At 36.9% G+C, this 72089-nt stretch overlaps 5 protein-coding genes, 1 long non-coding RNA gene and 1 pseudogene across 6 annotated transcripts; 4 read left to right on the forward strand and 3 right to left on the reverse strand.

Moving 5' to 3' along the window:
* Positions 1-7323: 7323 nt before the first annotated feature.
* Positions 7324-7863, forward strand: LOC140233974 (interleukin 17-like protein). The gene has a single exon (XM_072314062.1). The coding sequence runs from the start codon at positions 7324-7326 to the stop codon at positions 7861-7863; it is 540 nt and encodes a 179-aa protein (XP_072170163.1).
* A 10253-nt stretch (positions 7864-18116) lies between these two features.
* Positions 18117-36956, forward strand: LOC140233975 (uncharacterized; annotated as a pseudogene).
* On the reverse strand, positions 19277-22213 carry LOC140234388 (phenolphthiocerol/phthiocerol polyketide synthase subunit A-like). The gene is given in 3 exon segments (XM_072314439.1): positions 19277-19286; positions 19600-20974; positions 21934-22213. Coding segments are annotated over 3 exon segments (1665 nt in total).
* LOC140234494 (uncharacterized) lies at positions 23089-26525 on the forward strand. The gene is made up of 3 exons (XR_011901628.1): positions 23089-23226; positions 24665-24795; positions 25603-26525. It is a non-coding gene; the product is annotated as an uncharacterized lncRNA (long non-coding RNA).
* Positions 36957-40882: 3926 nt separating the features above from the next.
* LOC140233976 (interleukin 17-like protein) lies at positions 40883-41395 on the forward strand. The gene has a single exon (XM_072314063.1). The coding sequence runs from the start codon at positions 40883-40885 to the stop codon at positions 41393-41395; it is 513 nt and encodes a 170-aa protein (XP_072170164.1).
* A 10191-nt stretch (positions 41396-51586) lies between these two features.
* On the reverse strand, positions 51587-52126 carry LOC140233977 (interleukin-17D-like). The gene has a single exon (XM_072314064.1). It carries the CDS (start codon positions 52124-52126, stop codon positions 51587-51589), a length of 540 nt encoding a protein of 179 aa, XP_072170165.1.
* A 16801-nt stretch (positions 52127-68927) lies between these two features.
* Positions 68928-69467, reverse strand: LOC140233979 (interleukin 17-like protein). The gene has a single exon (XM_072314065.1). It carries the CDS (start codon positions 69465-69467, stop codon positions 68928-68930), a length of 540 nt encoding a protein of 179 aa, XP_072170166.1.
* Between the last annotated feature and the right edge of the window lie 2622 nt (positions 69468-72089).

Genomic DNA, 72089 nt, shown 5'->3' on the forward strand with positions numbered 1-72089 from the left:
TTTTCCTCCGGTTCAACGATATTCCATCAAGAGAAAGACTGAGTCTTGGAAAAGACTCTGACTACTGAGGTTAGAAAGGAGAGCGGCTGTGACCAAATTAGAAATGAAGACAGACTTGGTTGCAATAGTAGAGCAAATAAGCCGAAGAATTGTGCAAAATTTGACTAAAGCATGAAACTTTCACCATTGTTAGTAGTTGGACTTTGTTTTGTTTTGTTTTGCTGCCCAAGTTTTTCACTTTTAGTGTGCATCAGATTGTTGAAATTTAATTGTGAAATGCAAAATCTCCCCCAAACTAACTTTCGTTAGGTCCCCTTCCATATACACTTAGTGCTTTTGAGATGAACCATTTTTGTTTCTATATCATCAAAAAGTTTGTACTAGATCTTTAATTTCAGTTCCAACAAATTAAAGAAAATCCCTCTCTTGTTGGAAGGGGTAGGGTATCCTCTTTCAATTAACCCTTCCCTCTTCGGTTTCTACTCTTAGATTCAGTACACTCCTTTTACTGATAATTTTCCAAATATTCCATCATAAATGTGTATACAAGATTTTTTTTTTTTTTCTATTCTTAATGCAAAGGCCCCCTCGCATGGGAAGGGTTGGGGGACAGCCCCTTTCATACCCTCCTTGTGCTTTATCAACCTCCCCTCCATGCATTGATTATGGCTACACATTTGGGGATGGACTTTTTTTTCAAAATGGTAGTTCAGTCAAGAGCGGCACGAAATCATAGAATTGCAAACAAAAGAATATAAAAGCTCCATAATGTGGGAGAGGGATACTCCCAGCCACATCCTTCCCTCGATTGGTCTCCCTCCATAGATGGCTGACTAGTCTCTCTGATACAAATTTCGAGATATTCCTTCAAAAGTGTAAGTGTGCCAGATCGTTGAATCTTATATCTCAAAATACAAGAGCTCTCTCGAATGGGAGTGGAATATCCTACCTTCTCCAACGCTGCCCTTGCTGGGTTCCCATCCATATAGACTTAGTACACTTTGCGATCCATAACTTTCCAAATATTCCCAAAAACGTATGCATCAGATTCTAAAAATTGAAAAAAAAAAACAACTTTGTCTTCGGGAGGGGAGGGGGGCTGAGATGCGCCCACACCCCATCAACTTCCATAAAAGTGATGATGCACACGTTAAACAAGAGCTGCACTAAATCACTGATTTAAGGTCTAAAACCGCAAAAATCCAATCCCCCACCCACACCCTCTCCCCTCTGCTCCACTCCTTTGCAACACTGACTTTTGCTTACACATTATGAATGATATCTGTACTGGGCTTAGTGATTTGTCGTTAGCAGAAAAATTCACAGATATGATAAAGAATTGAAAAAAAAAGAAAATTGTTTGTTTCATTTGATTATTTGAGATTTTAAAAAAAAATCTGCAATACTATTTTTTAATCACATGAAAGTATTTGCAATATTTTGTTGATAGCAACTATTACTGACGAAAGCAACATTTTATTGATAATTTGTCAAGGAAGTAGTTTATAAGTGCATTTACCTTGACACAGCAAATGAAGATGAAATTTCACTGCATTGTGAAAAGATCATAACTTTGAATGATAATGTGGAGGAAATGTTTTTAAAAGACTTACACAGACAAAATAAAACGTATTAACCCGTTGAGGACGGACTGATTTTGCTACAACACGCATTTATATAACACGCACAACACGGAAATTGTGTTTTATGTTTAATAGGCATATTTTGTCAATCAAACAAAATCGATTATTCGGAAATATAGTGACACAGATTTATGTAATCTTTGTGATTGTAGGAAAGACATCCAAAATGTTCTGTTTTATTTCTAGTATATGCATTTGTATATAATGGGAAATCCAAGATGTTAGTAATATGTTTGTAAGGTTGTTGTAGAGGTTTTTCTTTAATTAAAGCTGGCAGGGTGGTGGGGGAGGGAGGGACATATATCTGTGTTATTTATTTATTTTTTTTTTTTGCGCAGAACCAAGAGTGTGTTTAGAAATTGACATAAATGCTAGAAATCGTGAAAATAAAAGAGAAAGTGCATATGTGACCCGCTACAGCAAAAGGATCGGAAAGTCGCGGAAGGACAATTTTCTGAAAATGGCATGGCATTATTCCCTTTCTCTTCTATTTTAATTTCATATACAGCGCAACTCATAAAAATCCGGGGTTGCGAAGATATCGATGATTTTATTAGCGCATGTCAAGTAGTTGAGGAAATCAGAGTTTCGAGATAAACGCCTTCAAAGTTTTCCTTCCGACGCTATTATGATCAAGGGAAGGCTCCTAGCGACCTCTGCGATGTGCATTCAAGCTTAGCACCAGCGGTCTACGTACAACCAATATCAGTAATCAGGATGCCACGCACTGACCAATAAGATCACTCTCTCGTTGCTACGGGCGGAGTCTAGCTGCGGCGCTAAATCCAAATCGTCGGACAGGTTTCTGTTACGTTGAAAGTCGGAAAAAGTATGGCCAAGAAAAACGCTGATTTCTTGCCTTTCCTTTGATCATTGAGCTTCGAAATTTAGGCAGATGATAAACAAAATATTAGACTGCAAAATTATACCAAAAACAAAAATCTGATTGTTTTGACCGATTTTGGTGATGTTATTTCAAACTCGATTTTCTCGGCTCAGCCGTCAGCGACTTTAGGATCCTTTTGTTGTAGCGGGTCACATATACATACAACATCACTCGGAGTAAAAATCTTCATTCATACTCTGGTTGAGCTTCGTAACAGATATATTCATAATACATACGATGAAATTTGCCTATCAAATAACGAAATTGTTTTCTTCATGTGACGTGCTAAAATGGACCATGCACACATATCGCACAATGAACATTTCCTAATAAAGGTCGTAAGATTTATTGATGTTTTTAATAGCCAGCCGTCTTACTTTTTACATCTCTATTCGGAGACAGTGCCGAATCAAATAATTATTTTTCATACTGAATCTACAGTCGCAGAACATAATTGTCCCTGTTTCCGTGTATAAAAGGAACAAATATCTGATGCAATTTCGTTGAGACTTTCCTGCCCATACAGAGGGGGAAGACCTCCGAACTATAATGATTGCATTGCAAGAGATATTGGGCATGAACTATCTGACTTGCAAACACTGATGATGGGCAGATATATCTGGCACGGCATTGTATCTCTACCTCGGACGTGTCTGTCAAGCAGTAGTAGTTAATGATATTCACTTCGTCTTAAACAATAATTAATCTAAAACCGCTTAAAGGGGATGGCTAGTAACTGATCAGTGGGAATCAGTGGGAATGCTGGGGGATGATTGTTCCAATCCTTGTGGGATTCATTTAAGAGTACATTATATATCTATTGTTGTGTGAAAGTTGTTTGCTTCAGAAGGGTCTCATATTCAAGTAATGTGCAGTTTAATGTTTCTAGGTTAGCATGTCTGTACAGTGACAAGAATTGAAACAATCATCCCCAGCATTTCCACTGATTCCCACTGATCAGTTACTAGCCATCCCCTTTAATGTAATGCAACAACACTAATATCCATTTCTTTTGTAATTAAGGTAACATTTTATCCCTGATATTAATTTGTAAGATAAGCATTTCTTTCTATGTTGACATTTTTACCCCTGGCAATTTTAGTCCTGATATGTTGCCAGTAACATTCTTAACTTGCCCTTTATGGATAAGTATTTTGATGACCTATACTTTCATACAGTATGCATTCCGCACTATTATAACATTACGGATGTTGTGGTAGACTGGTACTTCCTCTGTTACATATATTTGAACTCTTTATGTCTAATTACAGAGTACACGGAAGTGTAAGTTCCTTTCTGTAAAGTCCAAACTATGCGGAATTCTCAGAAGTGTCTAATGTCATCATTACACGTATACAGTTGGTTGTTGTTGTTGTTGTTTTTTTTTCTTGTGCCGAAGTAGTAATCATATCTCGTTCTAAAGCGTCAACGTTTTTACAAATTTATTCGACAGGTGGATGATCACGGCGGGGAAATAGTTGTTTGTAGGCAAGACAATTAACGAAGAGAAAGAAGGATGTCGATCTGATGGGACAATAGCTCATTTGGATCTTTAACTCCAAAAATAACTATTGATCCGGCGGACCTTGTTCTATCGTATCTCAGTGTATAGCATATCCTACAATACCAGGACGAGGGAAGGCTCAGATTCGAGATCTCTCTCACGTATGCATTTTTTACACCGTTTGCAACAATATGTCAAGGTCTCACACTTTATCCAGATTGTAAATGTACAATGCACTACACATAAAATTGTTTAATTAAACAATACATTTACAACGTCTCCATTCAACCTCAGCAATTCAGGTGTTGTCATTCTCCAATGATTCATCCAACATAATCACTTTTTCTTAGGTCACTCCTTATGAAGCTTTCATGTGAAAGATCGTATTTAAAACGTTTTGTCAGCTGTTTGTTGTCTAATCATCCATACTGTATCCATCCCTTAAGGAATAGCCATAGTGTTGCCACATAGTAAAATACAGTGTGATTTATAGTGTAAAACACAATGTGTTATGACACACTATAGTTACCTGTGAAATTGGGACATGTGGTAATGCGGTGTTATTATCACACTGTGGAAAATCACAGGGTGGATACTGTGGTAGGTAACACAGTATGTCAAACTGAGGCATCCCATACTGTGTTATCTATCACAGTCTCTAACACTGTGTTATCTACCATGTAATCTTTCACTCTGTGTTATCAACCACAGTCGGAAAAAAAAAATATGGGACAGTCAATAGCCATAATTAAATATACCAGAATTTACCTAATAGGCGAGTGATGAATTTCAGGACAAACATTCCCTACCTATATAACCTGTCCTTCTAATAAATAACCTCAAACAACTCATACGGCCCACTACCATTCTAGTCCTAAATAGATCTTAAATAGTCATCCTACTCTTACTTAGTCATCGGGTGTATCAGTATATATATAATTATAATCATGCTTTCAATACGCTCTTAAAAGCGCGGGTTTGTAGTCGAAATCTTTGACTGACAGCTGGCATGTCATGAAGTCATGAAGTCGTTTACTGAAGTCTTTCAATGCTATCATAAACGCGACCATGGAATGAATAATACTCATTTGTCCCCCGCATTAAAATACAGTAATTGATGCAGAATGTATCTCACAAGGAATAACTTTAAAAAAAAATATATATATATAAATCAAAACAACTTTCAGGCTTATTCTGGATTGATGAAGATTTTAGGCAATGAAAATTATTTTACAATAAATAAGATACTTTTCCAGTGAGGTATTTCTGAAACATATGGCATTATAAGGTATGGAACACAATGTCTTTTGTTTATTCTTGTAGAGTGGATAAGGGAAATATAACCAAGAGAGGATTTTGTTCTTTACATTGAAAAAATGATTTCCACTTCATGATCTACTGACTTTCCCTTAATCGTGTCATCTGAAGACGTGTGTCAGAAATTTAAAGAAAATACTCCGAGGTATTTGCCTCATTTGACATGTATTTTTTTTTAATGTGAAATTGAACGATTGCACCCATAAGTTAATATGCATGATATTTTAGGAAAAGAAATAAAAAAAAAAGAAGGCAAAGTAGCCGTGTCGCTATAATAACATGTGACACTATACTCTCATTTCGATATTTTGTTTAAAGCTTGCCGATAACACTTTGCCTTTATTTGCAGTGTTTTGTATGCAATTTGCAACACCTTCCCAGTCTCAAATATATACATAATAATTTGTCTAAAACGTGGCAAAGGTGGCGAAACCAGAAGGAGAGGGAGGGAAACTCTACTTTGTATGCCCTTTTCTACGGGAGGGGTTATGTCGACATCTCATATTTTTAGTTTCTTCTTAGCTTTCATAATACCTTCTTTTCACCTTGAAAGTCAGACATTTGTATTCCCTTGTTTCCTTGATATATGAATAAGTTATCTATAAAATAGCCACCTTTGTATGAATCAATTTGGCCTTGCTTAGGTTTATACGGTTTAGGTTTTTTTTTTCCCCTCTTCAAAAAGGAAAATATTTCCCCTGATAAATTTTCTGCTACGCTTAATTTCCCTTTTACATCAGTATCTTTCACTGTGTGTTTGTTTCAGAAACACAAACTCTGTAAAGTGACATATCCTTTTGGGTTACAAACTGTTTAATTTACGTCAGGGTTTCTCTCTATCTAAAACATTTTCATCAGAGATCTGCGTCACCAAATAATGACTTCAGAAGTTTTCTTCAGTATTCGTGCAATGAGTACTTTTGTTAGATAGTGCTCTGGTCAGTTCTTAAAATATTAAAGGATTATATCATTAGAAAAATTCCAATTTGTTATTTTTTGTTTTAAGTGGGACAACAAGTGTATTTGAGAGGCGGCTATTTTTGGATCTGTATGTACATAATGTAATTTTAGCGCCATCTCCAGGGAATTCCCTTGTCCATGGAGAGGTTTCATATTTGAACAGGTTGTACAGACGATAGGCCTTTGTTTAAACGGCACAAATAATAGTCTCGGGATGTCTGTGATAGTGGGAGGAAACTAGGAAGAATAAAGACACGTTACGTGTCCGTACAGGTGACATAATCTCCATCCGGTAAGCTGATGGTATAAAACTCGTCAGTGTGGAGTTTTTTCCATCATCTTAAGCCTGTATACTAGGGCATCCAGTGAATATCACCGAACATTTCTTGCCTGGAAGACACCTCGACGTCAACTTGCTACGTGGAGAGGACTCGTGTAAAACGGCTCAATCGGAAAAGCACGTTGCACTGCAAGAAACAAGAGGACTTCAACATCACGCTCAAAATGAATGTGAGTCCTACCACAACTTTAGTTTGACATTCAAGAAGAGTCGTGCCATTATGACTATCTTACCATCTGACAGTTGGTATCGTTGCAACTACAATTCCGCATGGTATTTCAGTTGACAGCCTGCGCTCGTTTTTCATCTAGCAAACACTCGAAAATTGTGTCATGATGAATCTTTTGTATTAGATTCAGTCCATTTCTTATTTGTCGATTAATTCTAGTTAATGTATTTTTGCAAAAGCCGTGTGTAATTAGTCTATGACAAGAAACAGAACGACAAGATTTATCATAATTACGTACTCCATTTAAATGATTTCCCATTTGCATTGAAACTCCGTTACTAGTTGAAATGCGAATAGTATTCAAGTTTTTTTTTCACTTATTATATTTTCTGCATTGACATAAGCAATTAGTTTGATATAATTTAATCCATATAGACGTATGGACGTATCATTTACCAATCTCTTACCATTTTGCCTCATCAGACCCTACTTCTACTTACGTCGATGGCAGCAGGCATCTTCCAGACGGTTACATCTTCACCAGTCCCGAGCACCTCCCAGACATGTCTGTCAATAGACGCAGCTGATTCTCATCGACGAGAACTGACCTCCAATATTTTCTATCCTCAAGCGGCAGCATTCGCCGTACAAAGTTTCAACCTGTCGACCAGTGATATGGGCTTGGCCCACACATCAAGCTGTCCGTTTGATGGCGTCTCCAGCCCGCAGAACTGCCCCGTAGGAGCGAAACCAAACGCTGGAAGTCCTGAGATCATCAACCAAGACGCCTCGTGTCCATGGACCTACGTCGAATGCTTCGATGCTGATCGTATCCCAATGGCGATCACTATGGCCCAATGTCAGTGTTCTGCATGTCTGGATCCTTACACACACGAAGTGGATCCCAACCTTCGATGTCAACCTGTGATGTACAACATGAAAGTCCTTCAGAAAACCCAGTGTGTGGATGGTCACTTCAGGTATGAGCAGAAGACCCTTCACGTCCCCGTGTCATGTGCCTGTATGCGTATGAGGCGCGTCTAGGAAGGAGTACCTTTCTCATGATAATGGAGATCGAACGTCTTCCGATTCTTGAAAAACAGACTCGGCTTAATTAATGTATTCACTATCTCATATGTGTATTCCTTGCCTTGTATTTTATCTAAATATAATGTATTTTCATCTTGCCTTTCACTGTCCCGTAAGATTGTCCAAAGTCTAATTTTGTCGAACTTCTTTAGGTAAAGATATGTGCAATCTTGACCTCATTCAGTCTGCAAACATACGGACAACAAAGTCTAAAATTCATTTAGTTTGTCTATTGATCGTGCGTTCACAATCAACTTCTGCTGGTTGCACGTTTGTTTATATCATTATTTTTTTTTAAAGAACCTATCATCTTCAGGAAGAAGAAGAAGTCATAATGTTCTGGCATTTCCTCTTAAATGGAAACGCCCCAAATTTACAGAATCTGAAATGACGTCTCAAAATGGACATGTTCATCATACGTGAAAACTGCCTAGGCAAAATCAGTGTCTAGTAGTATCGCATCATCTTTATACTTGAATTGAAACATAATTAATCAAAGACAAAGACTTGACTATATTAATTGTAGACGTCCACATGTAGTCTAGGAGCAATGTTATCCGCTTTTGTGCAGCATCATCCTTAATATTCAATAACCTATTATCTTTTAACACATTACATCATTAATCACAACATGCTTTTCTTGAATACGTTATGTACGACATGCAAATATTTGTAAATGTCCTATGGACAAATTGGTATATTTGTAAAGTGCCTGCGAGTACTTATTCGTATAGAATGTAATATATATTACTCAATGATGAGTGCGGAAAAAATGTTTGGTTTGACGTTAAGTAGCCACTATGTGGCGGTAATTTGTATCAACTTGAAGAAAAAATGTTCATATTAGTATAAAGATATCTTGTTAAATTTATTCTTACGTATTTCATTCATTTACTGTATATTTATTATTCTGTGTATATTAAGCCATGCAAATTTGCGTTTACTTTTTTTTTGAATAAGTTATATTGTTATATGAAAATTTCATGTCTTACTGCTTCTTTCTTCAAACCTATGTCTATGCGAGTCTTTCTCGTGTTTAATAAAAGCTATAGAAAATGAAACAAAAGAAGATGTCTGCTTTGTATTGGTTTTGGAGCATCCACTAGATAATGAAGTTTTTAAGTGCGCGGTATCATAGCAACAGTGACGTAGAGAGTGTCATGATAAGATCTTCAAAGTTTGATTTTTTATGTTATTAAAAGTGAATCTGATCTTTAGGGAGAAACTTTATCCTTCCTCCCCCCTCCCGCTTGGCGATATGCTACAGAGAACTCCGTGAGAGTTTAGGTGCATTATGCCTAGATTATAGCGCCATCAGCGTCAGCAAAAAGAGTTACAAGTCCGTGTTGTCCAGCATGGAATCAATGCACCTAAGAACAGTCGGCACATATCAAGTCTATTGGTATTGTGGCTCTGGCTCTTCCTATCAAATGTGGCTAGCATTAAAGTTTCAATACGAGCTGGTGGTTATCTGAATGATAACAAGCAATGGGCGTGGGGTAGGGCATATCGTTTGCTTCAAAATCTTTTCTTACTCTCAGTCAACGAACAAATAATGTACCGCAGAATGAAACAACATTATTACAATTGTATACCAGTATGTAGCATGGATATTAATGAAAATAACATTGTGAGAATTATGGAAAAATATAATCACTCTTATTATACAGACGCAGTGATATATCATATACAACAGTGTCAAAGCAGCAGTATTCATTATAATATGTATGAAGCAAGTAATATAGACTAGTAGTTTTGTGTTTGTTTACATTACTCTCCTTTTAAAGGGACTGTATATCACAGTACTGGTTGAGGTGGGGATTCATGTTTTGAACATTCTTAAGTGAGATTATGAGAAACCTCTTATGAAATATGAAAGAGCTTGTAATTTTAAGAAGGATTCAACGTTTATTTGATGACAACTGGTTTTCAAATGTCCAAGATATCAAACAATACAAGGCGACAGGCCACGCCTTTTATTAGGATCTCTTTGTTTCCCTTTGTTTTTGGATATCGCAGCCATTTCAAAACCAATTTTCATCAAATAAACTTATTATACCCCTTATGCATTTTATGCATTTTGACATCTCATAGAGTGGTTTAATATCTAGCAAAACGTTAAAAGCTAAATCCTCACCTCACCCAGAACTGTACACACCATCTAACATCAATATCTTCTGTAACCGTCTATCCAAAACACCGTTTTAAACCAGCGCAATTCTTTGTCCATTTTTTTTCTTGATTGCTAGTCAATAACACCTTAATAAAACACAATTTTAATATCTTTGGACAATATTGATTTTAACCCTCGTAAAAACTAACTGTCTTTGAAAACTAGTTAAGATCATTCCACAATAGTTGTGAATCTAACATTGTCCTCAAATATTTATCAGTATATCAAAGTATACAAAGTGAAGTGATCATTTGCTGCTCACTCCATTAGAAGTCATGCTGCTCTTACACAGACAATGTGAAAATATGTTATTATAGCTGCTGCGTTTTTGTCTTGTCAACCATGACACAAATGATTATTGTTTGTTAGCATTCTTAGCCTGAATAAAACGAGTAAACAACTGTACTGCACACAGTGATATACTTATGAAGAAAGCTTGCAACTCAGATGGAATTTCCAATGCAGATTTCTAAAAAAAAAAAAACTCTTTGAGCGTCATTATAGCTCGAGTGATTAGTTCATGTCGGGAAAACTATACATTCTTTCTGTAAAGAAAAAAAAATATAACAAAATTGAAAACCGAGAGCGCTCACCATTCGTTATTACCATATAGGATTCGTGATTCATGCAATTCGTGATTAATACAAAGAGTACACATGCGGTTTAAATGTTCTATACGAAGTTTCTAGTACACGTGAGTGTTTTTTGTTTTGTGTGTTTGTTTGATATATTGCATGTATAAGTTATACAAAATCATATCCACATTTCAAGCCCCCCTCCTTCCCCCCCCCCCCAAAAAAAAAACAACAAAAAAAAAAACAGATAAATTACTAGTATATAAAGTACACTATACTCTTAAAAAAATATATATGAAGAGTTTGTTTGCAAAAACCGATAAGTCCATATTTGTCAAATGGAGATATTTGCGATTAAAGAACAAGAAAAATAAAGAGAATAATAAGAAAATTTTTGCTTCTTTTGACCATAACTTCAAAAATATACCTTTATATGTAGTGACCAATATATCATTTAAAAGGTATTATTTTGTACTTTATGACAGAGACCGTACTTCCAAATCTTCAGAAATGGACTTATCGGTTTTTGCAAACAAACTCTTCATATATATTTTTCCCGAAAAACACTCAATTCATATTTGTGTTCTTATGTACAGACTTATATATATATATATATATATATATATATATATATATATATATATTGGGACATCCTCTCTACAAAATCTCTGAGTTTTCCTTTGATTTGCCTCTTGTCATTATCATTCTATATCTATGTTTGAACTTTTTTTGATAAACAACATTATCTTACATTATTATGTCATATATGTGACCGTGCACCTCAAAACGAACATAAAGTCGCACACACTGATTTTGCGTGAGGACTGCAAATAAGTGAAATGGGTCAACCTAGCCGAATTTGACTTTTTCATATTTTCTGAAAGAGCGGGTCTTCTTTTACATTATGCTAAAATGTGGTATCATAAAACGGGCAGGAAAGTGTGTTTTTTTAGCAGTTTATCTCGAACACTTTTGGTAGAATAGTGTGATTAGGTGTGTCTTTAGAATCCCTTTTTCATTTCTGAAAAACCTTGTCCACACTCTTCACTTTCAACTGTAATAACTTTTGAAAGGATAGTGCTACTGCTTTGAAAAATGGCGTTAATTATGGACAGAATGTGTTAATGAGGCATGCTTCATTTCAGTTTAATCTGATAATCCCTTCATTGTTGTTACCCTGGTGGTTTACTTCCTGTTTTTTGTCCCATTCATCGCACAGCCAGCACGGTTTGGTAAAGATTATGCGCTTGAATAGACACTGTACTTCAGAGCCTCTTTTCTCAGTTCACACTTTTCCCGAGTTTGTGCTTTCTTTCCAATATTTAGATAGGTTAGGAGAGTCCATTTTATTTGAGTTATACATCATTTTAAAGCTTAAAGTCTGCTCTTTCAGAATATGGTCTTAACTAAAAAATCATGTCTGGCGACTTTTTGTTTGTTTTGAGGTGCAGGGTCACATATTATATATTATATATATATATGAGGAAAATTCGTGTAGACTCAAGTAACAGACAGAATAAAAAACAAGTTCCTGGACAATACAGCAAGATTCATATGGGGTTTGATGTCAGATTACAAATTATACTTTTTATACAATAGTTACTGATGATTTGACGTGCGCATGACGAAACGTTCCCCATACCTTCTTTGAAATAATCATTACTATGAAGTCAAAATTCTTACTGCTCATATGAAGAGTTTGTTTGCAAAAACCGATAAGTCCATTTTTGAAGATTTTGAAGTACGGTCTCTGTCATAAAGTACAAAAATTAATAATATCTTTTAAATGATATATATTGGTCACTACATATAAAGGTATATTTTTGCAGTTATGGTCAAAAGAAGCAAACATTTTCTTATTATTCCCTTTATTTTTCTCGACCTTTAATCGCAAAATATCTCCATTTGACAAATATGGACTTATCGGTTTTTGCAAACAAACTCTTCATATATTTCCATCAAGGATTACCAGGTGTATTATGATAACACAATACCATTTTGAATTAATGAAAAGTTTTATCCCAAAACAAGCTGACTCAATTCTTGTTAAGCTGAGATATCTCAGATTAAATCATCTAAAACAAAGTAATTAATAAAAAAGTACATGATATTCTCAATCATAACTTCTAGAATATACCTTGTCATGCCACAAGTTAGGTATTACTGGAAAGTTTGATTTTGCTCTATTTGATGATGAACTTACTTTGAAATGTTTAAAGATGGCGCTAATCTCTCTTTGCAATTAAACTCTTCATATACATATCTGCCCGGATATATATATATATATATATATATATATATATATATATATATATATACATATATATCATACACGATATGTTAAATGAGACTCACCATTGTCCACATACAGTGTAGATGTCAGAAATTGTTTTATATTTTAAATTCAAGGGTATATGGTGTCCGGTCCTGCAGTAGTTAGACATTCAAAAATGTAGATATTAGAACATCAATGTTTCGACAATTGCAGAGTAAATGTTTAACATAATATAATATCCATAATTAAATCAGTCCGGTGATGATCGCATCAAACCGCGAGACTGTAAGCGATTCGTACGCATATAACTCTTTACCATTTTATCATTTTTAGATTTTCAACTCTTTTTCTTGACTCGTCAATATAAAAAGCAATCAGAAACAAAACAACTCCTCCCCAATGTATGAAAGTCTGCCGTTACCGTTACTGGTAGCACTTGCTTTCCAAGTTGCACCATTTCACCTGATTATTGCATTCCACGTCAAGGTATCTTCACACAGACAATGTCAAAATGTGTTGCTTTCAGCTGCATTTGTATTTGTCTTGTCAACAGTGATACAAAATAACGTTGTTTGTAACAAAAATAGTCTGAATGGAATCGGTATGCACACATACAGTTTGTAAAGTAGAATTACAGCTCAACTGGATTGCTAGCTCAACTGGATTGGTAGCACGTTTGTTTGTTTGGTTTTTTTTTTCACAATCAAGTAAAGCTACAACGGGATAGGATTCTACAAGGACAGGATTCAAGTAAAGCTACAGCGGGATGCGTCTATTCTCGACACTCTTTAAATGTGACTAGACCGTGTTCTGAATAATGTATTCTTTCGGGGTGAGGACTGTCTGTAAACCAGCAGCGTTCATCCTCCATTACGATCGGCGATCCATGAAAACATGGTACAAGAATAATGACCCCTCCCCCCCCCCCCAAAAAAAAAAACAAACAAAAACAAAAACAAAACAAAACAAAACAAACAAACATCAAACCACATAATTATTTAAACGAAACTTTGAGATATACATGCAGAATGTATTTTATATTATGTTCATTTAAATGACAATTGAATTTCATCGTGCTGTGTTTACTGTTATATGCAAGACTAACGCATATCAAACTAATATACGGCTTGTATATCATCTGAATGTAAACGGTATACCCATTATCTCCATTCAGTTGACTCCAATTATCTTGTCTAATAGACCGGTTTACTAATGATATGCATAATGACGTCAACCCCACGCGACCCTAGTGATTGTAACTAAGTGGGGCAAGCGAAATAAGCGCGGACGCGCGCGCCACACTGTTTTTTGCATTCACCCGTGTATTGTCTACGATCATTACTCGCTGTGGATAATCGACAACTTTTGTTTGCTATAATCTTGCTTTGAGATGGCGTCAGCTTCAAGTTCTAGCCAAAGTTCGAGCAAGCCATGGAAGAATTGGACAGTTAAGGAATTAACTGAGTATTTGAGGGATATAGGTGTGAGCACAAGCGGCTACAACAAGGAGAAACGAGTCATCAAACTAGTGCAACTGCCGTAGCCGATTTGGATTTGCCCATCGATCCCGACCTCTCCCGGGCGGACACCGGCCGGTCACTGCAGGAGAAGCTCGGTCTGGTAGGCTGCTCGTTCTCCGATCCTAACAAGCTCGCTGGGTTTAGGCCTACATCCAACTTCGAGGGTATTTCAGATTTTGGACTCTTTGACGTGTTCAACTACCTGATCATCAATTGGACTGACTATGACTGGAAAAGCTAAAGGGATACAAGTCATTTGAGGACTACCGTCTTTTCGCGGATGGGAATGTTTCAAGCCTGACAAAGTTCAATGAGGTTTCGGACACGAGCCCTTTTCGTGTTTTCCTTAGTGAGGTTAGACCGACCGGACATACCTAAACAAACCAACGTACCAGACCTGGGTCGTGCTGAATAAGCCAACGGGGGAAATGAATGTTGCCTACTGCGAATGTCAGCTAGGTTAGGTCTATCATTGTTTTTGTTTTTAATTTTAGGTCTACGTCTAGATCTACTCTAGAGTCTAGATCTAGATCTAGTCTATATAGGGCTAGGCCTCCTTTACTGTTATTGTTAATAGAAAAATAGGTCAAAATCGTCATTCTATTTCATGAAGTCTAATCAGTCTGAGTCTAACTTTTTAGAAATATCCTTGGAAACATATCGATTATGAGAGATTCGTTGTCTAGTTTAGATTTCACAATCAATCATAATGCTTTAAATCATTGAAGTTTGAAGTGATGCGGTCATACTGTTGTATGTTCCGTAGCAGCAGTGTTTTCCCCCAATTTTCAGAACTACTGAAGACAAAATCGTAGCTGAAATTCAATAAAATCGAAAATATATTCCAAATTGCGTTTGATCACAGCAGAATTTTCCCTCATCTAAGGTTGGGAATTGATTTACAGCCACACGAAATGCCAGGAGGTAAAGTCGAAGTTGATGCATCGCACATTGTACACAACATACACGTAAGTCTACATGTGGGGACGTGTCGGGGACTGCTGCAGCAGCCGACGTTGCAGGCTCGCATCCTTTGTTTGCCCGAGGTTGCGGCCGTGTGCAAAATTAAAGATCTGTGCATACATTAGTAAACCGGTCTATTGGACACGAATTATGTCACATACAGTGCAAATGAATACACAAGATTGTATAATATATTGATAGTAGAATGAGGGTCGCTTTCTTGTAATTTTCGAACATTTTTTAGTTTTTTTTTTTTTTTTTTTTTTTTTTTTTACTTTTATAGACTAAGATAAGAATTACTCCTCAGCACACGCAGGGAAGCAGAAAATATTTTGCATGTGCTGTCCACGAAACATCAGCTACTGTATGTAGGCTGTTGGACTGATCTCTCTCCTCCAGACATCTAAGAGACATTGCATTACTGCACTGACTGACTACAGCAGTTTGTGATGTCACAAACGAAGAAAAACATAGCAGAGGAAATGGTACCCTTATTATGTCAGTGACAAAGAAATTCCTGCAGAAATTGAAATTCTTTTCATATTATCTTTATACACAGCATATCAAAAAGAAAAAAAAAAGTAATCCAACTTTGGAGGGCTACCATTTCATAACTAATAGATTTGGAGAGGACAATGTTAGTTATAAGGAAAGAAGAACTTTTCTTCTTTCCATTGATACCTAATTATCTGGACAAGTGTCACACATGACTTAGCACATGAACTTTAAAGACATCAATGACAAATTGCACTTTTTCAAGTTTGAGTGTCACACGAAGGAACAATGAATGTTTCTCTGAATGGATGAGATCTGTCAATGAAAGTTACAAAATAAACAGGCCAGCCTGTATGAATGCAATTTGTGTTTAGGGTTTGTGTTTAGGGTTTCTTCTAATACTTTACGGTCCATAACCTTTAAGATGGCCACCTGCCCGATAACACGGTCATTTCCACAAGACAAGCTAACACTGTCCATTTTTCTCTGTTCATATTCAACACATAGCTCGCTGCAACAAATCGTGTCTTGAATATGAAGAAAGAAAATGGATAACGGGTTAGCCTTTGTGGGAGTGACCAAATTATCAACAACGGTGGCCATGATGAAGGTTATGACCATAAAAGGTTAGAGGAAGCCCTTCAACACAAACCTGCTGTCATGTAGGCTGGCCTGTTAATTTGACCACTTCAATGACAAATTCCATCCATTCAGTGAGACATGCATTGTTCCTTCACGATAACTTGAAAAAGTGCAATTCGTCATTGTTGTCTTTAAAGTTCATGTGCTGAGTCATGCTTGACATTTGTAGACATAATTAGGTATTAATGGAAAGAGGAAGAGTTTTTCTTTTCACAGAATTAACTTTGCACTCTACAGAGCTGACAATTATGAAATTGTAGCCATACAAAGTTGGATTACCTTTTTTTTTTTGATACGCACAGTATCTTATGTGCCATCATGTTTTAATGTAGAAGTCCCCTCAACCATCGGTGGCAACTTTGAAACATTAGAATATTCAGAACTATTGAAATGATATTCCTGCATTCATTCAATTCACCCTTTACAATCCACACATTTATTTGGGAGAACTCGTCCTGAAATAAAGTTACTGCTTATACCTGTTTTTGTGTTTGTTTTTCGACAGTGGATTCAGAAAAAGACTCGACTGTTGTGGCTGTGATTGCAGATTTTTTTTTTTTTTTTTTTTTGCTGCCTCTTCAATTTGAATGATGTCGTTTAGTACGGAATGCCCCTCCCACTCCAAAGTTGCACTAAATTCTGTGACTCGATCAAAATGGGAATACATATATATCAGACGTTCTGCTGTCGACTTGATATTAATTTCTGGAGAAAATATATTACCTATCCTCTTCATCTGCCATACGCATATCCGTCGTTGGCGAGCACATTGCATGTATTCATGGATACCCTTTAACCTTTCAATCGTCCAGGTGTTTTCCGAGCAATGACTGATTTTGAAAGCGAAAGCAGAACAGCTTATTTGCTTTCGATTACATTGCGTGTTTCCATGGATATGTAGGGAGCGAAACAACTTCGTATGGGCCTTCTTGGAAGAGTTTATCATGTCCGATCTGATGGCCCTCGACATGTAGCCTTGCGACTGACCTTAGAAGGTTGAACACATCATCTGAGAATGTATTGGTATCAGACGATCGTTGCAAGGATCCTGTCACTACTACGTCATTAATGCAAACCGCTGATGTTGTAGCCACTTCCTTAATGACGGGAGATAAAACTGGATGAGGACCGATTTGCAGGAAGAAGTTGAATCCATCTTGCAGAAGTGTCTGAATGGCAGCCATGAATTTCACTCCCTGTCGAACGTTCTTCCACCAATACGTAGCACTGTTGGTTTCTCTGCAATCGGAGTAATTGCCTGCGACCGCTGAAACAAGGGGAACCTTCGGTGTCATGTTGGTAATGTGTTTCCCTTCAGAGAATTTTAGAAACTTTAATTTCGACAACAGGGACTCGCGTATCTGTTCTTGTTGGAAGCTGTGGAAACCGTTGTTGACGTTGAGCATCTTACACTTTATTCCCTGTTCTCGAAGATTCGCTGTGAATTCATCTAGTGCCTTATAACCTCCTGCCAAGACTATTTCTGTCGGGCTGTTAATTGCTGCTACATCGATTCCACTATCGTATCGGCTGTTCTTCAGGCGTGTTTCGATGTCTTCAACGTCATGCAATATGGCTACCATCGTACCAATGCCATATGTCTTATTCAGCTCACACCCCCTAATGTAGATGAGACGAACAGCATCATCAAGAGTCAAGTGCCCGGCAGCATGAGCTGCGGCTACTTCCCCGACGCTCTGCCCCACGACTGCATCAGGGCAGATTCCCCGACAGCGGTAGTATTCAGTCAACCCAACTTGGACAGCAAAGAGGGATGGTTGTGCAACATCTGAAAACGTTTTAAAGGTAAGCAGAAGCAGCAGCTTAGTTATTCGGTGTGCCTAAGTCAACTGATCGTTTCCACGCCCCATCTCTTGTTACTTTGCTTGTTTTACATACCCACAAGAAACAAGAAACACCAAGTATATTTTAATCTAGTTATATATTCAACGCACCTATTACTGCACACGCACAGCACTTACTCACATCTCCCTTTTCCCTCTAATGAGTGATATTGCAATATCAAACAAATAAAACTACTTTCCGTCAGAGGCAAACCTGAGATATATTCCCAATGAGGCCATCAGCCCAGTCAAGCCATGCTATGGTGATGGTCTCATGCTTCCTTATTGAATCCTATGTACTGACTTTCCTGTATTATTATGCATCTAAAATGTTTTACAAAGGTTTCGTTATGTGCGTAGTATAAGCTGCACTTTTGTATTGCTCCTTTGCCATTTGGTTATCTTTTTTTTCTAAATTGTCACTTTCATGTAATTAATTTTGATTTGATTTGATTTTCAGCAGCAAAATGAATACGAATTCATATTCCATCGTCTTCTAAATCATTATTTGGTGTAGGTATGAATGAACCCAACACCACTGTAGTATTGTGTCATTAACAGAAGGCTGAATTGTCATAAGAAGGCTGAATGAGCCTTAAAATGAATAAAAGCGATACAATTTTATTTTTTTTTTTTTGGATTTTACCTGATTATATGAAATTGAGGAACAATAACATTGCTTTAGAGACTCACAATTGACCAACTCCAACTCTTAAGATTTTTATTCACACTGACCTGTTTGATTTATTTTCTCATGGTCATTTTCAGCCGTCAGGAGGTGTACCAGTGACCACGTTGCTCCACATTTTGTAAGTATTTTGTCAACGTTCTATCATCGGAAAGAAATCAAAAAAAAAAAAAAATATATATATATATAACTCTTACACTTTTCTGAAGAGGAGGAACAGTGAGAGGAAAAATGATGTCAAAGCTACGCACTTTTTTTTCTCCTTTTCTCATGATATCACTTGTAAATAATATATACATATAACATATATAATACGTTTTATAGAAGACAAACTGGTAATCTTTATGACAAGATAACAACAGAATTCAAGGCGCATTCAACTTCGTCAATGGAAACAAGTTCGTAGAGATAAGACGAAAAAGACAGAAAGAATAAATCTGATGATATGAGAATACCTGTATGACACTGCGGAATTTCGGTTCCTCTGCCATAAGTCGACGAGCCATTCCCCACCACTGGGAGCCCATCCCGGGGTAGACGAAGACCAAGCGACGGACTGGACTTTTCGTATCCCTTGCCTGGCCCTCTATGACAGTAGTGGTGGCTTTGACATCTTGTTGGAGTTTAAGTCTGATTTGGTTCTTTGCATCACGTGGGGATCTTACGATGATACACACGCGATGGTCGAGATGGCTGGACCGTACACCTGCAGTGTACATTGCGTTTTTGTGCAGAATGTCGTCATCTTTTATTACTTCTGACATGAAGGTTTCCCACTTCAGGAGGTATTGAGCGAGTGCGTCCCTGCTTGCTGCCGATAGGAACAGAACGGAAGGTTTCTCCGTGACTTTCCCATTAAGAAGTTGTGTTTGTCTCTTCGGAGGTTCAAAACCTTCCAGAACTATGTGAGCATTGACACCATCGAAACCAAATGAACTGCAACCAATCAATTGCTTGGCCCCACTTGGCCATTTAGTAATTTCGGTTGAAACACACAGGTTCAAGTTTGAAAGGTCGACGTTCTCATTCCCTGTACTGAACTGTACTTGCTTTGAAATCTTTCTGTGTTGCAAGCTTAGTGCAGCCTTGATTACACCAGCTACACCAGCTGCTGCATCAGCATGGCCAAAATTTGTCTTTAAGGATCCAAGGAAGAGCGGATTTTGATCTGGCCGACGTCTGAATCCCAAAGCTTCACCAATAGCAATGGCGCCTGATGCGTCCCCGACACAACTACCGGCACCGTGCACGCCAAGGAACGCTACGTCTTCAGGGTTGACTTTGGCATCATAGCAGGCCTTTCTGAGGAGGGCAATCTGTGCTTCATAACCAGAATGACAGATTTCAGACGTTCGACCGTCGTTAGAGAATGCTCCTCCCCGAATGACCGCGTAAACCCTGTCTCCATCCTCAATGGCCCGTTTCAATGGCTTGAGAACAACAACCCCTACACCTTCCCCACGACAGCGGGCCGAGTCATCAGATGTTTTGCCTTTCTCTTCACGGGAGACAACGTCGCCCTGAGAGAAAATGCTTGCTCCACCTGCCACAGCTATGTTACACTCGCCTTTCCTCAGTGCCTTACATGCAAGAAGAATTGCATCCAGAGATGACGAGCACGTCTTGTTCACCGTTGAGCTAGGTCCATGAAAGTCGTACTCGTACGATATTCTATTTGATACCATATATGAATTAACGCCATTTTTGGTGTACAGATTGACGTCGTTCATAGGAACTCCAACAAGGAGGCTGATCTCACTCGGTGCCACGCCCATATACACCCCGGTGCTCGATCCACGTACCGACTGGGCTGGTATTCCTGCATCTTGAAGGGATTCCCACACCACTTCGAGAAGGATCCGGACCAGGGGGTCCGTTTTGTTTGCCTCTTCTGAGAAAAAAAAAAAGAACATGCAGTATATCATATACTTGCTATATGTGACCGTGCACCACAAAACGAACAAAAAGTCGCACACACTGATTTTGTGTGAGGACTGGAAATAGGTGAAATGGGCTGCCCCGGGGGCAACCTAACCGATCTTGACTTTTTCATATTTTCAGAAAGAGCAAGTCTTCTTCTACATTATGCTAAAATTTGGGATCACAAAACGGGCAGGAAAGTGTGTTTTTTAGCAGTTTATCTTGAACATTTTTTTTTTTTTGGTAGAATAGTATGATTAGGTGTGTTTTTATCGTCCCCTTTTCATTTCTTAAAAACCTTGTACAAACACTTCACTTTCAACTCTAATATCTTTTGAAAGGATGATGCTACTGAAAGTTAGCATCAATTATGAACAGAATGTCTGAATAAGGCACGCTCAATTTCAGCTTAATCTGATAATCCCTTCATTGTTGTTACTCTGGCGGTTTACATCCTGGTTTTTGTTGTTGTTGTTGTTGTTGTTGTTGTTGTTGTTGTTTTTTGTCCCATTCGTTGCACAGCCAGCGCGGCTTGGTAAAGATTTAGCGCTTGAATAGACACAATTCAGAGCCTCTTTTCTCAGTTCACACTTTTCCTGAGTGTGTGTTTTCTTTCCAATATTTCAATAGGTTAGGAGAGTCCGTTTGATTTGAGTTATACATCATTATAAAGCGTAACGTCTGCTCTTTTAGATTATGCTCTTAACTAAAATTTTATGTCTGATGACTTTCTGTGCGTTTTGTGATGCAGGGTCACATATGTACAATGCGATTTGACACGCAGGTTCTATAGTTAAGTTTGCATTGCATTGGTAAAGTAAAGAAATTATTTTTGTTTGTTGCAAAAACTGGCAGAAATACCTCCTAATGTCAATTTGCCATAATATAACGGAGAAAACGTATCACTATGTACCTTTAAAAATACGATACATGGAGATATTTTGAAGAATTCTCTATCAAAGTATTCTGGATCCTTTCTGAGGTATCCATCACAGTTGTGCATCTTCCAGCGACACTTTTCACTAGGGGAAACGTAGGACACTTCGTCAGAGGAATCGGAAGGGATAAATGTTGTGCAGTCCAGACCCTTGGTAAACACATCCCAGAACTTGTAGACATTGTTAATGCTATCGGCGAATCGACATCCGATGCCAACGATGGCGACCTTGTCATCGACCGACATCCCCGGGTCTTTTAAGGAGTCCGTCATACTTTCTTCGACTGTAGCAACCATGAAATACTATCATAAATGGTATAAAAATTTTAATAAAAAAAGTCATTAACTCTGTTCTAGATTAAAAAAAAATGATGATGATAATGTCATTGTTCAGAATTGAAGTTTGTTTAATGTAAGGGAAAAAAGAAGAGAAAGCATAACAAGATCTTGATGTTCACATCAGTCTTTCTGCCACTGATTCTAATCGGGCATTTAAAAAAAAAAAATCACTTTTTAAAAAGAAATCTTAGATATCTAGATATTTAACTATTCTATTAGAAAATTGATAGCGTGTATGGCAGTGGACACTCTATGGGTATATAGAAATGTTACCCGAAATAAGTTTGCATGTTCCTGACATTTACTCATTATTATCTTATGTTCACCAAAAAACGAAATGTTTAAGGATATTATATCGTAATGCTACCACATAATAATGGAACTTGCCATTCATTGCTCACAGAGCACTGATAGACAAGGTGATCTTTTACAAACTACTGAATCAGTACAGTCTACCGGCAGCGTTCGCTCGCACTGTGCAAAACGTGAACATTTTATTTTTCGTCTCGCGAAGTCTCGCGTGCAGATTTCGGTGCACGAGATTATGAGAGAAGGCAACAGGCTTTGCGAGATCAATTGCTGATGTCTTCTAGAAGTACACTGCTTGCATTATTTTAAGACAAATATTGAAATAATACCTTACAGAATATGCACATCTTTTTTTTAAAAAAATATTATCAAAACTAAAACAATTTATGTGAGGAAGAAAACTGGCTTTCTTTTTTTTCTGCATTTTGTAAGGTGTCAGACTTTGCTGGATCCTGACCCTTCTACAAATTGGACGGTAACACCAATTGCATCGTTGGAAAGCCAAAACTCTAGCGAACATTTTCATAGCAGTCTCGTTTGGGCTCAAAAATAAAACATTTTCGCTATTTGTCTTCAAAGTGACGGAAATTTTGTGAAACGACGCGGACTCTGAAACCGGCTTCCACTGTTACTCTACGGTACGTGTCCGTATTACGTCACTTTATCGTTATTTTTTAGTTGTGCGACGCAGTGCATTCTGTGCGACTGTAGTCCCGTACATAAAGAACCATGGGGGATTATTAAATCTAATACAGCTGTAACTATCTTAGCTTAAAGTCAGTGTAGATAACACACTGTCAGTTGTCTATGAAAAGTCTAAACACCGTAGAACGGAAGTTCTACACACTTGTAGATTAGCTGTAAGTGTAACTGGTGACAGTAACCTACAATTTGTAGGTTGCACTCGTAATTCGTGCATGTTTGTTTCTGACTTGCATGAAATATACAGATCTAAGGCTTGTTGAATACAACAGTCAGCATGGTCAGTAGATAGATCTTATAAAAAAAAAAAAGTTGTAAATTTAGTAGGTTGAGTCTTATTATAAAACCCATCAAGTTTATGTAGGGCTAGGGGGCCTAGTTAAATGTTTAAATTTGTGGAAGTCCGGTAAGATAAAGAATGCAAATGGTAACTTTTAAAAAAGTTTTTGGTCTGTCTGTTTATTTCATACTATTAATCTGCGCATCGCGCATGCCTTTCTATGAAGTTTGATCTACAGTTGTACAAGATCTACCCACCCACATGTGATATTTCTTACAGTGCTATAATTATCCATGAATCATGATCAAGCAAAATAAAGTAGTAGTACTAGTAGTAGTACCAAGAGTTATTAATCGTGAATTACATGTGGTTCAATCATAAAAATTGTACGATCCTTGGCGTAACATTTTCTTAGAGTTAGACCATCGGTATCCGTCTCTTCACTGTGGGATTCTTAATAAATTACTGACATTCATCACTGTCATTGGGACAGGTACAGCTGACCATACATGTCCCAATGTAAGATAAGAAGTCTGTCGTGAAGAGACAGATACTGTCGGTCTAACTTTTTTTGGTACCTCACCAAATGATAGTTTCATCCCAATCGCAACAAACAAAAATTGTTTTACGTTAACTTTTACAAAGTGATATATACCACATATAGAAGAAGAAGAAGAAGAAGAAGAAGAAGAACTGAATGTACAACTGTAGTAAAGGCACACGGCTGGGTCTACATGTACAAATGTAGCACATTGATTGACAGTTTTCAGAGTTTATTTTTCATCAAATTAATTTTTGTTTTATTTTCCTGGCTGTACACTGGTTGTGATGTACAAACAGCTGTACACTGTTGTCGCATTGCATCTGTTCAGGCTAATGTGTACTTGTAGACCTTGGTTTTCAATTAGGCTAACTACAAGTATGTCCGCGTTAAAAAATTTTAGGGTGTCTATATTTACCCGTCAATTCGAAGCTTTAGGCTATCATTGTACATTTATATAACTATTAGAGAATAGATCAGTAACCATGGTAACTGGAATCTATCATACATTGTATTTTGATTGTTTAACATCTTCTTTCTGAATTCCTTGCAGTCAAAATACTGGACATTCAAGGAAAGTTCCTGGCTTCGAACTTCATCATGTAGCACATTCCACTTACTGAGTCGGTTCCCAGAAATGCAGAAACTCCACTGTGGGATAGCTCCTTCAAGCAAAATGACTGAGTAAGTAAATTCATGTTCTGATCTTTCTTTTTTTCCTCCTTTTTTTCTTCTGCAGATTTAAGTCCCTCCTTCAGACTCCAGTTCTGAAGATTCTTGCAGTAGTCTGGGTTGTCATATGAAGATATAATATGTATAACGCTGTATAGTGTACTACTCCACCTGGGGTTTTCACCCTGATCTTCACAAGTAGTGTTGTTCATCTTTTAATGTCCTATGTACAATTTGTACGCACACTGTATGTAAAAGAAAGTCTATAGGACTGTAAGGAGATGTCCTTAAATAATGAAATAAAATAATTATACTTTTGTAGGGTTTTGTTTGTTTTTGCATGTCAACATTAATGTCCATAGCACTTGAAGATGGCTGGTACCATTAGCATAACAGTGGGGAACGGGGGTGTCAACCCCCCCCCCCCATCATTTTCCTGAATGATACTCACTAAACGAAAGGGTAATAATTCTGACATTTGTTGTGTGTGTGTGTTGGCGGGTATTGAGCAAAATCCTGTGAGAATTTATCTCTCTCTTTCTGTCTTTTCTGTTTTTGTTTTTGTTTTTGTTTTTGTTTTTGTTTGTTTTTTTTTTGGGGGGGGGGAGGGGTCCAATCATTTGCACTGGAATTTAAAACTATGAAATTCATTAAAATCTTTTCCTGAAATATAAAATTTGTTCTTTATCTTTGCTTGTATAGCATTTATAGATTCATTGAAACATTTTTTTTTTGAAAATATTTTTCTTGAGTTTCTTTGATGTTTAACAGTGCAGTCATAATGTTTATTTTCTTTCCTTTTCTGCATTTCTTTTATAGATGGCTGAAGGTTCACATCTATGGTGTTTCAATGGTACAGAATCTGGAACTGGATCGGAATGATGCACAAGTATTTGTTACCCTGGAGCAAAAAATCTCTTATTTAGTGGAAAAGATTGAACTGTGTGACATTGACACTAGTGGAGGTGATGCAGCACTTTTACGTGTATGTAGGTACAAACAGCCTTTCGTCAAGTGTGCGGAATATTGATAGACATTCTTCTCAGAAGTTATATAACTTAGCACGTGAAAAGTACCCAACAACAAAAATCCTTTTGAGTGGAATTCTTGCCAGGTTGGGCTGTGATTGTTTGCACGATAGATACCCGGATTTACCGGTACATATGATAATACATTGCAACCAAATTGTTCAACTGCTCTTGCATCAACTTGTGTAAAATTTTACTTTGTTCATTACAGCAAATACAAAGGCTGTTCATGAAAAGGCAACCTTTAGGTAGCGTGAAAGAAGAAACTTAAAACAAAATCGCAAACTAACAAACAAACAAAAATGGAAAAAACGTAAGAGTGGCCGGTGAAGAAGGATGGCCCCTCTTCTAAAGCCTCCCGATTTCCAACTCAGCCACCCAACCCCTTCAAGGGGTTTACATCCCGTATGAGTACAACTGTATATTTCATCTGGAGACGGATGCTGACACAGTAACGGAATGTGAGACAGTGAAAGAAAGTATGTGTTTGTTACACTTTTCCTGTTTAAGCCATTGTAAAAATAAACATTCTTGCTTTTAATCATTTGCTATGTTCGAGAAGATTCTATAGGCACCCACAGGTATGCCTGTATAATGTACAAAATATAAGCCGGAAGTCCGTTTCAGTAAAGTTAGATATAATATGTACATGTACAATGCACATTGAGCTTCCTAAAAATGCAATTAACATTATCAAGATTTCATTACAAAAGTTTACCGATTTTGAAAAACTGTTAGTTTTCTATGTGTTGCATGATTAAGCAAAATGATAAGTGCATACAGTATTTTGGTGCATTGTATTTGCATTCTATTTTTTTTTTTCTGAAAGAGAAGCAGTTATTGGCACAATGTATGTGATTTTGTTTTCACATATATTATATATTATTAAACATAAGTTATGTTGGGATTCATGTGTGCTGTCTCTATGTTATTTTGTGATGATTGGAAGGACTTGCTTCTTGTGTTTTATATGAGCATGTTTCTTTTGGGGAAAAAAGTGTGTTGCATGTCTCCAATGCAGAATGAGAATATCAGTTTGTATGTTGATAAATTCCCTGAAGACTTTGACCACCTCACCGCCAGCACTACCTGGTATAGGCTTATCCCTTCATAAACTGTACATGTACCATCAAATGATATTATTCACAAATGTACATTGTATAAAGTGTGACAAGGATGTGATTATATTTTGCCCATTTAAAGCTGTGTATATTTACAGTCACACATTTTTATTTAAGTATAATCTCAATGAAATGATCTACATAGATTTTTTTTTTCTAATCAGCGGTTGAAATTTAGAAGCCTATTAATAAATAACAATTCAACAAGCAATATAACAAAGAATCACAACTATCAAAAAAAGAAGCTTGTCAAAATTCAAGACAAACAAATAATTATAACCAGAATACAGTTCCTATATACATGTGTAATTTGAAGAAAACTTGTTTAATCAACACATTGAATAGCACAGCTATGCTTGTTCAGTATTTTCTCAACTACGGTAGTCGTCATTAACTCGATTACAGGACAATTAGTTACCCTTGTGTGTGTGTGTGTGTGTGTGTGTGTGAGATATGCATGCTTCTACCGAATTTGATATGTTTCTTGTGCAGATGTGTCGGTAAATTCCCTGAAGATGCTAACCATTCCCCCACCGACTCTGCATACCGGTACCATATAACTCATAAGAAACGATTCATTCACAAAAAGTATAAAAGTCTGACAGGGTTTATAACCTGTAAGTTTTATCTTGGCCACTGTTAATTTTTGTGTAGAATCAGATACCCATTTTAACTAGATATATCAAAACAACAATTACATGGCAACACACACTTGTATCTTGTCAACAAGTCGTGATATACACGATCACACGACCAAGGCCGAGCTATACAGTAGGTATGGCCCCCTGGTAGTGCAACTGAACAGCACAATTTTCAATATGTGGGACTGATGTAAGTTTTTGTGGACGTGAGTCATTTTCTCTCATTTACGACAGTGATATAAGAAAAAAAAAAGACAGAAAATATCATTCTGATAATTGTTACACAAAAAAGCAACAATGAACAGAATTTGAAGCGATTCTAGCGTTTTTGGAGAGCTTCGAGTTGCCCTCGTTCATTCAGCAGAATCGCCATGCCAATGATGTCACAGCGCGGGGTTGTGATTGGCTAACTAAGGTCGTCTGCGACTTCGCCAAGTTTTGAGCATTTTTGGATGTGTACATGGATGCTATTTTGCTGGATCCTGACCCTTCTACAAGCAATGGTTAAAAAATAGTGGTATTTCTGAAAACCTAGATAAATTTCGCTTCGAATGATGTATGATTTTAGTGGGCTCAGAAGCAAATGATATTGAAATATACAGTCCTTTCTCAATTTTTGATCTTGTGATTTTGATCTCACTTTTATCCTCCATTTACTATATTTTTCTGAGTGAGGAAAATTTGTATTTTTACATGTCTAGTACATTTTGTCCTTAAACATAAAGATGCAAAAGAAATTGTTGAAAAGCATTGATTAGTCATGGAGATATCGCAGTTTGAAAAGGGGATGTTTTCTTCGGTTCGAGACGTCATATGAAGGTCACCGCGACCGCGCTGAAAATAAAATAAGCGTCTTTTCGGAGGCCTGCCGGTTGACTGAGTAGGACCTTCAACGGCACAATATGGGCGTGCTGCATGTTCTACCACTTTTGTTGAAGTCTAAAGTTTTTCTTGCAAATAAGTTTAATTTGTGCCAGGTATCTTGTTATGGCTGATTATATTCTTGTTACAAAAAAAAAAAAAAAAAAAAAAACAGGACACAATAATTACTCATACTTCAGTTATCGAATAAGAAAAACACAGAAGAGCTTTTGAGTGTAGATTAAAGGGATCCTATAGTTCTTTTTTTTTTAGACCTGACTTTAGGTTTCTACCATCTTTTTTTTTTTTTGTGTTAGATAATGAGAAATCTCCTCTAAAACATGAAAGAGCATTTTGTTCCAGTAGGGATTCGGCGTTTATTTGATAGAAATTGGTTTTGAAATGACTGAGATATCCAAAACAGAGCAATCCTAATAAAAGGTGGGACACACCTTTTTGATGTCTCAGCCATTCCAAAGCCGATTTTTTTTTTTTTTCATGTTCCATATTCCACATTTCATACAAGTTTTATATTCCATTTGATTTGAAGCAGAAATGTTTCTCACACAATGGTCAGTTTGAACCAATAATGCACAAATGTAAGGACATATAATTGGCGTGTAATATGAGGAACCCACTAAAAAGCAAAGCTTGTAGGATGTGGGCTCCAAAAATATAACATAGGTTTTAGTACAGTATATTAATGTCAGAAGTGAGGTAACATGAAAAATTCAAAATATCGAGAATATTACAATGTTTACGGAATGTACAAGGTACAGTTTATAATGTTTATGATCAACTAATGGTATAAATGCTAAGAAAAGTAGCAAGTTGATCAAACTAATGAAGTTATCCGAGCAAGGCATCATTTGAGTATATGCAAAAAAAAAAAATAAAAAATTCAAGTGATTACGGCAAAATAATTAAACATACGATTTCAGAAACTTGGCTTTGAGATTTTTCTTAAAGGAGCTTAAAGAACTTGAGTGCAACCGTACCGAATCTAACTCATTCCAAAAAGATGGGCCGGTCGATGTAATTTTCTTAAGGGCTAAAACTGTACGAACAGGGGCAAAATGATAGGATTCACTTGTCTTGTAGAACAAGTATGAATGTCACTGTTTTTCACAAACATTGAGGAAAACAGGGTCTAGGGCAATTACCCCCTGGGCAATTACCCCGCACCCTTCCCCTGGCCCAAATCCTAATCCTAATCCTGAACCTAACCCTAACCCAAACTCCTAACCCTAAACCCTAACCCTAACCCTAACCCAAACTCCTAACCCTAAACCTAACCCTAACCCTAATCTTTACTCTTACCTTACCACTAACCAGTATTTGGCCGGGGGTAATTGCCCTCCGGGGGTAATTGCCCGGATACGAGGAAAAAATACTAGGAAGGTCACCAGTATTCAACTTATACATGAAAATTCCAACATGATATCAATACCAATCAGAAATTTTTAACAATTTACTTGAAAAAAACAATTCATCAGTGTGATCAAAAAATTGTGCTCGATTTATAATTCGCAAGGCCTTTTTCTGAACCAAAAATAACGAATCAATTTTAGTCTTTGAGCAATTCCCCCAGGCTAATATTCCGTAATTCAAGGTAATAACAAAGTTGTATAAAGAGAATGCAATATTGGCTTTGGGAAGAGATATTTCAGTTTGTGAATAATTCCAACATTCTTGCACAACAATTTACATAAAAAATCAACATGTACCTTCCATGAAAGGTTACTGTCAATATAAATACCTAAAAAAAAAATTGTTGAATCTATTTGATTTAACTGTAAACTGTTCATTAAAACTAAACCTGGAAGAGATTTTATTGTGTTACTGAAAACCATATAATTGGTCTTATTTATGTTAAGTGACAATTTATTTGCCTGAATCCACTCAAACACCAACTTAAGTTCATTATTCAAAGAATCGAGCAAAACATAAGGATCTGAGCGAGAATAAAAGAGACTTGTATCATCTGCAAACAGAAGAAAAGACAGCAGAGAGGATGAGTTCCGGGAGTCATTGATGTATAAAATGAATAACAGAGGACCTAAGAGGGAGCCCTGTGGAACACCACAACAAATCGAGTTTATATCAGATTCATGATTATTTACGGAAACAAATTAAGTTCGACCTGTAAGATAACTTCTGAACCACTCCAAGGCCTTTCCACGAATACCGTAATGATTTAGTTTCAAATACAAAAGAATTTCGTGATCTATTGTGTCAAAGGCCTTGGAGTAGTCCAGAAACAAACCGACTGTATGCGACTTTGTGTCTATAGCTCTTACAACTTTCTCAACCAGTAGTAATATAGCATGGGTGGTTGCATGTTTTTTCCGGAACCCGAATTGATTATCAGCTAAAATATCACATTCGTTTACAAATTTGATTAAACGATTATAAATCACCTTCTCAAGTAATTTAGAAAAGGATGAAAGAAGCGATATTGGTCGATAATTTCCTAACTCATTCTCTCTGCCTTTCTTATAGATTGGAATAACTTTAGCAAATTTCATTTTAATGGGCACAGTACCAGTTAATAAAGATAAATTCAAAATGTGAACTAATGGTAATAGTATTTCGTTTAAAATACATTTCATGAGGTGATTAGAAATCCCATCATGACCGGTACTCTGGGGCTAAAGAATTGACAATATCTAAGACCTCTGTTTCAAGCACTGGAAGAAAAAATAAAGACTGTGGATTGGAATTTAGTAGGTAAGAATGAATGGGTCTGTGTACAGATGAAATATTGCGGGCCAGATTCGGACCAATATTAACAAAAAAGAGTTGAATGCTTTCGCAATTTCCACATCATCTGTAAAATTTTTCCCTTCACAAAGGATATTATCAATAATACCCTTATTTACACGTTTATGAATAACGCTATTTATTACATGCCAGGTAGATTTTGCATCTGACTTGTGTTGTTCAAACAAAGAACAAAAATAATCTTTTTTTTTTTTTTTTTGCTTTACGCAACAGCGACGTAAGAGTATTCCGATATTTAATGTACTTTGATTTATTCAAAGCTGTATTACGTGATTTATATCTGTAAAATAAAGTATTTTTTCTGTTTATGGATCTAAGTAAAGCTTTTGTTATCCAGGGTGAGCGCGGAACTGTTTTGTAGTTTCCTCTTTGATTTCTTAAAGGGAAATGCAAGTGATACAAAGGTACCAAAATATTCATAAATCTGTCGTACGCGTCATTCGGATCAGTGGAGTTTAAAACCTCATTCCAATCAATTTCGGAAAACTTTGTTTGAACAGCTGGATATTATGATCGGAGAACACTCGTGATTGCGATAAATTTTTACAGACCTTTTGTTTATGCGACTCAGGTATAGTAGAAATGGAAGAAACTATAACGGAAAAATGATCTGATATGTCGGTAATAGCGATACATTGATCATCATAATCATGGCTGTTTGAAAATATGTTATCGATCAGTGTTGCGGAGGCTCCAAATAATCTTGTGGGTTTGGTGATACAAGGAGTGAAAGAGGATGATACCATAGTATAAAAAAAAAATCACGTGTTTGTGGCTTACCATAATCAAGTAAGTCTAAGTTAAAGACTAATCTCCCATTATGTACACGTGTTTGTTGTGGAGATAGGGCGAATCTAAAATAATTTCTAAGGTTGAGATGAAGTCAGAATGATTACAGTTTGGAGGCTTGTAAATTTCTCCTATCAATACTTTTTTACCACCTGGCATACTTATGTCAGGTGGTAAATCTATCAATAAAATTGGATTTCCTCTCAGAATGGTATGCTCTGTATTATTTCAAAAGTGGTTTCTTGCTATCTCACAAAAGGTTTAAAGCCCAATCCTCATCTCCACCAATATTATACCATCCCTTTTATGCTATATCAAATAGCACAGTCCTATACTCTAAGCAACACGAACATAGACCTGGAAAAGTAGTAGTTGATGTCAAATTTACGAAGCAAAAAACACGGTAACATTGGGAACACAGGTACAAATATGACACTGGGATGATCGTACGATTATGAGGCCGAAGGGCAAGCTTACCTGTACTCGCACCAAGATTAATAATGATGATAATATGCACTCACAAAGGAATTTGAGGAAAGCGAAGCAATAAATTGGCAAATTGTTCACTATGCAGGATTACAGAGCAATGATAGCTCTCTCTGTCTTATCACACACTAAGCGTACAAAATCATGCTGAGGTGCTTTGTGACGCAAGAACAGTTTAACATAAGTGGGCTTACAGCTTGTGATTGGTCGGGTCAAAATATAATAGTCAATACGATACGTCAAAATTCTACTGAGGGCGTCTAATTTTCCGTATTGTCTTTTTCTGCTGAACGTTTGTAGGTGTTCCATCACGTCTAAACTCATCTGGACCAATATTATAGTGATAGTGTATATTTTGCAAAATAATATATATATATATATATATATATATATATATATATAATACTCTTTTTCATTGGTAATCTTCATTTACATTATGGAACAGAAAGCAAGCCTTAAAAATAGAGCATTCTTGAGTCTTTTAGTTTTTATAATCAAGGCAAAAGATTTTGTTTAATTCCACAAGGTGTTACCAAACGGAATTGTTCCATACCATTTAGTTTTTATGTGATTCTTGGAAGTGCTAAGGAATGTTGTAAAGCACATCACTGGCACCATAATAATATCACACGACATGAATTAAAAGCTTAAATTGATCCAGCTAACCGTCAGAGCTATTGTAGCTGCAAGCTTTCGCTTACTACTGTGGACTTTCCTAAGCCAAGCGTTTGGCATCTTAGCTGCCTGTCTGGTACTGCTTTGGGACCACTGGAGCAGAAATAGGTGACAAAAAGCCGGTTCGGTATATTTTGGGATGACTGGGTCATAAATAGGTGACAAAAGGTCTGTCTGGTATGTTTTGGGATGACTGGATCATAAAAAAAAAAGTGACAAAAAGCCTGTCTGGCATGTTTTGGGATGACTGGAGCATAAAAAAGGTGACAAAGGCCTGTCTGGAATGTTTTGGGATGACTAGACCATACCGGGACTTTATTTTTTTTTTCTCAAAGGTATTTTAAATGCGTATTTTTCTTTCTCTCTCTCTCTCTCTCTTTCTAAAACAAAAACAAAAATGTGACAGTGCACCTCAAAACGAACATAAAGTCGCACACACTGATTTTGCGTGATGACTGAAAATAAGTGAAATGGGTCAACCTAGCCGAACTTGACTTTTTCATACTTTCTGAAAGAGCGGGTCTTCTTTTACATTATGCTAAAATTTGGTATCATAAAACGGGCAGGAAAGTGTGTTTTTTAGCAGTTTATCTCGAACATTTTTGGTAGAATAGTGTGATTAGGTGTGTCTTTAGAACCCCTTTTTCATTTCTGAAAAACCTTGTCCACACTCTTCACTTTCAACTCTAATAACTTTTGAAAGGATAGTGCTACTGCTTTGAAAGTTGGCATTAATTATGGACAGAATGTGTTATTGAGGCATGCTTAATTTCACTTTAATCTGATAATCTCTTCATTGTTGTTACTCTGGTGGTTTACTTCCTGTTTTTTGTCCCATTCATCGCACAGCCAGCACGGTTTGTAAAGATTAAGCGCTTGAATAGACACTGTACTTCAGAGCCTCTTTTCTCAGTTCACACTTTCCAGCACGGTTTGTAAAGATTAAGCGCTTGAATAGACACTGTACTTCAGAGCCTCTTTTCTCAGTTCACACTTTTCCAGAGTGTGTGCTTTCTTTCCAATATTTAAATAGGTTAAGAGAGTCCATTTGATTAGAGTTATACATCATTTTAAAGCTTAAAGTGTGCTCTTTCAGAATATGGTCTTAACTAAAAATTCATGTCTGGCGACTTTTTGTTTGTTTTGAGGTGCAGGGTCACAAATGAACAATCATTATTATTTCACTTTATTTAGAGTGGAGAGTAATTATGTTGCCAAATCACCTTATTTCAATAGCGTTTCTAGAACTGTTGCAGTGAATATCTCTTGGTAATAATTTATTATGTTGAACTACGGATTAGGCCATAAAAAAGGGTCCAAATTGAAAATAAGGGGAAAAAAAGGAATGTGAATGCACCTATATGTAGACTGTGTAAACAGCGAATGTTTGCCAGTCTATACTTTTAAGAAGATTATTTCTGGGTGTATACACATAATATGCATTTATACCAACATCTCCAGAGAATTTCCTGGCCTATGGATTAGTTTCATATTTGAACAGGGTGCGCAGACGGTAGACATGGGTTGAAGAAGCCCCAATGGTAGTCATGGAATGTACAGGGAAGGAACTAGGAAGTAAATATGAAAACACGTTCCATGTTCGTACAGGTGACATAATCTCTATCCGGTAAGCCGGTGGTATATTGTCCGTGTGGTGTTTTCTCCACTATCTTAAGCCTGCGTGTGAGGATATCCAGTGAGTTACATAGAGCATTTCTCGCCAGGAAAGATACATCGACGTCTACCTACATTCGAAATTTTTCGAAAACCTTGCAATAGAAAATCCACAGGTAGAAACGAAAAGACATCAATAACAAAATGAATGTGAGTCTTAGTGCCTCTTTGCATTTCGTGTAAAACTGTATCAATTTGTATGTCTTTGTGCTGTACTGCATTACGAAATGGTTTCTTTGCGACGGTAATCCGCATTGCAATAGATTTGACTGTCTGAGTGCACTTTTTAGCCAGTGAAAACCAAGAAAAGAGTGTGTTGCAATTAAAGCTCTTTTCTACTCGGTTCTTTCAGTTTATCAAGTGTTTACCAGGACATTCTATTCTGATGTAATTTTGCAAAAGCCTTGTGTGATAAAAAAGAAGAAGAAATGTGTTTATCATAATTACATAATTTTACTTAATTGAATAATGCAACATTTAACTCTTTTTGTACTGTGGATGTTGATAGTTTTTCAGTTAATTTCTGCTTAATATAATTATCTTCTCCCTAAAAAAGCAATTGGTGGGAGAATTCCCTTTTTTCATCATGTGAGTATAAACTTATCAATTATTTATCTCCTTGTTGCTTTGTCTCATCAGATCCTGTTTCTACTTACGTCGATAGTTGCAGCCATCTTCCAAACCACCTTATCGTCACCAGTCCCGAGCACCTCTCAGACATGTCGGCCAATAGATGCAGCTGATTCCCATCGACGAAAGATAAACGCAAACTTGTTCTATCCTAAAGCGGCAGCATTCGCCGTACAAAGCTTTAACCTCTCAACCGGTGACATGGGCTTGACCGATACGCCAGGTTGTCCGTTCGATGGGCTCTCCAGCTCGCCAGACTGTCCCGTAGGAGTGAAACCAAACCCTGGAAGTCCTGAGATCGTGAACCAAGACACTTCGTGTCCATGGACCTACGTGGAATGTTTCGATGCTGATCGTATCCCAATGGCGATCACTATGGCTCAGTGAAAGTGTTCTGCATGTCTGGACCCTTACACAAACAAAGTGGATCCCAACCTTCGATGTCAACCTGTAATGTACAACATGAAAGTCCTTCAGAAGACACAGTGTGTGGATGGCCACTTCAGATATGAGCAGAAGACCCTTCAAGTCCCCGTGTCATGTGCCTGTATGCGCACGAGGCGCGTCTAGGAATGATTTTTCTTTTTTTTTTTTAATGGACATCGCTTTCCCCGTATTCACTATTTAATGTATTTATTCTTTGAGTTGTATTGTATTCGTAATATTATAAAGTATTCACACATACTTTGCTTTCCATTCGCCTGGAAGATTTATATATCCAAAACAACTGTTTTGCTGAGCATCCTAACGTCAACACCGTGATATTGATAAATTGGATTAATTCATCAGTTTCTAGCAGCCAGACAAAAAACAAAAACAATAGAACAACAACAACAACAAACAAACAAGCAAAACAAACATTGAGCTCGGACGTACAGTTTCTGCGCCTTGGTATTTTGCATTTTGGTAGTCTGTTATTACTGGTGAAGAAGCCGATATATTAAACGGCGGGATGTCATTTTGATCATTTTCTGATCTAGTAGTATGGAAGTAGATTCTAAAACCTTGATACAGATTTAACCTGTTCTAGTAAGAAAACTGAAATATTTATTGTTATCTTCTAATACCTGATACTAATAATCAGTCGCTGTGTGGTGGAATGTTTGTCTATTACTCCTGTGGAGCAATATCCTTAAATTGTCGCTCTGTATACGCATATTGGAACATACGATGTTGATGATCATCAAATGCGTATCATTTACGTGCAATGACTTACGAGGAATGAGATGATTGAAAGCTCTCTTTAACTGTTTACAAGTGATATTTTGTAAATTTCATGTGGACAATGTATTTTTATGAAGTGTCGTTTTGTTTTTTTTAACTATGTACTCGCATAATGTATTCCGATAATATTTGCTTATTGCATCTACTCTATTATTGAGTGCCAGATACAGAGTCAAGTATGTTACAAGTAACCACTATGTGGTAATTTGGTTATCATCTCGCAGACAAACTATAGCCATGAGTACAATGATAAATCTTTTTTTTTTCCTACGGTTATCAACTCATGGACTGCTTATCTGTTCTAAGTGTTATATGTAGCAGTTATGATACTTCAGTGTTGAGTTATCAAATCTCGTGTGAGACCTTTCGATATTCAATAAACGCAAGAGAAGTTGCACGAAAAAAGAAAAAAGACTAGCCCATTAATCAGTTATTGTGTCTACCCTTTGTTGTGCGAATTACCAGAGGACCTTTAAAACAGTATATTTCTTCTGAAAACATGATGAAGTAAGTAAAGAATAATACCACAGATTTATTCGTACACACGTATTCTTACGCAAATCATTGAATAATACATGTAACCCACACTCAACAAAACAGGACCATACCAGTTACCATCCAACATCAAACAGTAAAATTTTCATCTTTCAATGTCCCATAACTTTATAAGGTAATAAGCAATGTATACATAGGTATCTAATATCAACACACTACCACAAATATGTATATGTACAATGATAATGCAGGAACCGATGAAATTGTATGAAATTTTATGAAAATAATCTTGGATCATCTTCGTTGCGTTCATTTGCTTTACAACGATTAAAAAAATATGGTCATGATGGTGTAGAATTCCAACCTACCTTTGATTCTTTGCCCTGTGCTCATGTCGCAACGTTTCAAAATTTGATGGAAATATCTCTTAAACGGGTCACACTCATCGTTCCCTCTTTTTTAACAGATGAGACATCCATTCTTTATTTAGGATAGGGAATTTTTGTGGAAAGTTATCCTTAAAAAAATTAACGATCTTTGTAGACCATTATAAGTCTTTTTAATTTCGCTTTCGCAACAGATTGTTCAAAACAATGAAAAAAGTTAAGTTTTCGAATTCATAAATTGCTTATACCTTATACATATATATAACTCTTAAACATTACTTCATTCGTAAGTCACTCGTTATCATCCGCTCTTACTGTGTACTGTTTATGGCCTTTGATAACACAGGTAAACTGTGTAATTGAAAAATGACTTGCCTCTAACTGACTTTTAGTTTTTAGTTACATTCAACACAAACATGTTCAGAAAACACAAGTAAAATAAGCACGCAGGTATATATATATATATATGTATATATATAATGTACATATGATATATGAATACCTAAGTACGCTTAAATATGTATATCCATATGAGTTGACACCAACACAAGAGAGCAAGATCTGAAACCTAACTTGAAAATTAATCTTAAATTGAATGAAATCGATATATGCTTTCATTTTCAAACTACTTCAAACGAAATTGCAGACTGCTCGTATCCCAACAACTTTATTGAGGGTGATTACCGGACATTCGAAATACTTTAACAGTGCGTTTTGAACCTCACATGAATTGTTCAGGTGATAAAGCTAAATGAAGTTCTAGCTTCGCAACTCTTCTCGCATCCAGAAATTCCCGTTTTTAAGGTATTGATTTGATTTATTGATTCCTGTATCATCATTGTACATGAACATAAATGCATATGTATATATACATATTATTGGAGGCATAGGCACCCTACATATACATGAACATCAGTGACTAACAAAATATTTTTTCTTCATTGCCTTTACACAATGTACAGCAGAAACGTAATAGCAATACAACCGTACAATGAATAATACAGTAGGGCTACAGCTTAAGCGTGGCTTGATATGCGTGCAGCCCTCGTACATATTACACATAGAAAAAATAGGAGAGAGAGGGATGACTTGCGTAGAGATAGGATAGTAGAAAGGAAAAAGGGAAAGGAGAGGTTTGTCTGATTTCACTAAAGGCTTACACAAAGTTAGTTCACCTGGATCATTGATCAGTAAGGCATGACAAAATACTTCTCACCGAGGTATAGGTGAACAGTGACAGTTCATGGTTGGTTACATGATTACATGATAGATTACATAATATGAAATGCGGCGATATTTATACGAAGGAATTTCACGTATTATACACGAACAATGACAGCGAAATTACTGATATTGAAAGAGTAACATTGTTTTTACAGGTTTCCTAAAAAAAATACAAGGACTTTAAACTTTGAATTTCAGAATTTCAGTCATTGCTCATATCAATGCCAGTGTTATCTTATACATTTTTTAAAAACTATTAAGGATCAAAGGTGGGAAATGTGTGTGTGTGTGTGTGTGTGTGTGTGTGTGTGTTTTGGTAACACCTCGTAGCTATTACATACTGAGGTGCTCTCCTTTGCAAAACATTTTGTTAAGACCACATTCATGTCGAAAATGATGCTCGACGTACGAATGAATGATCCACTCAGATGTAAATCAATGGGCACAGGTTGGAGGACTCCTAAATATAAATCCTCGGTGATACGTGTACAATTCAGATGACGGTACGCGACGACTTCGTCCAGGCAATGCATGTCTGATAATCCAACAAGTGTTTATCAAGCAAGTCACAGCTTCAATGTAGCAACGCCCACATAAATATGAATAAAGCAGGCCACATTTGTAGATGACTCGACTTTCCACCTGCAATCATATCTACAGACCTTATCTCCACAAGATACAGTGTATTACATGTCAGCAGGTAATATGGATCTAACTATAACAAGTCACTTAAGAGCGACGTTACTCTCAGAACGAATATGTTGGAGGTACAATTTCTCAGTGTTGCTTTGATCGGTTCCTTCATCCATCTGGAACTTTCCGTAAGGATCACCAACCTTTAGATTACAGAGCTTTCCACTCATCCATGACTCTTGTCTACTTTTATGCGTGACCTCATTTCTAAAAATAGCCCACACAGAACAATAAACATGTACTGTCATTTCATGTAAAGATATAGTTCAACAATGCAGTGTAATTGTACAAAAACAAACGAATGGGGGGGGGGGAATCATACGGTTGGACACAAATTCAGAAAGTTGCTGATTTGAAAGTGTCACATTATAAGGTTTCGTTACATAACATTTAATCAATGCTTCATTACTGTACTTTTCCTATTTTTTTTTTTTTTCGGTGCCTTTCTTATTTCCATTATGATTCAGATAAAAACTTCAACCTTGCCGGTTCATGAAGATTTAAGTCCACGTATCATGATCAAGTAGTCAAACAATAGAGCAAAAAAAAAATGTGCACGCACAGTGTCGAAGAGAGCACTTTGTACGGGGAGGGGGAGGGGGAGGTTTTATGGAAGGGAAATCCATGTATTTATTCCTCTATGTAATGGCATTTAAATAATTCTGAGACGGTTATCAAGACGAGTATACCCGCAAAAGAGATCCAATTATAGAATTAGAAAATCTGGGGAATTCCCACTCAGCATTTGGGTAGTTTCACATTTGAACAAGTACCTTGGTGATTAGCTAATTAGTAGCTAAAAATGGTACTCGCTTAATCTCTACGGTAGTTAATAGAAACTAGGAAGTACTGAGACACGTTGCATATTCTTGCAGTCGACGTTATATCCATCCGGAAAGTCGATGGTATAAAACTGGGCAGTGCGGAGTTTTCTCCATCATCTTCAATCTGCCTGCGATATCATCCACTCAACATCAGCCAGCACTTCGTCTCAAGCCTCTATCAACCGAAGAAGATACTTTGTTTTTGACACTGACTGACTTGAAGGGCTCGGAAGCAGCGAAGTCTTAAAGCCTCAACGAAAAAGAGGAGACCGTTAAAATCATCCTCAAAATGAACGTAAGTCCAAACTATATAGCTATTTAAGGACATTTTATCATCTATGTTTTCCATTCTTATGCATTTCATTACCAAAGTTTTTTTTTTTCCGACGTATGATCAAAATTCAGAATACGCACACATAGCAGATGATTTGATACAATAATTATCGTATTCTACTGAAAATGACAATGTTAATGTATGGTCCCTTTTTCTCAATGCCCTTTGTATTTTCTCTACAGACTCTATACCTCTTTACATCAGTGATTGCAGCGATATTCCAAACCGTCATGTCTTCACCAGTCCCTGTCACAACTCAGACATGTCTGCCCATAGACGCAGCTGACTCCCATCGCAGAGATCTGAACTCCAATCTCTTCTATCCCAAAGCCGCGGCATTCGCCATACAAAGTTTCAACGTCTCAACCAGTGACATGGGCTTGGCCGATACGTCAAGCTGTCCGTTTGATGGCGTCTCCAGCCCGCAGGACTGTCCCGTAGGAGCGAAACCAAATGCTGGAAGTCCGGAGATTATCAACCAAGACGGCTCATGTCCATGGACATACGTGGAATGCTTTGACCCCAACCGTATCCCAATGGCGATCACTATGGCCCAGTGTCAGTGTTCGGCATGTCTGGACCCTTACACACACGAAGCGGATCCAAACCTTCGTTGTCAACCTGTGATGTACAACATGAAAGTCCTGCAGAAGACACAGTGTGTGGATGGCCACTTCAGATACGAGCAGAGGACCCTTCAAGTCCCCGTGTCGTGCGCATGTATGCGCATGCGGCGTGTCTAGGGGTGCGTTTTCTAGTCACAAGACAGGCTCTCACTTAATGTATTCACTATTTCTCATAATACTATTTATTCTTTGTCTTGTTATGTATTCGCAATATAATGTCTATAAGAAATGCCTTGCTTTAATATATTCTCCTGCCCAAATTGCTCGTGAATCTAGTTTTCGTGAACACCTTGACGTTGATAAGGAAACCTACAATCTCAGCAACATTGATATGTCTTTTCTACAGCCAGACAACAAACTATGAACCTCCGCAGTAAAATTTATATATATATATATATATATATATATATATATATATAATGTGCAGTAATTCTACTATTTATTTGTTCTAGTAGGATAAACGAAGGTTTTCTCGACATTTTCAGGGTTTCTTCTATAAACAAAGAAATCTGAGATATTTTCGTTATAGTGTTAGTCAATATGCCGTCTTGCCTAGCACTGACGTGGTGAAATATTTATAGAGAACATTTGTAGAGAAACATCAGAAAATCTGAACATGTTGGTCATCACATTCTGCATATGTGATGACGTACATGATATGAGTATATCATGACCTAAGACAATTAGGAAAAAACAACAACAACAATGCTAACTCACTCTATTGCTGTTGTTCGACATGCATTATTTTTACAACATTCTTTATTTAAATGTCCTATGGACAATTTGTTTTCGTTTATGCCATGCAATTTCTCTTGTTTGTAATCACGCACATTAATGTACGTGAGTATCAAATTTTCATCTACTCAATGTTGAGTGCAGAAATCGAAGTCAAGTTTGACGTTACGCTTTAGTAGCCACCATGTGGTAACATATATCCAGGAAATTGATATTTTAATTCTTCTCTGTATACCCATCAATTGTACTTACCATCAATTTATTTTCAATGTACTGTCAGTTACAGAAAGTATTCTCTTCAACACACCTGTGATTCATGTACACGGTTTGGGAAATTCCTTGTAATAAATGAATTCTAAGTATGCCATTGTTTTCAAACAGCTAGACAGGACCACGTTCGAAAAAAAAAAAGGATTTCGAAAGTCATAATTACGAGGCTGCCATCACTGTCAATCACTTGTTTATTAATGATGACAGGCTCTTGCATTTTCTCCTGTCTGTACCTGGAAATAAGTGTATTGTTGATTTCTTTGATTTCATAGCTCTATGTCCAAATACTTAAAAGAATATGGTGATCGTTATATTATGAATATATTTTTGGTTGCTGTTGTTGTAAGATACTAGTACACGTGTAAAGTTGTCAGTTTCATGTACGATTTAAGTTGCAAAAATGCAGAAATAAAATCAAACTAAACTGAGCTAAACTGAATATGTGTCTGATAATCTTACATTTTTGACCGGCAATGAGAAAGACAGACAGAAAAAAAAAAACCCAGAGAGACAGGGAGACAGAGAGAGAGAGAGAGAGAGGAAGAATTCAGAAACGCCGTGCACGTACGTTGTTGTATACAATATTATAAAAATTATGCAATAAAATTCGTAACAAATAAGAAGTGAAGAGTTTGTTTGCAAAAACCGATAAGTCCATTTTTGAAGATTTTGAAGTACGATCTCTGTCACAAAGTACACAAAAATACCTTTTAAATGACATATTGGTCACTACATATAAAGGTATATTTTTGAAGTTATGGTCAAAAGAAGCAAACATTTTCTATTATTCTCTTTATTTTTCTTGACCTTTAATCGCAAATATCTCCATTTGGCAAATATGGACTTAATCGGTTTTTGCAAACAAACTCTTCAAGTATGCAGTTGTGTTGAAACTGGAAAATACCAGATATTTATAGACGTTATAAATGAACAATTCAAATATAACCTCTCTTTCTCAATAGGTGAAAGAAGCGTTTGATATCATAGATCATTGATATATACTAGACATATTTTTTTTCCTTTTATTTCCTAGAAGCTATCTCTGAATCAGGACAAAGGTGACAGGGTTGCATAGCTTAGAATATAAAGCACAATTGGGAAAACAAAGGTGTAGGACCTACCCATTTCTGAGAAGAGATGGTAACAGAAGGAAATAACAAATAGGGCCAATTTTCTGGACTACAAATGAAAGAAAGAGATGATATTTCCTGGAAAGAATCTGAGAGGATATGCTTTAATGTAGCGTGCACATTTACTTTTAACATCGTGCTCATGTCTTTCCATTGTTTCCTTGGTATTTTGTGTACATTTACATATCTATTCCCTTATATTATTATCTTGTAAAAGTGAAACTTAGTTTTTGATCTTCGTCCCAATATGATTCAAAGATTTTATCATGAACAACAAGATGAGCAGCAGATGACAATATTTGTAATAACAAAAACATAAATTACGCTAGGAAATTTGATAGCAGTATACTTAAAAAGCAAAACAGAAAGGGGAATAAAACATGTTTTTGTATACGTTTCATTCGATTGTTCCTCGGGGACATTGGTGCAGCTTATCAGCAGGTAATGTCCCTCATGACGGCCTCACACCCAACATTATACTATAGTAAATGGGTTAGTCAAATACCGGTTAGTGATTGGCTAAACACAGTCAAGTGATGGAGGAACATTGGTTATGTTCGCCCATGGGAGAACATTTTTGTAATATTCTCCCATGGGAAAACATTTTCACGTAACAAATGACAGAAGGACCCGCGCGCACAGTGAATTTGGCTCTGCGCGAGCGATCGAGTACGTTGTGCTGGCGGTTGACGTTGACGTATTTGACGTATTTGACTAACCTATATAATATAACAGATGATGACTTTAATTGTCGGGAACATGTACCAAACGTTCCACTCTCAGGGTTTGAAATGCTTTTCGGAAGGCGATATCCTTCGACTTCGTCTCGGGACTTATAACCTCCCTCAATAGCATTTCAAACCCTTCGGGTGGAACATTCGGTATGTTTACTCCCCCGCCAGTCATCATCTATATATTGATCCTCCTTTTTAATGTAACGTGTCTAAGTACTTTTCTCCGGTTCTTACTTATCACTTTGACAAGATTTCGAGAGTTCTTCACCAAAACCAATAGTTATCAAGATTTATCTATTATTTATTTATTCAAGATCATTAGTTGTAGAGCTATTGATGACAATTCAAAGTATTCAAATACCTACGTATCTTCATTTGTCAAAATATATTCAATCTTTCAATAGTCGTCACATAATATCTGTACTCCGCGAATGTCATTTTCCAAATCGGAAAAAAAAAATCTTTCCAGCAGTAAGAAACGTGGGAAGATTATGCTTACCAGGCCTCAGATGTTATTACTGCCGAAATGGCACTATGGCGCAATTATAGTTCGTCGGACTTTGCCGTTTCTCCAAAGGTCATTTCAGTATCAATTTCTTTGCCCTGTAAAGGGATACAGGATACTACTGATGCAGCATTACAAAATAAACCATCGTTCCCTAAATTTATGATGTGTTTGAGGTAGCGGATCTCCACCGTCCTATGGAGTCTTGGAACACATTAATTTTACGCTTACTTTAGGGAATCATTTAGGTGTTCTAATCCAGCATTAATGGCATAGATATCACTGTTTTGTTAATTACAAAACCGAAAGTTCACTCTCCGCCACGTGTAGGGTATGTAGGCAAACGTTAGAACCACTGACTCTCATCAATACATGTACCCTTCTACTAAATACAAATCGCTAATTTTTCTATTTCATGTCCAGTGCATCGGCGATTCTTAAAATAAAGAAACATACACTACTATCACTCTGCTTGGAGAATGGATGTATGTACATGAACAATTTGTAAGGGTTCTCATTGTGTCTTCCATTCCTAATTTTTGTCCATTTTTTATAAATATAGTTTTCATGTCATTTCTTTGTGTAATTCTACTTTTTTTTTCTTCTTTAGAGAAGGCTAAGGATATCATGCGAAATTTGGAGCGCTGATGATAGCATGTTGTACAGGGAATATCCCAACGCATATCGAGCAGGATAAATGAAATTATTTCTCTACAACACAAAAGGTAGTTGCATACCCTCAAGTTGATTAGTAAGAAACATATAAAAGACACACTTTCCATTTTCTTGAAGGTGGAGAAATTTCCATCTGACACGATGATATTTTAACCTGCCTATGTGGTATTTCCTCAATCATCTGGAACATGTTGCTTCAACTGAGCACAAGGCAGCGCTCTTTTCCAGAACTTGCCCATGCAGTACACCATGCTCTTCGCACCTGCCCACTGGAAACACCTTGAAAATATTTTTTTTTTCAAGCTACAGTAAGGAAGAGAAAAATTCCGAACTCAATCTAAAAAAAAAAATAATGTAAGTGTCAGCATCAGCATCATCATGGGCACAAGCTCTTTGTAGTAGAGCGGTTAAGCCATCAAATCACGAGAATTGTGCAAAATTTGACTAAAGCATGAAACTTTCACCAGTGTTAGTTCATACCATAAGATTTATTTTAAGATCGGGAGGTAAGTCTGATTTGACCTCTGATGACCTCCAGAGGTCAATGAACTTTAGATATCAGCATATTGATATTTGGAGACATTTGTGAATGATAGATGTGGTTATGATGCACTAAACATGCATTTTATTACAGAGAAATCATTTTCTGATTCAACAGAGCACTGACAGGTTTTTACCTTTGACCGCTGATGACCTCCAGAGGTCAATGAACTTTAAATATCAGAATATCGATGTTTTGAGACATTTGTGACTGATATATGTGGTTATGATACATTAAACATGCATCTACAAACTGTATACTTCAGGGAAACCATTTTCTGATTCCACAGAGCATTGACAGGTTTTTACCTTTGACCTCTGATGACCTTTAGAGGTCAATGACCTCAAAATATAATATTGATCTGTGATATCATTGGTTAATAGTAAACATTGGTAAGATGTACAATGTACAAAACAAGCATATCTGTCTTACAACGAAATTGTCTTCATATTCTACAGAGCAGACAGGTTTCTACCTTTGACCTCTGATGACCTTGAGAGGTCAATGACCTCAGATTATCAGAATATTGAACTATGACATCATTGGTTGGTGGTAAACATGGTAAAGATGTATAAAACAAGTATACCTGTTTTACAATGACATTGTCTTCATATTCCAAGGCACACAGACAAGTTTCTGCCGTTGACCTCTGATGATCTCGAGAGGTCAATGACCTCAAAGTATCAGAAACGTTTGGCATCATTGATGGTAAACATGATGATGTTCTAGAGAGCACTCATAGGCCCTGCTTATTAACGAGCCATTACCTTTCACCTATGAAAATCACACAAGGTCATAGACCTCCAATGAAATGTGTGGATATTGATATTGATATTTCGAGAGTTAATTGTTAATTGTTTATAATGTAGGGCTTACAAACCATGCAATTCTGGTACCAAAAAAAGTGGCTACTCATTCCGTAGAACTTTTCAGGTAATTATCTACATCGGGTATGTGCACAGAGCAAGGGGTGTCGATCTGTTTTCAGGTGGGGGGGGGGGGGGACTTGGCCAACTATGTGACCGTGCACCTCAAAATGAACATAAAGTCGCACACATTGATTTTGCGTGAGGACTGAAAATAAGTGAAATGGGTCAACCTAGCCTAACTTGACTTTTCATTTTTTCTGAAAGAGCGGGTCTTCTTTTACATTATGCTAAAAATTGGTATCATAAAACGGGCAGGAAAGTGTGTTTTTTTAGCAGTTTATCTCTAACATTTTTGGTAGAATAGTGTGATTAGGTGTGTCTTTAGAATCCCTTTTCCATTTCTGAAAAACCTTGTCCACACTCTCCACTTTCAACTCTAATAACTTTTGAAAGGATAGTGCTACTGCTTTGAAAGTTGGCATTAATTATGGACAGAATGTGTTAATGAGGCATGTTTAATTTCAGTTTAATCTGATAATCTCTTCATTGTTGTTACTCTAGTGGTTTACTTCCTGTTTTTTGTCCCATTCATCGCACAGCCAGCACGGTTTGGTAGAGATTAAGCGCTTAAATAGACACTGTACTTCAGAGCCTCTTTTCTCAGTTCACACTTTTCCTGAGTTTGTGCTTTCTTTCCAATATTTAGATAGGTTAGGATAGTCCATTTGATTTGAGTTATACATCATTTTAAAGCTTAAAGTCTGCTCTTTCAGAATATGGTCTTAACTGAAAATTCATGTCTGGCGACTTTTTGTTTGTTTTGAGGTGCAGGGTCACATATAGATCATCTATTCGTAATGCATTAAGGCATGGTTACTATAAACTAGACAATACTTTGTGACAAATCTTCAGCACTATATTTCAACATGCTGCAACATATGTGACACTTTCAGTGGTTATTTGTGGTAAACTGTAGTACATGCCCAGTCACTGTGTGACTTTTGGGTAAGAAACCACATAATCTAAATTTCACACTGTGAAAATTCGGCGGACACAATATTGCCACATACTACAATATGTGACACAATGTGGTTTTTGTGTGGCAAGCGCTGTATAGCAACTGTGATTAGTATGTGACTTTCGGGGAAGAACCACAAAGACAAGGATTCCACACTGTGGCAACTTTCACATACTACAGTGTGTGACACACTGTGGTCAAAGGTAAGCTCTGGTAACTGTGATTTATATCAGATTTAGCATGTGGTAAGTCACATGGTTTTAAATACACACTGCGCTCTTACATGAACACATCTTTCCCACAGACTGAAATATCACACAATGTGACTATTATATGGTGGCTGTGGTAACTGTATACTACTATATGGCTAGTAGGAGATAGACCACATAGTCCATCGTTTCACTGTGACATCTCTGTGGAGGTACTATTCCCATAGACTGCAATATGTGACACACTGTGACTATTATGTGGTAACTGCATGTCACCATATGATAAGTATGTGGTTAACCACAATTGAAAATAAATTGAAAATTAATACTATCACAACTCTATGAACACACCATGCCTACATACTGTAGCATATTACACACTATGATTATTATGTGGTAAGCTGTGGTAACTGTGTATGACTATCTGAGTTGTATGTGGTGAACCACAAAGTTTGTAATTTTGCACTGTGGCAAAACTGTGAACACACTATTTTCACACATTGTACACATAGTTAACTATGTGAACACAGTGTGGTAACACTGTGTTTGTTCCATAAGGTCATGGCTCACGTTCTCTTCGATATTTCAACTGCTCGTCGACAAGGTCCTCTCAATCTAGTTACCCATCACTGTCAGTTGTCCATAATTTTCACAGGCCTATTTTATTAGCGAGTGACAAAAGTTATGGAACGTCTTCTCTCAAAGGGAGAAAAATAAAGTCAACATTATTTCATATTTGTGTGTTGAAAACCCCGAGTTACAAATCGCGAATATTTCAAATCTTGGATCGAATGCATTCTTCACTTTGGAAGTAACCCTATTCAATTCTCTCATTCTCATTACCGGTAAATGGCATATTATAATATTTGTAAGTCTTGAAATGAAATCACAACCCAAGCTAAAAACTCCGTCCCTACCTTTTCAAAACTTTTGTCAAGTGAGATTAAAAAAATATTCTTTAACTAATTATCCAGCTCAAATCGCTCATTTTATCTTACCTTTTGAACGGAAACACTGCATTTTATTCGTCATTTTAATGTTTTTTTTTCACGATTTCTTCTTAACGAGTAGGCATTTGTGATGCGTGCTTGTTTCGTGCACTGGCTGTGTATACGCATATTACGTTTTTTGTGTTTCTTGAGTTAAATGTGTATGTCGATTGTGTGTGTGTGTGTGTCTTTTTTATTGTAAGTGGGTCTACATGATTACATCAAAATCCTGTGAATGATGTATGTATCTGCTCAGTCTGAGAGATAAGAAAATATTGACTCACTTCTCTTCTCTTCTCACTGAGCACACATCCTAAACCCTACACATATTCACTGAAAGAACATCACACACACACACACACACACACACACTCAGACACACAAACACACAACTAAATGCACACCCTTGCAACCACACGATCAAGCAAGCACATCCACATCAGATCTACATAGCCACACTCAAACTCTTACGCACACGTACAAATGTGAAAACAGAAAATGATACCGGTCACTTGTGGTTAAGCGCCGGGTTACTAAGCCAGACGTCGCACGTCAATCTGTATTCGATACATGTATGCATGTATACATGTATATATATATATCGTTATGTCATTTAAGTATTTGTAAACTCTTTGGTAAGTCAATAATGTGTTCAGACACGATACATTATCTTTAATGCTTTTTATTGTATTCAATAAGTTAGAGCCCTTTGTAGTATGTACATGCACGCACAGCATGTACGCACTATATATTGAGAAGTGCATCTTCCCACCCTATGAGAAACGGAAATTAGACATCTAACCATGTCTAAACACTCTTTACTTTAATTATCTAAGTTAAGTGTTTGTTTAATGGTTTGATATTACAGAAGTATGCATCTGACTTAAAATGCGACAAAAAAAAAACCACACACATTACTCCTTCGAAACCCCATCTACCTAAATGAGTCATTATAGTATACATAACAGTTTAATACAAAACATTACAGTCAGTTTATCGTACAGAGGTTTATAAATACAATGCATAAATTAACGAATAAATAGGTGGGATATAATATGTATAGATAAGTACATAGATATGTATAACTGCACACTTCAATAGGAATACAGCTTTTCTTCCAGAAGGTAACAACATATTGCCACATAGTGGATACTTGTAATGCATGACGTCAAACTTGACTTTTTTTTCCGTACTCAAACATTGAGTAATACAGACTACAAATTGTACATTTCTTTTACAGGCTTCGCGAATTACAATAAACATAGAACTCAAAAAGTAACAAACACACACAGAGATCACATCCTCATGACATATTATAGAAATGCAGGTTGGAATCTGTGACAAACTGGAACGATGATTAGATTTAAATTTGTACATTATGTGTTTAAAATATATAAAGAGAACTAATTGATCCATTTGTATACGGTAGTAGAATTTGGTTTTAAGCGTCTTACAGTATTCCCCTAACAAGCTGAAAGGCCAAGTTCACCTTCCTAGACATGTGGATTGAGTGAATGCAGCAATATTAGTAGAACACATCAGTGAGAGTTTGAGGAAAATTGGACAGCCTGTTCAAAAGTTATGAATTTTTGGAGTTTTTGCTCAGTCATTGCTTAAGGAGAAGATTACTATAGCTTGGATGTCACATGTTTATAACGATAATTTTATAAAGAAAACATAAAGAAAATTCAACATATTTTCACTTTTTCGCTTGATATTAGAACGCTTGACTTACCTCTTTCAGAAGGCTGGTGGGAATAATATTACCTTAAACATACATCAGTGACAGGTTGAGGAAATGTGCACTTTATTCCAAAAATTAAATGTGAAATTCTCTTTATATTTTCCTTATATCGTTGTATGCTTGTGACATCATACACCGTAGTAGTCTTCTTTCTCGTCCAGCAGTGTCTGCACACATGATTTAAAAACGCATAACTTTTGAACGGATTGTACAGTTTTCCCCAAACTTTCACTAATGTGTTCTCATGATATTGCTGCATTTACTTAATCCACATGTATATGAAGGTGGACTTGTCCTTTAAGACGAATACTGTTACACAGGAGATACATTGCAATTTTACATCACAAATCATCTTGAACAATTTACAGAATAATTCTACCTCTCGTCTTAATGAAAAAAAAAACAATCCTGAACTTCGAATCATCTATCTAACTACGGCAGCGGCTGTAATTGTTATTAAATCAAATTAAATGTTACTTTTTCCTTTTCGAATGTAATCGTCACTAATTTCAGATTTTCTGAATTTCCACTTTTCCGCTATAACGTATCAATCAATAATACCCATCGATATGCGATGAAATCATCGTCAAAAATGAACAGAGAAATGGATAAGCGTCATTTATACAAAAATACTTTTTGCCCATTTGCATAAAAGCCTGATTACATCAGTTGTTAAAAATAAGATAATAAATAATCTTAAGACAAAAAATATCTTAACAACAATTCAGTTTTAGTAAGAGCTAGATGACTCTTGTAGACGACAAGGTGTAAGGCAAGACTGGAGTTTAGCACATTTCACAAGAATGAGTAAAAATATTTGAATAGTCAATACTGAGTACATTGGAGCAAGAACTCAAGACATGGATATTTTACCAACAGCTGGCATCTATTATGCTCGTCTCATACGCATACAGGTACATGACACGGGGACTTGAAGGGTCTTCTGCTCGTACCGGAAGTGACCATCCACACACTGGGTTTTCTGCAGGACTTTCAGGTTGTACATCACAGGTTGACATCGAAGGTTGGGATCCACTTCGTGTGTGTAAGGATCCAGACATGCAGAACACTGACATTGGGCCATAGTGATCGCCATTGGAATCCGGTCGGCATCGAAGCATTCCACGTATGTCCATGGACACGAGCCGTCTTGGTTCATGATCTCTGGACTTCCAGCGTTTGGTTTCGCTCCTACGGGGCAGTTCTGCGGGCTGGAGACGCCATCCAACGGACAGCTTGACGTGTGGGCCAAGCCCATATCACTGGTTGAGAGGTTGAAACTTTGTACGGCGAATGCTGCCGCTTGAGGATAGAAAAGATTGGAGTTCAGTTCTCGTCGATGGGAATCAGCTGCGTCTATTGGCAGACATGTCTGAGAGGTGCTCGGGACTGGTGAAGATGTAACCGTCTGGAAGATGGCTGCTGCCATCGACGTAAGTAGAAGTAGGGTCTGATGAGGCAAAAATACGGAATGATAAGAGATTGGTCAATGATACGTCCATAACTCCATATGGATGAAATTATATCAAACTCATACCCATTTCCCGCTGCCCCTCTCGGTGAACCACCGGTGAAATTTTCAGTGCCCTCGTTTCACACCTACGACAATGCTCTCGGTGAATTTTGTTTGCAGCTTTCCCTAGACGTGTTTTTTTTTTTTTTTTTTTCTCACACTGCGGCCGATTCCAGCGGAAGTGTGTAATATGGCGCGACATTTGAACATGATACTTTACTATAATGGTTCGTACTCGTAATTCTCTAACTCCCACAGAACTTAACTGGAAAATAGTTAATTCAACTGCAACATTTAACAGGACAAACGACACGGCAACTCAAGTACTAATCTCAGTTTTGCGCAGCACTTATTTGTATACGGCATGCGTACAATACAACACGATCCAATACAATGCCGATGTATCTTCGTTCGCGAAGCAAAGCCATACTATACTATACTACGTCACACGAACGACATACTAGTCTTGTGTATGTTTTCTACATACACGCATTACGTGTGGATTAATTTGGGAGCTCGCGATTGATAGCTAGCGAAAAACGTGTCCATGACAGGAAACAAAGCATGACCTTGGATATAATCTGCATATTTCGCCCAGTGTTTCACCGAGACGACCTTTCACGCTGGGCGTTCCTCGGTGAACCACCGGTGGTTTCCCGTTGAACTATCGGTGTTTACCCAGGACGCTTCTAGGGTAAAAATTGCCCCAAATTTAATCGGTGTTTCACCTAGGCTTCCCCTAGGTTTCAACCGAGTTTCCTTTCACACTGCGGGGTTACCCGGGTGCCCCCGGGTGCACCCGGGGAAGATTTCCTTCAGCGGGAAAGGGGTATCTTTGCTTATGCCAACGCAGTAAATATAATAAGTGGAAAAAAACACTTGAATACTATTCGCATTTCAACTAGTAACGGAGTTTCAATGCAAATGGGAAATTATTTAAATAGAATACGTAGTTATGATAAATCTTGTCGTTCTGTTTCTTGTCATAGACTAATTACACACCGCTATTGCAAAAATACATTAACCTGAATTAATCGACAAATAAAAAATAAACTGATATCTAATACAAAAGGTTCATCACGACACAATTTTCGAGTGTTTGCTAGATGAAAAACGAGCGCAGGCTGTCAACTGAAATACCATGTGGAATTGTAGTTGCAACAATACCAACTGTCAATGTCAGGTGTAATGGTAAGATAATCATAATGGCACGACTCTTCTTGAATGTCAAACTAAAGTTGTGGTAGGACTTACATTCATTTTGAGCGTGGTGTTGAAGTCCTTTTGTTTCTTGGAGTGTAACGTGCCTATCCAATTAGCCGTTTTACACGAGTCCTCTCCACGCAGCAAGTTGACGTCGAGGTGTCTTCCAGGCAAGAAATGCTCGGTGATATTAACTGGATGCCCTAGTATACAGGCTTAAGATGATGGAGAAAACTCCACACTGACGATTTTTATACCATCAGCTTACCGGATGGAGATTATGTCACCTGTACGGACACGGAACTTGTTTTTATTCTTCCTAGTTTCCTCCCACTATCACAGACATCCCGAGACTATTATTTGTGCCGTTTAAACAAAGGCCTATCGTCTGTACAACCTCTTCAGATATGAAACCTCTCCATGGACAAGGGAATTCCCTGGAGATGGCGCTTTAATTACATTATGTACATAAAGATCCAAAAATAGTCGCCTTTCAAATGCACTTATTGTCCTACTTAAAACAAAAATAACAAATTGGAATTTTTCTAATGATCGAATACTTAATATTTTAAGAACTGAACAGAGCACTATTAAACAAAAGTACTCATTGCACGAATACGAAAGAAAACTTTTAAAGTCATTATTTGGTGACACAGATCTCTGATGAAATGTTTCAGATAAAGAGAAACCCTGAATTAAACAGTTTGTAACTCTAAAGGATCTTCTGGAAATATTTGAAAAAGAAAAAAAAAAACATTTATGAGAGAAACTCAAACACACAAGTAAAGATGTTGATGCAAAAGGGAAATTAAGAGTCCCAGAAAATTTACCAGCGGGAACATTATTTCTGCTTTTGCAGTGGGAAAGACCGAAGCCGTACAAACGGAAGCAAGGCCAATGATTTATACAAAGACGGATATCTTATTGATAACTTATTGATATATCAAGAAAACAAGTGAACATCAGAATCTGACTTTTTGAGGTGAAAAGTATAGTGAATGATAAATAGCAACTAAAATATAATGATGTCGACTAAAATAAAAAGATGTTCTCCCCCTAGAAAAGGAAATGTAGGGTAGGGTCTGCCCCTCCCCCTCCTTCCGGTTTCGCCACCCTTGCTACGCTTTACACACATATAATTGAGACATGAAAGGTGTTCGCAATTACATTCAAAACACTGCAAATAACCCTGCTGGAAAGAACACAGTGTCCCACAATGTAAAACACTATGTGAAACACAGTTTGAAAATATTGTAAACAGAGTGTGGAATCTCTTCACATTGATGAATTCGAACATATCGACAGTGTGAACACATTGTGAATCATCAATATTCATAGGTATGAATCATTATTTCACAGTGTGGAACACAACGAATACCCTGTGAAAAACCATATCGTCGCTGGGGCGACAAGACCTCGTATCTCAAAAATGTCAAATGTTCAGGAGAGCCAAAAAACATGGCGGCCAAAGCACTATACTGAATGGGATAGCCGTTCCTTTGACATGCCGTGGTGGCTTCATTTTTGGGGTAAGACAGCTGGGATTTGGACAGGACATCACTTAACCGATTATTTGACCACTAATGCAAAAAAGTCATTTTCACCAAAATTTGAGATACAAGGTCTTGTCACCCCAGCGACGATATCACAGTGTGAAATAATCTCCAGACTGTTAAATTCGAGCGTTTTTTTCATAGTAGACTTTTTGAACACAGTGTAAACGCATTGTGCGACACTGCGTTCTTTTCAGTACGGAAGGACAAAGGACACTACTTTGTATCTGCCATTTTAAACCAGGACATCGAAAGGATAATATCGTGTCATATCTACTTCACTCCGTCTCTATTTCTCTTCCTAGAACATGCTTATAAACTTAAACATCAAACGAGGTAAATACATCGACATATCTTCCTTCAATTTCTAACACAAGTCTTATGATGCTATGATCAAGAGAAAGTCGCTGCGATGAAACAATTACTCCTGTAATGTAAAGCCATTAAGTGCAAGTCATTTTCCAATGTAAAGAAAAAGGAGAAAAATCCTCCTTCATTGATCTTAACCTTCTTCACTTTTCAATAAGAAATAATATTTTGTTTAATATCGTCTTAAAGAGAATAATCTATTGGTATGCTTCAGTGCAAAGTCACTGCAAAAAGTATTGTGCAAATATCTTTTGTCTCTATTGCTTGAAATCTTCGTCATTTTTAATAAGCCTGCAAGTTGTTTTGAATTATAACAAAGTTGTTCATTTTGGTGTACATCTTACGCCAATGATATTGTATTTTTTAGGTGAAAAAGAATGGGCATTAACAATTCCATGGTCTCGTTTACGATATCATGGAAAGACTTCATGAACATCTTCATGACTCCAAGAGCGCCACCTAAAATACATGTAACAGACTGCATAGCAGTCAAAGATTTGAAGGACAACAAACCTGCTTTTTTTAACAGCTTGTTTTGTCAGCATACCTTAAAGGGACTGTACAGTACTAGTTGAGGTGGGGATTCATGTTTTGAACATTCCTAAGTGAGATAATGAGAAACCTCTTATGAAATATGAAAGAGCATGTAATTTTAAGAAGGATTCAACGTTTATTTGATGAAAATTGGTTTTCAAATGGCTGGGATATCCAAAAAGTGATAATAATAATAATAAAAGGCGACAGGCCACGCCTTTTATTAGGATCTCTTTGTTTCACCTTGTTTTTGGATATCAGCCATTTCAAAACCGATTTTCATCAAATAAACTTTTGATACCCCTTGGAATCGCATGCTCTTTGACATCTCATAGCGTGGTTTCTGAATATCTCACAAAACGTTCAAAACTAAATCCTCACCTCAACCAGAACTGTACACACCCTTTAAAGGCAGCCGGTCGTCGCAGGCGATTCGCAGCTCAGTAGAAAAGCACGACAAACTGCTCCTCCCGTTATTGTACCCCCGTACGTACCGAATGCCGAACACGACGCTACGCAGCGCACCAGCGAAAACCTGATGGGGCACGAGCGCCGCGCGAGCTGTCCACTGTAATTTCAACATGGACGCCCGAATACCTACCGAATGGGGCCGAATGGGTGCATGCACAAAACCGCACGACAGCCATGCGCATGAAAATCTCTCCCGGTCCGCGACACAACAAGTGAGAGCTGTAGGGTGTACGTACGTACGTATCTGGCTCCAGTCTCTGTTTATATGCACTATGGTGCCAATTTCAGCAATCTAGGCAATAATATTTAAAAATGTCTGAAAATATTATATAACAATATCATAAATTATTCATATAAATTACGTTGTTTAATATTTGGTATTTATAAATATGCTTTGATGAAGAAATATTAAAACTCTAAGCTTCATGTATAGCAAGTTGCAATGCATATGGCCATATGGCAGGTTGTTATGATCTCATCGTGCAATGTTGTCTGCTGCGTCAGCTGCATGTGTTATACGTACAGCTTACAGTACGTTGGGCCGGATCGTAACATAACAAAGTTGATAGAAAATCGTCGGTACCGGTATGTCAGTATCAATATTGTGTGTGGTATGCGAGTACTGTTTGCAATAAAAAGTGCTGTACTGTTTCGGCTTAGCCTTGGCTTTGGTTTAGTAATGAAACCTCACAATGGAGATCAAACAGCCGTCCAACTCGAGGCAACGTATCTACTTGTTTGACGCTATCGACGAGTGGAGAACGCAGAGAGACGTGTTCTTAGCTGGAGGACAAGTAAGAGACCAGAGGGGGAGGCTTCAGCGTCAGCGTGCCGATGAAAATTTTGCTTTCCACTTGCTGGAGTTGCATGAACAGTTTTGCAGGAATTTTTATTTAGAATGTGCAAATTCGTGTTACGACATGCACGGTGGAATTGTGTTGCCACGGCTTACGCCAATCAAGCAACCCCAGCTGGCCAAGTCAACAACTTCAAGGAATCCAGATCCAGATGATGTGTAAGTAGAAGTCTACACATGAATCAGTGATTGAAGTGGAATGACTTTTTCTAATCTAGTATCAGTAACTTTAGGGCATTTGCGTTTGATCGACAAGTAGGCCTATTTTTCTATGTATAATTCCGCGTTCTCATTTATGTCAAATTATGATAATGCCGTAATTGAAATGACATTTGCTGGGTCAGTTTAATGTCATTAGTCCCATTAAATGAGAAGTTTTTCATATCAATCATGTCATGCAAATTCCCCAAGAATATGATTTAGGATTTGCAAATAAATTTAAAAAAAAATGAATAGATCTATCGCAAGCTCCATCATACATGTAGTCTAACCCAATAGATCTGGTAGAACTCTAACGTTTAAACAGGGGAACTAAAGGTTCAAAGATGATAGATCTAACAATAATAGATTCTAGTTTAGGCCCTACTTCGACTTGAAGGTATGTCGGTTGGTGCACGGCCCCCTTCTATCACGGCCATAGCCCGACCAGACACTGTTACGCTATGCGAAAACTCGACGTACCATGTGCAGCGACTGGGCTGTGTATAGTTATCACGGCCACAGTTACACTGTGCAGTGCAACTGTGGCCGTTGGCCCTGCACGGGCACAGTCGCTTCCGGTCCCCGTCCTGAATTTACACACGCCAGGGCAAGTATGGTTGGACCTACTACTAATCGACCGCCTAATGTTTATCTGCTTGATAAGAATATTTAACACTGAAATTCACGTAAAAAAACTTGACCTACGTGATTGAGAAAATCCAGCTCTATCAAATGCCGTTGTTCCGTTTTCGATTCGAAGTTTCAGTGCAAAAATATCGCCGACGAACTTGCGTGGCCTCGTTTCAGCTCCCCGCGGTAAATCGCGTTAATAGGATCGACCGCTGTTTTTGCATTGACAATGCACGCAAAAAGAGTTGTATTGAACACCGTGTTGTACGAAGCTTTTTAGAAGCCTTTTTAGAAACTTCCATAGACGTTACATTGTGCTGTCATTACGATTCGGTGAAAATATTCATTCGAAATTTTGTCCTTGATTAAAACCATTAATGAACAATGAATTATCTCGTTTTCCCACACCATCCTCATCTACATTCAAAGCCAATCCATTTTTATGTGCTTTGCGCGCAGAGAAGTACGTACTAAGTGTTCAGTGCGCGAATTATACGCGGTCGGTTTCAATAAGGGTGGTCGATATGTAGTAGGGCTACACAAGACACTGGGTCTCCGACCCAATCGTCCGCGTTCAGAATGGACAACTCGGCGGTAATATCCGCTACCCATGACGATGTGTCATCGTCCATGATGGCCACCCTACCTATATATAATCTGATCTGACGATTACAGTGTAGTTAACGACTGACGACGATCGACGGTGCGATGAAGAGAAGGCGTACACTGTAGTCGTACAAGTATAGGCAGCTAGCTACTATAGCTCATGCGAACATTTCATTTCATTTCATTTCATTCATTTATTTATGCACGGCACATACTTCAGCCCCGAAGGCTGTTCTTCCGCAGGTCCGTGCGGATAAAAAATACAACATAGATATACATTTTATACAGAAATGAACAAAGAAACCAAACAAACAAAAACAAAACTCATACTTAAAAACCGAAAAAAAAAAACATATAGAAAAAACATATAAAAAAAACATAATAACATGTTGATGAAACTGCGGCACACATTTCGACAGAAACAAACATGATCAATCAAAGATAACCATGTACAATTATACAAATGATCGCCGTAGTTTAAAATGAAAGAGACAAAAAAAAAATGAGAGTTCGGGAGAGAGAGAGAATGAAGGAGACAGACAGAAAGAGAAACAGAGAGAGAGAGAGAGAGAGAGAGGAGAGATAGGGAGAGAGAAGCACATACAAAGTATTGCATCACACAGTACCGTACCATACATTCAATTCACATTACACAAAACGTACTCCCAGCGCTCAGATCAATCAAGCGAGCAAACGAGATACTATAGCGCGATACATTGCTTTAGGGATGTCTTGCGCACACACACACTTCGCTTCGTAGCAACTTCGGAAGCGAGTTTACGTGCTGCCGCCCGCGGCTGAAATATGTCCATGTATCCTCGCGACTGGGTGTCTTTAATACAGATCCGAGACATGGACCATTAAAGAGGCCCTGCAGGACCGGCTTGATGTCACATGCAGCCGGCTTTTTATGAGCAGGATATCAGTCGGAGAGATCACAAATCAAGAAAAGAAATCCATCGAGATATTTCATTCGCGTTTTTCTTTTTTTTTTTTCTCTCTCTCTCATCCGCTTGTAAAGACATTACTTCAACATTAAGATGTTTCCGGAAAAAAAAAATTAATGTAAATTATGTACTACAATCGGTCTTTAAAATATGCATTTTAGTTTTCCCCTCGTTTTCCAGCATCCATTTCAATTTCTGAAACACTCCAGATACCCCGCAAAAAACAACAACAGATATTTGTTCCTTTTATCCTCCCCTGTTTTATTCCTTAGAATGAAGACTTTGTAAATAGTTCAAAATTCAAAATTTACCAAATAAATCAGCTTTCAGTGAATGAAAATTCTCTGCTTTAACCTTCCATTAACTTCTTGAATCTTTCGGGAAAAGACATAATATATATCTATTCATCTTACAGTACAAGAGAACATGTTGGAAGTCTTTCCTGCAATCACAAATATTCAGTAAATCTCTGTCACTAAATCTCTAGACAAACGGTTTTTTTTTTTTAACCGATAAAGTATTATAACATAAAACAGATTCCTTTCATGCGTTTTGCGTTCTGTGTGACTCTTTTCAAAATATTCCCTCCTAATTTACATTCAAATGTTATGATCTTATTCACAATACAACCCTGTCAAGAGGAATTCAATGAAAATGTTTCCCTGACAAACTATCAAAGGACTTTTGCTTTCGTCCGACAGTTATACTTGGTACTATACACATGTTGGTATCGCAGATTTTATTTTAATTCAAAATAATGAAGAAAAAAAATAACATTCTTTATCATATCTAATAAATTATATCTTCTGTTGACAACAAATTACTGAGTCCAGTACAGATATCATTCAGATGCGTAAAATAATCACTCTATTTACCTATTTTTATTCAAACCACGCTTGAGCTTCATAACAAATGTATTTATCATACATATACCATGAAATCTCCTAATCAAATAGAAAAAAAAAATGTATCATCCCGACAATGTAATAATTGACCACGCACATAATAAAATATCGCATAAGTTGAATGTCCTTATAAAGGACCTAAGATATTTTAGGGTTTTTTGATAGTCAGCAATGTTAATTTTTACATCTTTTTCGGAGACAGTGCCGAATTAAATAATGATTTCTCATACTGAATATAGTCGTAGAACACAATTGTCTCTGTTTCCGTGTAAAGGAATATATGTCCGATGTAATTTCTTTGAGGTTATCCTGCCCATGCAGACAAGGGAGACCTCTGAACTATACTAATTGCATTGCACGAGATATTGAGCATGAAATATCCGACTTCCAAACTCTGATGACTGACAGAAATATTTGGCATGGCATTGTGCCTCTATGTCTAATGCGTATGTCAAGCAGTAGTTAATGGTATTCACTTCGTATTAAACAATAACTGACTCAAAACCGTTTGGTACAATGCAACAACACACATATCTAATTATTTAGCAATAAATGTAAAACTTTATCAAAAAATATCATTTCGTAAAATTTGCATATCTTTTAATGATATCAGTATTTTTGCCCTCTACCCCTGACATTTTCACTCTTTATATTTTACCAGTTTTATTTTTACCTGGCACCAAGTTGCCTTGCATGAATATGTGTGTCTTGATGACCTGTACTTTCACATGCATTCCGCACTTTTATAACATTACGGATGTTGTGGTAGACCGGTTCTTCGTTTGTTATATAGTTTATTATTCTTTGAGTAGACGGAAACGTAAGTTCTCTTCTGTGAAATCAAAACTATGCGGAATTCTCAGAAGTGTTTGATGTCATTGTTGCACCGTTGACGTATATAGTTGTCTGAAGTCCGAAGTTGTAAATATATCTCTTTCTATTTGGGAGTAACCCATGTGCTGGCGCTATAGTTATTTCTTATTTTGATGCAGTTACTTCTCCTTATCTGTTTATGATTTATCGGTAATGATTGTCTAGAAGACATACAAAGCCGTATGAAAGTCAATTCGTTATTTGCATTCGGTTGTTGTTTTTTCGCCATTTACTTAGCTTTAGTTTATTCGATGTGACGAAATTAAATCATAACAATGACCAGGTTTCTCAATTTTTACGGTGTTGTACTTAGGGCCGCTTCCTTTGTATTCACATCTTTAAAAATAATATCACCATAATATCTCAACAGTATGTAGACTCAGTTTACATAATTAATGGTCACGATAACTGCTGATCAGCAAAGTAACTTGACCTTACTGGAGGGAAGCGTCAAAGTTTTTACAAATTTATTCGACATGTGGATGATCACGGCGGAGAAATATTTGTTATAGAAAAGACAATTAACGAAGAGAAAGAAGGATATCACTTCTGAACATCTGATGGGACACTAGCTCATTTGGATCATTATCTCCAAAAATAACTATTGATTACTTTTTTGATTCTCCAATGATACATCCAAAATATTGCTTTTTCTTAGGTCACTCCTTATGAAGCTTTTCATGTGAAAGATCGTATTCAAAACCTTTTGTCAACTGTTTGTTGTCTAATTATGTATACTGTATCCATCCCTCAAGGAATAGTCATAGTGTTGCCACATAGTAAAACACATTGTGATTTACAGTGCGAAACGCAATGTGTTATGTCACACTATGGTTACCTGTTAAATTGGGACATTATTGTTGTAATGCTGTGTTCTTATCACACTGTGGAAAATCACAGGGTGGATACTGTGGTAGGTAACACGGTATGTCAAACTGAGGCATCCCATACTGTGTTATCTACCACAGTCTCTCGCACTGTGTTATCTACCACAGTCTTTCACTCTGTGTTATCAACCACAGTCGGAAAAAAAAATAATCTTGGACAATCAATAGCCATAATGAAATGTACCAGAATTGACCTAATAGGCGAGTGATGAATTTCAGGACAAACATGTCCCAACCTATATAACCTGTCCTTCTTCTAATATATTATAACCTCACACAACTCATACGGCCTACTACCATTCTAGTCCTAAATAGATCTAGAATAGTCATCCTATTCTTAGTTTGTCATCGGGTGTATCAGTATATATATATATATATATATATATATGAAGAGTTTGTTTGCAAAAACCGATAAGTCCATATTTGCCAAATGGAGATATTTGCGATTAAACGTCAAGAAAAATAAGCGAATAATAAGAAGATTTTTGCTTCTTTTGACCGTAACTTCAAAAAAATACCTTTATATGTAGTGACCAATATATCATTTAAAAGGTATTATTTTGAACTTTATGACAGAGATCGTACTTCAAAATCTTCAAAAATGGACTTATCGGTTTTTGCAAACAAACCCTTCATATGTTTATGAAGAGTTTGTTTGCAAAAAACGATAAGTCCATAATTTGCAATTGGAGATATTTTCGATTAAAGGTCAAGAAAAATAAAGAAAATAATACGAAAATTTTGGCTTGTTTTGACCATAACTTCAAAAATGTACCTTTATATGTAGTGACCAATATATCAATTAAAAGGTATTATTTTGTACTTTATGACAGAGACTGTACTTATAAAACTTAAAAAATGGACTTATCGGTTTTTGCGAACAAACTCTTCATATATATTATATATATATATATATATATATATATATATATATATATAGACCATCTATTCGTAATGCATTAAGGCATGGTTACCAACTAGACAATACTTTACTATCAACATATGCAATTACACTTTCATAACAAAATTTATGACATTGGGAATATTATAACATTATCAGACAATCTATGATAAAGTTCAAAGTAAGTCCCATCATAAATACTCTGAAATAAAAGGCCTTTTATGTATTTTCTAAAAATTTTATTGCTTTTAATGAATATTCATAACCTGTGTAAAAATTTGTGCCACAGGGTTACCACAGGAGTACCAAAGGAATACCATAGGAATATTACAGAAATACCACATGAAGTATCACATACTGTACCTCAGCACTCCAACTTAATGGGTAATACTGCAGGAGCATATGCCAGGTTAAATACTGTGTAAATCAATTGCTATGATTCAAAGCATTACTCAGTTGTCAATTAAATTTTGGAATATGTTTGTGGTATGTTTGTTTGTTAGTTTATTCCAGTAGGACCTACTGCTGTGTGTTACTCCTGTGAGGTACTGCTGTGTGGTACATTGTATTGTCTTGTGATAGTCCTGCGATACTGTGATTAGTTTGTGACTTTTGGGTAAGAACCACATAGACTAGAATTCCACACTGTGGCAACTCTGTGGGCACACAAAATTTCACATATTACAGTATGTGACACACTTTGGCCAATGGTAAGCTGTGGTAGCTGTGATTTCTATCAGATTTAGCATGTGGTAAGTCACATAGTTTTAAATACACACTGTGCTCTTACGTGAACACATCTTTCCCACAAACTGATAATATGTAACACACTGTGGCTATTGTGTGGTAGCTGTGGTAACTGTATACTTCTATGTGGCTAGTAGGAGATAAACCACATAGTCCATCGTTTCACACTGTGACATCTTTGTGGAGGCACTATTCCCATAGACTGCAATATGTGACACACTGTCTCCATATGAAAAGTATGTGGTTAACCACATAGTCTGAAAATTCATCCTATGACAACTCTATGAACACACCATGCCCACATACTGCAGCATATTACACACTGGGACCATTATGTGGTAAGCTGTGGTAAGCTGTGGTAACTGTGTATGACTACGTGAGTTTTATGTGGTGAACCACATTTCACACTGTGCCAAAACTGTGAACACACTATATTCACACATTTTACACATAGTTAACTGTGTGAATACAGTGTGGCAACACTGTGTTTGTTCCACAAAGGCATGGCTCACGTTCTCTTCGATATTCCGACTGCTCGTCGACAAGGTCCTCTAAAACTAGTTACCCATCACTGTCAGTTGTCCATAATTTTCACAGGCCTATTTTATTAGCGAGGGACAAAAGTTATGAAACGTCTTCTCTCAAATTGTTTCAGCTGAGCAGAAATCTACCTGTGGCGCCTCCGGTTAAGAGTCTTTAATATATCAACCGCCCCCTCCCGAAAGAAGAGTATAAGGACATCAATGAAAACTAAGAAACGTAAGGTACAAAGTTGAGCAGTTGTGAAGAAATCTTGAAGAAAAAAAAAATCAGTAGAGCAAACATCTACCTGTGGCGCCTCCTGTTAGGAGTCTAAGAATTAATATTTGAATATAAGGGCAAGGTACACAGTTCCTTTGTAAGACGTAGCAGTTTCTTATTATTGTCCCCCTGCATTAGAACGAAAACACCTTGGCAGAAGAAATCACAGTACACACGGGACGTCAAGCTGATAAATCCCCTAAGGGACAAAAATAAAGTCAACATTATTTCATACTTACAAATCGCGAATATTTCAAATCTTGGATCGAATGCATTCTTCACTTTGGAAGTAACCCTATCCATTTCTTTCATTCTCATTACCGGTAAATGGCATAGTATAATACCTGTAAGTCTCGAAATGAAATCACAACCCAAACTAAAAACTCCGTCCCTACCTTTTCAAAACTTTTGTCATGTGAGATTAGAAAATATTCTTTAACTCATCATCCAGCTCAAACCGCTCATTTTATCTAATCTTTTGAACGGAAACACGCATTTTATTCGTCATTTTAATGTTTTTCACGATTTCTTCTTAACGAGTAGGAATTTTCTTCCTTTTTTTGTGATGCGTGCTTGTTTCGTGCACTGGCTGTGTATACGCATATTACGTTTTTTGTGTTTCTTGCGTTACATGTGTATGTCGATTGTGTATGTGTGTGTGTGTGTGTGTGTGTGTGTCTTTTTATTGTAAATAGGTCTACATGATTACATCAAAATCCTGTAAATGATGTATCTGCTCAGTTTGAGAGATAAGAAAATGTTGACTCACTTCTCTTCTCTTCTCACTGAGCACACATCCTAAACCCTACACATATTCACTGAAAGGACATCACACACACACAAAAGAAAAAAAAACTCAGACACACATACATACAACTAACATTATTTCATACTTGTGTGTTGAAAACCCCGAGTTACAAATCGCGAATATTTCAAATCTTGGATCGAATGCATTCTTCACTTTGGAAGTAACCCTATTCAATTATTTCATTCTCATTACCGGTAAATGGCATATTATAATACCTGTAAGTCTTGAAATGAAATCACAACCCAAGCTAAAAACTCCGTCCCTACCTTTTCAAAACTTTTGTCAAGTGAGATTAAACAAATATTCTTTAACTAATCATCCAGCTCAAATCGCTCATTTTATCTTACCTTTTGAACGGAAACACTGCATTTTATTCGTCATTTTAATGTTTTTTTTTTCACGATTTCTTCTTAACGAGTAGGCATTTGTGATGCGTGCTTGTTTCGTGCACTGGCTGTGTATACGCATATTACGTTTTTTGTGTTTCTTGCGTTACATGTGTATGTCGATTGTGTGTGTGTGTGTGTGTGTCTTTTTTTATTGTAAGTGGGTCTACATGATTACATCAAAATCCTGTGAATGATGTATGTATCTGCTCAGTCTGAGAGATAAGAAAATGTTGACTCACTTCTCTTCTCTTCTCACTGAGCACACATCCTAAACCCTACACATATTCACTGAAAGGACATCACACACACACACACACACACACAAAAAAAAAAAAAAACTCAGACACACATGCATACAACTAAATACACACCCTTGCAACCACACGATCAAGCAAGCACATCCACATCAGATCTACATAGCCACACTCAAACTCTTACGCACACGTACAAATGTGAAAACAGAAAATGATCACTTGTGGTTAAGCGCCGGGTTACTAAGCCAGACGCCGCACGTCAATCTGTATTCGATACATGTATGCATGTATACATGTATATATGTGACCCTGCACCTCAAAACAAACAAAAAGTCGCCAGACATGAATTTTTAGTTAAGACCATGTTCTGAAAGAGCAGACTTTAAGCTTTAAAATGACATATAACTCAAATCATATGGACTCTCCTAACCTATCTAAATATTGGAAAGAAAGCACAAACTCAGGAAAAGTGTGAACTGAGAAAAGAGGCTCTGAAGTACGGTGTCTATTCAAGCGCTTAATCTTTTCCAAACCGTGCTGGCTGTGCAATGAATGGGACAAAAAACAGGAAGTAAACCACGAGAATAACAACAATGAAGAGATTATCAGATTAAACTGAAATTAAGCATGCCTCATTAACACATTCTGTCCATAGTCAATGCCAACTTTCAAAGCAGTAGTGCTATCTTTTCGAAAGTTATTAGAGTTGAAAGTGAAGAGTGTGGACAAGGTTTTTCAGAAATGAAAAAGGAATTCTAAAGACACACCTAATCACACTATTCTGCCAAAAATGTTCGAGATAAACTGCTAAAAAACACTCTTTCCTGTCCGTTTTATGATACCAAATTTTAGCATAATGTAAAAGAAGACCCGCTCTTTCAGAAAATATGAAAAAGTCAAATTCGGCTAGGTTGACCCATTTCACTTATTTTCAGTCCTCACCCAAAATCAGTGTGTGCGACTTTATGTTCGTTTTGAGGTGCACGGTCACATATATATAATATCGTTATGTCATTTAAGTAAACTCTTTGGTAAAGTCAATAATGTGTTCAGACACGATACATTATCTTTAATGCTTTTTTATTGTATTCAATAAGTTAGAGCCCGTTGTAGTATGTACATGCACGCACAGCATGTACGCACTATATACTTGAGAAGTGCATCTTCCCACCCTATGAGAAACGGAAATTAGACATCTAACATGTCTAAACACTCTTTACTATAATTATCTAAGTTAAGTGTTTGTTTAATGGTTTGATATTACAGAAGTATGCATCTGACTTAAAATGCGAGAATAAAAACCACATTACTCCTTCGAAACCCCATCTACCTTATGAGTCATTATAGTATACATAACAGTTAAATACAAAACATTACAGTCAGTTTATTGAACAGAGGCTTATAAATACAATGCATACATTTACGAATAAATAGGTGGGATATAATATGTATAAATAAGTACATAGATATGTATAACTACACACTTCAATAGGAATACAGCTTTTCTTCCAGAAGGTAACAACATATTGCCACATAGTGGATACTTGTAATGCATGACGTCAAACTTGACTTTTTTTTTCCGTACTCAAACATTGAGTAATACAGACAACAAATTGTACATTTCTTTTACAGGCTTCGCGAGTTACAATAAACATAGAACTCAAAAAGTAACAAACACACACAGAGACATGTGGATTGAGTGAATGCAGCAATATCAGTAGAACACATCAGTGAGATTTTGAGGAAAATTGGACAATCTGTTCAAAAGTTATAAATTTTTGGAGTTTTTGCTCAGTCATTGCTTAATGAGAAGATTACTATATCTTGTTATGTCACATGTTTATAACAATATAAAAAAAACATAAAGAAAATTCAACATATTTTCACCTTTTCGCATGATATTAGAACGCTTGACTTACCTCTTTCAGAAGGCTGGTGGGAACAATATTAACCTTAACATACATCAGTGAAATGTGAAATTCTCTTTATATTTTCCTTATATCGTTGTATGTTTATGACATCATACACCGTAGTAGTCTTCTTTCTCATCCAGCAGTGACTGCACACATAATTTGAAAATGCATAACTTTTGAACGGATTGTACGATTTTCCCCAAACTTTCACTGATTTGTTGTAATGATATTGCTGCATTTACTTAATCCACATGTATATGAAGGTGGACTTGTCCTTCAAGACGAATACTGTTACACAGGATATACATTGCAATTTCACATCACAAATCATCTTGAACAATTTACAGAATAATTCTACCTCTCGTCTTAATGAAAAAAAAAAAAATCCTGAACTTCGAATCATCTATCTAACTACGGCAGCGGCTGTAATTTTTATTAAATCAAATTAAATTCTACTTTTTCCTTTTCGAATGTAATCGTCACTAATTTCAGATTTTCTGAATTTCCACTTTTCCGCTATAACGTATAAATCAATAATATCCACCGATATGCGATGAAATCATCATCAAAAATAAACAGAGAGAGTAGATAAGCGTCATTCATACAAAAAGACTTTTTGCCCATTTACATAAAAGCCTGATTACATCAGTTATTAAAAATAAGATAATAAATAATCTTAAGATAAGAAATATCTTAACAACAATTCAGTTTTAGTAAGAGCTAGATGGCTCTTGTAGACGACAAGGTGTAAGGCAAGACTGGAGTTTAGCACATTTTACAAGAATAAGTGAAAATATTTGAATAGTCAATACTAAGTAGATTGCAGCAAGAACTCAAGACATGGATATTTCACCAACAGCTGGCATCTATTATGCTCGTCTCATACGCATACAGGCACATGACACGGGGACTTGAAGGGTCTTCTGCTCGTACCTGAAGTGACCATCCACACACTGGGTTTTCTGCAGGACTTTCATGTTGTACATCACAGGTTGACATCGAAGGTTGGGATCCACTTCGTGTGTGTAAGGATCAAGACATGCAGAACACTGACATTGGGCCATAGTGATCGCCATTGGAATCCGCTCGGCATCGAAGCATTCCACGTATGTCCATGGACACGAGCCGTCTTGGTTCATGATCTCCGGACTTCCAGCGTTTGGTTTCGCTCCTACGGGGCAGTTCTGCGGGCTGGAGACGCCATCAAACGGACAGCTTGACGTGTGGGCCAAGCCCATATCACTGGTCGACAGGTTGAAACTTTGTACTGCGAACGCTGCCGCTTGAGGATAGAAAAGATTGGAGTTCAGTTCCCGTCGATGGGAATCAGCTGCGTCTATTGGCAGACATGTCTGAGAGGTGCTCGGGACTGGTGAAGATGTAACCGTCTGGAAGATGGCTGCTGCCATCGACGTAAGTAGAAGTAGGGTCTGATGAGGCAAAATGATAAGAGATTGGTAAATGATACGTCCATACGTCCATATGGATGAAATTGTTCAAACTAATTGCTTATGCCAATGCAGAAAATATGATAAGTGAAAAAAAAAAAACCTTGAATACTATTCGCATTTCAACTAGTAACGGAGTTTCAATGCAAATGGGAAATTATTTAAATAGAATACGTAATTATGATAAATCTTGTCGTTCTGTTTCTTGTCATAGACTAATTACACACGGCTTTTGCAAAAATACATTAACCTGAATTAATCGACAAATAAAAAATAAACTGAATCTAATACAAAAGGTTCATCATGACACAATTTTCGAGTGTTTGCTAGATGAAAAACGAGCGCAGGCAGTCAACTGAAATACCATGCGGAATTGTAGTTGCAACGATACCAACTGTCAATGTCAGGTGTGATGGTTAGATAATCATAATGGCACGACTCTTCTTGAATGTCAAACTAAAGTTGTGGTAGGACTTACATTCATGTTGAGCGTGGTGTTGAAGTCCTCTTGTTTCTTGGAGTGTAACGTGCCTTTCCAATTGAGCCGTTTTACACGAGTCCTCTCCACGCAGCAAGTTGACGTCGACGTCTCTTCCAGGCAAGAAATGCTCGGTGATATTCACTGGATGCCCTAGTATACAGGCTTAAGATGATGGAGAAAACTCCACACTGACGATTTTTATACCATCAGCTTACCGGATGGAGATTATGTCACCTGTACGGACACGGAACTTGTCTTTATTCTTCCTAGTTTCCTCCCACTATCACAGACATCCCGAGACTATTATTTGTGCGGTTTAAACAAAGGCGTATCGACTGTACAACCTGTTTAAATATGAAACCTCTCCATGGACAAGGGAATTCCCTGGAGATGGCGCTTTAAATACATTATGTCCATAAAGATCCAAAAATAGCCGCCTTTCAAATACACTTATTGTCCCACTTAAAACAAAAATAACAAATTGGATTTTTTCTAATGATCGAATCCTTTAATATTTTAAGAACTGAACAGAGCACTATTAAACAAAAGTACTCATTGCACGAATACTAAAGAAAACCTTGGAAGTCATTATTTGGTGACACAGATCTCTGATGAAATGTTTTAGATAAAGAGAAACCCTGAATTAAACACTTTGTAACTCTAAAGGATCTTCTGGAAAAAAATTGAAAAAAAAAAACAACATTTATGAGAGAAACTCAAACACACAAGTAAAGATGTTGATGCAAAAGGGAAATTAAGAGTCCCATAAAATTTACCAGCGGGAACATTATTTCTGCTTTTGCAGTGGGTTAAGACCGAAGCCGTACAAACGGAAGCAAGGCCAATATGATTTATACAAAGACGGATATCTTATTGATAACTTATTAATCTATCAAGAAAACAAGTGAACATCAGAATCTGACTTTTTGAGGTGAAAAGTATAGTGAATGATAAATATCAACTAAAATATAATGATGTCGACTAAAATATAAAGATGTTCTCCCCCTAGAAAAGGAAATCTAGGGTAGGGTCTGCCCCTCCCCCTCCTTCCGGTTTCGCCACCCTTGCTACTCTTTACACACAACACCTGAAAGGTGTTCGCAATTACATTCAAAACACTGCAAATAACCCTGCTGGAAAGAACACAGTGTCCCACAATGTAAAACACTATGTGAAACACAGTTTGAAAATATTGTAAACAGAGTGTGGAATCTCTTCACATTGATGAATTCGAACATATCAACAGTGTGAACACATTGTGAATCATCAATATTCATAGGTATGAAGCATTAATTCACAGTGTGGAACGAAACATTGATAACGAATACCCTGTGAAAAACCATATCACAGTGTGAAATAATCTCCAGACTGTTAAATTCGAGCGTTTTTTCATAGCAGACTTTGTGAACACAGTGTAAACGCATTGTGGGACACTGCGTTATTTTCAGTACGGAAGGACAAAGTGTTACACTACTTTGTATCTGCCATTTTCGACCAAGACATCGAAAGGATAATATCGTGTCATATCTACTTCACTCCGTCTCTATTCTCTTCCTAGAACATGCATATAAACTTAAACATCAAATGAGGTAAATACATCGACATATCTTCCTTCAATTTCTAACACAAGTCTTCTGATGCTTTGATCAAGAGAAAGTCGCTGCGATGAAACAATTACTCCTGTAATGTAAAGCCATTAAGTGCAAGTCATTTTCCAATGTAAAGAAAAAGAAGAAAAATCCTCCTTCATTGATCTTAACCTTCTCCACTTTTCAATAACAAATAATATTTTGTTTAATATCTTCTTAAAGAGAATAATCTATTGGTATGCTTCAGTGCAAAGTCACTGCAAAAGTATTGTGCAAATATCTTTGTCTTCATTGTTTGAAATCTTCGTCATTTTTAATAAGCCTGCAAGTTGTTTTGAATAACAAAGTTGTTCATTTTGGTGTACATTTTACGCCAATGATATTGTATTTTTAGGTGGAAAAGAATGGGCATTAACAATTCCATGGTCTCGTTTACGATATCATGGAAAGACTTCATGAACATCTTCATGACTCCAAGAGCGCCACCTGAAATACATGTAACATACCGCATAG

Source organism: Diadema setosum, chromosome 10 (genome assembly GCF_964275005.1).
Source record: "Diadema setosum chromosome 10, eeDiaSeto1, whole genome shotgun sequence".
Lineage (NCBI taxonomy): Eukaryota > Metazoa > Echinodermata > Echinoidea > Diadematoida > Diadematidae > Diadema > Diadema setosum.

Coding starts and splice junctions, on each gene's coding strand:
- LOC140233977 (XM_072314064.1), bottom strand. CDS start 52,126: ATGGCAGCAGCCATCTTCCAGACGGTTACATCTTCACCAGTCCCGAGC.
- LOC140233974 (XM_072314062.1), top strand. CDS start 7,324: ATGGCAGCAGGCATCTTCCAGACGGTTACATCTTCACCAGTCCCGAGC.
- LOC140233979 (XM_072314065.1), bottom strand. CDS start 69,467: ATGGCAGCAGCCATCTTCCAGACGGTTACATCTTCACCAGTCCCGAGC.
- LOC140233976 (XM_072314063.1), top strand. CDS start 40,883: ATGTCTTCACCAGTCCCTGTCACAACTCAGACATGTCTGCCCATAGAC.